Source organism: Hyperolius riggenbachi, chromosome 8 (genome assembly GCF_040937935.1).
Source record: "Hyperolius riggenbachi isolate aHypRig1 chromosome 8, aHypRig1.pri, whole genome shotgun sequence".
NCBI classification, from domain to species: Eukaryota; Metazoa; Chordata; class Amphibia; order Anura; family Hyperoliidae; genus Hyperolius; species Hyperolius riggenbachi.
Genome location: NC_090653.1, coordinates 167,831,780 through 167,903,868, shown reverse-complemented (window position 1 = coordinate 167,903,868; position 72,089 = coordinate 167,831,780).

The following is a 72,089-nucleotide window of genomic DNA, read 5'->3' as shown; positions in this document are numbered from 1 at the left end:
GTCTGTCTTGTCTGATAGGGGCGCTTGCTGTAGGCTCGGTGAGGTAACCGTTAAGCAAGCGTTCAAGTTCTTTGTTTCGTGTTTGTCTGTCGGTGGTTAGTTAGGCGTGCTTGTCTCTGTTGTGCTTAACACGCGAAGACCGCGCATAAACGCTTTCGCTGTTGCGAATGAGAGTGGTGTTCGCGTTTAGTTAGCGTTTGTTATTTTCTTTATCATTCTCATTGTATTATTTGCTGTGCCTTTGCTCCTCTTGTGTTCTGTTCTAGTCTGTCTTGTGTTACTTCTGGCGATCGCCTTTCTCGCGATCGCATTCCTACTTTTGTTTCTGCTGATGTGTGTTCACCGTCGCAGGGTCGCGACTAGATTGGTGAACACACATTCATCCTGTATGTTCACCAATCTAGCTCTTTCTCTTTATGGACTGTTCAGCCCTGCATTGTCTTGATCTGTACAATCCCCATCTGGCATCTGTGGCCGTGCAGCGATTGTACTCGTCTGCACTCCACAGCGCCATCTGCCGGTGGGAATTGCCCTCTGCTGGTGCATTGCACCTAGCCTAGGTTCACCCAATTATACGCTTGTGGAAGGTTTTCGCTGTGTCAGTGCGCATCTCGTGCGCTGACCACGAAAACGATTCCGCAAACGTTACAATGCATTAATGCCTGTGGGGCTGATTTTTACGGTTGATTGCAAAGCCCCTATACATATCGATTTTCAAATTTAAAGGTGAAAACGCATTTTTTTAAAAATTGTATTTTGGGTGATTGTAAACATGCTATTGTCACCAGATGTGTTATGTATGACAAGATCAACAATGTGAACATGATTAATTTTGTATTTTTTTTTAAACCTTGTACAACAACAAAAAATAATTTGTAAAGTGCTTTTCTCCCATAGGACGCAAAGCGCCTAAGCTAGTCTCAGATCAGTACATAGTGATGTGGACAGGGGAAAAAGTAGTGGTATGTCAGACTGTGTTTTTGGATGATTTTTCCAAGTGGTAGCATATATATGGTACAACAAAGGGGATATTATCGAGCCCTGGGGCACACCATATTTTAGTGGTACAGGGTTGGACTAGAAAGACCCCAAGGCTACCCTTTGTGTTCTGCCAGCCAGGAAGGAGAAGAACCAATGGAGGACTAATCATCAATGTCGCAGTACTCTTGCAGCCTGTTAAGCAAGATTTTATGATCAACTGAATCAAAAGTCGCTGAGAGATCAAGTAGTGTCAGGATTGAACATTCGCCTCTGTCTCTGGCCATGAGCAAGTCATTGTAAATCTAGTCAAGGGCTGTTTCACAGCTGTGGTGCTTCTTAAAGCCAGACTGTAGGGGCTCAAAGATGTTGATCGTTGAGAGCTTGGCTTCAAGTTGGAGATAGACCGCCTTCTCAACAACTTTTACCAGAGAGGGGAGGTTGGAGATAGGTCAGTAGCTGCTCAGAATATTTTAGAGCTTTGGGCTCTTGAGAAAGTTTTTGAGAAAAATGGTGTGGCTGTGTAATATTTAAAGCTATAGGCTTGCTATACACCAGCGGTTCTGGATGCTTGCCTTGCTCACAAGGGGGAAAAGGGATAATTTGCATATTCAGTAGTGAACCATTGTGGGTAACCACAAATGTTCACTTACAGCTGAATTATTACAAATTTCCTTCTGTTTTAAGAAGGCAAATTTCACCAAGCATTGCTTATTAGTAGGAGGGCTTTTCAGTCACTTTTATCCCCCTATACATTCCTAGTAGTTTGGGTCACCCTGAACTGGTTGGTTACTCCAAAATTTAAAGGGAAAACACATTTAAAAACCAGTGCAATGTTGGATTGCAGCTACTTCCATCTCATTAATTTCTCCATGCTTTAATTTGTAAGGGTCTGAATATACTAGCATGCTTCTGTCCACTTTTCAGCAACACATCAATTATCAGACTGATATGCATTGCTGAAGTGTGTGCTAGTGTGTTTAGGTCCTAAGGCCAGCGCAGGTGATTTGGGCACAGCTGGTCCTGGGGTGTAGCCGCATTCACGCCAATTGGTGTGAGGCGGTCGTTTAGAGGTTAAAGTAACTTTTGCACTCTACAATTGAAAAAGTAGGTGAAACGCTGTCAAAATTATTTCCTGGATTGCTAGTGGCATTTTATTTATAATGTGAAAAAAAAAATCTAGGAGAAAACTAAAGGTCCATATCGAAGACTCAATTTTAACAATTCAATTTTTCACGACAAAAGTTTTTTCCGCAATATTGCACAACATCGTTTGTTAAAAAATGTGTTAAACAATTTTTCACAACCACTATGTTGGATTAAATTGTGGGGGATTGTTCCAATTCTCTTTGACTTTCATGGGTTTTGCCGTGGTAATGTAAACAACTATTTTCACAATCGTTTGTTTACAACAGCACAAAATGTTTGCAGATTTGGCCAGATGCTAAGGGGAACAATCATTCATCGGCAGAGATCCCCGATCCATCTGGCCGTGATTTTCCCGTGAGCACTTAGATTTAGGAGAAAAAGTACATTTAATAATGGCCAATGGGCAATATCCTATTAGCAGTCTTTATGAGTTTACTCCAGGTATATATTTTCAAACCTTATCAATAAAAAACTTTTAAAACACCCACCAAACAAGAAGTTATTATTTTTTTCCCCCAGGAATTCTCTTATCTTTTATGTATTTTAAAAGGAAAAAGAAATAAAAATAAACATGCCGTTTCTAAGTTTTCACCTATTATTATTTTAAATTAAAAAGTGCTACTGTATATAATAAACATAATAAAATTTGGCTATTTATCCCGTTTATTATAAAACTTAAATTCTGTTGCTGCTTCAATGTAGTAATGTAGCGATACTAGCGTACATCAAATTTTCGGTTTGCAAATGCATATTTTCTGCAAAAGTTTGCGAACAGGCAAACCGCCATAGACTTCAATGGGCAGGCAAATTTTAAAACCTATAGGGACTGTTTCTGGCCACAAAAGTTGTTTCATGGGGTCTAACACCTGGACCGTGGACATGCCAGAGGGGTATCCATAGCAAAAGTCCCACCAAAAATTACGTAGTTGACGCAGTGTCAAAGGAGAACTTCTGCCTAAACAAATATATTGTCATTAAGTTACATTAATTATGTTAATTAAAATAGATAGTTGATATAATCTCTTACCCACCCTGTTTTAAAAGAACAGGCAAATGTTTGTGATTTCATGGGGGTAGCCATCATTTTCATAGGGGCAGCCATCTTTTTAGTTGAAAGGAGGTGACAGGGAGCATGAGACACAGTTCTAACTGTCCTGTGTCCTGATCACCTGTTCCAGCTGTGCACGCTAGGCTTCAAAACTCGATTTCAAAATAAAAAAAAATTGCACCAAAACAGCAGAACGAGAACAACAACTTCAGAAATTCCACCATGCTTTGCACAGCATCAGGGGAAAATGCCTGGGCAGTTTTCTTTTGTACAGCTAAAAATGAGGCTTGGGTAAGGAAAACAAAGTTCTGATGCTGTGAAACTGTTAAAGAAATACCAAGCCTTTTCAGTGCTGCTGAGTAGATTTTTAGTTTGGAGGTTCACTTCAAACTCTAAAGGGCAGAATTCACATTACATTCTGAAATTTGTGGAATAAACGCGCGTTTAACACAACACAAACAACCGCAAAGAGCTTTAGTGATAATGTCAGAAGAGCAAACCATTGTTTTTGCTACTTTACACCACCAGGACATAAATGTTAGTCCCCTCAGCAGCAATCTTTATGTTGTGGTGTGTAATGGCCGCCATGCTGGTGCCCATGTTCAAGGGAGTGCAGACGATTGCTGTTTTCCAGCCCCAATGGTCAGGCTGAGGTAGTTCAATGACAGTTAAGTGACCCAAAAAAAAAATGATTGTGCACTGAGGCTTTATACAGGGACAACAGTGGATACTAGATGCCAGTAGTGGTGGTGAAGGATTATTGGGTTATGGTCAGTGCACTACTAGGACCAGAAGGTCTGTCTCCAACAGCTAATGTGTGCACTGGGCACACAGAATTGCAATATAACAATAGCAAGAAAAAGAAAAACAGGACTTAAAAGAGCTATTGATTTATCAGGTTGGTGCACTACTAGGACCAACAGACCTGTCTCCAACAGCTAATGGGTGCACTGGACACCCAGAATTGCAATATAACAATAGCAAGAAAAAGAAAAACAGGCCTTAGAAGGGTGAACTTCTGTAGCACTAAGCACTGACTGTACCTGTCTGCAACAGCTAAAGTACACTGTGTGGACACACTGAAAGGCAATATCACAAAATCAAAGCACAGCCTTTACGAGGGCTCTGGGGGTTAAGTAGATGGTGAATAGGTACTGTAGCAGCAAAAAACTCCACTGACAACACAGAACACAGGCCTAACTAATGCTTTCCCTATCTGCTCTGTCCCTAGTCTCCTTCACAGCAGCCACAGTCAGAGTGTAAAATGGCTTCTGTGCTAGATTTCTGATTAGTGGGGTGGGGGGCAGTCCAGGTGGGAGGGATAGCTGATTGGCTGTCATGTGCCTGCTGACTCTGGGGTGAGTGGTCAATTTCTGACTCCATTATAATGTATAGGGGGCAAATCAAACACGCCATATGTTCACGGACTGATGCAAATGTGAACATGCATTGTTTGCCATGAACTATTGGCCGGGCGAACAGTTCAGGTCATCTTTACTTCAATGTATGGTGGTGAAATTAAATTTGGTATTAAAGGTATATTTTTCTTCATTATGTAGTTTTTGCTTCCAGAACTGAATTTATAATAAAACATGTCTAAAGTTGAATGGGGGGAATAAAACATTTATAGAAAGAGTTGTTTTATATGCAGGGGTAGTGGTTTTAAAGGTGGGTGGTGCTATTACATGTGGCAAATGATATTTTTTAAGTAATAGCCCCCCTCTTTTTGCTATAGCTTGTCCTACTGAACTAGTGGTTTCCCTCCTTATGTATTTCCATGGGGTCTAGCGCAGCTTTTCCTCTGGTCTAGTGGTCTCCCCCCCCCCTTTTTGTGTAGTCTAATGCCCCCCCCCCCCTTCCATGTTAAGGTTGGCCCTGGTAGTCTAGTGGTGCCTCTTCCCCTTAAAACATTTTTTGATCGTTTAATGGGAACCCTTTCTCCTACAGCTCTTGCTGGTAGTCTAGTGCCCCACCCCATCATCCCTATAACATTCCCTGGTAGTATATTGGTCCTCACCCCTTTCGCTTTTAGGGATTCCCTGGTAGTCTAATACTAGTTTTTAATTGTATAAAGCGATTACAACACGTTTTGAGAGCGTTTGTCCTCACTTCTTCAGGTAATATTACACTAATATTACACTTGCCCACTTTAGTATTCCCAGTTTGCATACCTTGTGGCCAGGGCCAAATTTAGGCCAAGACCACCTAGGCCATGGCCTAGGTCACCACCGGAGCAAGGGCACCAAAGCAGCAGGCTAAACTGGTGCAGCAGTTGCAAGTTTGTAAATGCTGCAATGCAGGAAAATTAGGGCGAGTGCCTGACTGCGGTACTCTGCTGCTAGCCGCTAGTTTGCTTTGTGGCTGGTGGCTATGGACTTTGGCAGTATTGGAGACGGAAAGAAAGGGGAAACTTCTACACTGGAGATGGGGTGATGGCTGATGCAGATGGAAGGCGAGCTGGCTACCTATACTAAAAGGGGGGGGGGGAAGGATTAAGGGAGCATCTGGCTACCTATACTGGAGGGAAAGGGGGGAGGGGTCATCTGGCTACCTATACTGGGGGAAGGGGGGTTATCAGGCTACCTATGTTAGAGGGAAGGGGACATCCTGCTACCTATACTGGAGGGAAGGGAGGAGGAGTCATCTCGCTACCTATACTGAATGGGGGCGGCTGGTGACAATGGCCTTTGGGTGGTAAAGAGTACAAATCCGGCCCTGTTTGTGGCCTGGTCTGTCCCTCAGTCCAGGAGGATAACTGAGAGGATCTGTTAAGTTGTAAAGTGTGATGCTCTGATATTCCTGTGCCAAGAGTTTATTGCACACAGTAGGGTCAGACAATTCCCAATTCCTTTTTGTGGTTATTATTGACCTAAGGCACCTGGAAATGCCTGGCAAAATGTTTGATCCTACTGTGTGCAATAAACTTTTGAGTGATAAGTTGTACAGAGCCAGAGCCATTGTTACTCATTTCAAGAATTGCATTACTCTAGCAATAAGTAGCAGTATTGAACAATCTGTGCACAGGCTGTTTTTGAAGTCAATGTTCTCCTTTGCTGTATCTGTTTTGAATGCAAGTGTGTAAGTTACCCACGTTTGGGCTCTGCACATCTATGCAGCTATTCAATTCGGGTGCAGCCTATATTTGAAAGCGCTGCCATTTCCTCCTGTTGTGCAAAAATGTAAGTCTACTTGTGGCTTGCTGCATTCATGTGTATCAGTTTGCATTCAATTTATTTAGATTAGGGATTCATGCGTAGTTTGCATCTGATTTGCAGTCAAGGTGTGTATAAGTCCCTGGGGGGCGCTACACACACCTCTGTCGGTTTCATTTCATTCGCAGCCTAGGAGTCCTGTCTATTTCTTGATGTTCTTAAGTAGGAAACCTAGGCATTTTTATCTACCAGTTTCTATTAGAAACACTCTGAAATAGCTGTGTTTTATGTGCACATAAATATAGGTATGCAAGGTTATGGTAAATAAGGCTTGCCATTACTCTTTAGTCTTTACAATACAAACAACAAACCAGAATGTCTTGGCACTTCAAATGAGAACTGTCAAATGCAAAATTAATTGTTTGACGTTGACTGTACTGCCCCACTAGGTAATAGATACAAATGAGCAGTGTAGGCATACACTTAATGATAACATACAAATATACTTTTTCTTGTCCTTAATAAATATTGTTAATTGTCCTCAAGGTCGGTTTGAATGCAGGCAGACAATGTGTAGCTTGTGAAACTACTTCTTATTAAATGAACAAATTGCATTTTTATATCCAGTGTTTCCATTAATTAATTAGCTGAGCTGCCATAATACACAGTAACTATATGCCAGGTCCTCTTAAACTGTAGCAGGGAGCATTCTTACCTATAGTTCAATGCAAAAAGTTGCCTCTGACTACCAATAATTTATTCTAGCTTTTATGAGTCTGTCTTGCAAAGGGTTGAAATGTCATATAAGTTTTCCAGGCTATTCCAGGTCTGATGTGAACACAGCCTTTTATTGTGCTACAGTACATAAGCCTTTGAATTATACACTCATCATAGAATCACTGAATATTATCTACAGATCGAGGCCTGGGAAAGAATACAGAGAGGCCATTTGAGGATTAGCCAAAACATATAACGAAGACAAGTTTTTCAATAATGCAAGGCTTTAGACAAAGACGGCTGACATGACTGTCTGCTGAAGATAGTGAAAGCTATATACTCTTCCTCTGACATTGTCTGATACAATAAAGTGTGCCGTCTGCAGGTTCATCACATTTAAGTGAGCCATTTGCATCATGCATTGAGAAATCAGAACAAAGACAAGACAGTCTATGGGAATTAAAATTAAACTTGAAATGTTATTTTGCGGTTATAGAAAAGGAATAGGAACAGAAATGTTTTTTGCAGAGTGAAGCAGAGGTGGGCCGTCAGCTGTCAATCATACTAGGACAATCACAGGACACAGACAGCAGAAACAAACTGGTGGAGGATATAACGTCTTACTTTCTCTTGCCAAATGTCAGATATTTTTTTTCCCCTGCCATAAGACTTTAGCCAAGAAGCATAGTTTAGACCACTGAATAGAAGGTAAAATGTACAGTCACCTGTGTGCACTGCTAAATGCCTTTATGTCACTGATGCCCACTGTGATCTTCATTATTATTATCATTATTATTATTAGTATTATTATTATTATTGATTTATAAAGCGCCAACCTATTCCGTGGCATCATCCAGCTCTTCTGTATACCAGTACATAGCTATGCACATGTAAAATTATACAGAAAAGCAAAGCAGCTAGAAAAAAGAATGACAAAAAAGGGCTGGGGCCACCCGCTATGTGGACTGCTGCTACCAATGGGTGCAAGGCATCTGCTATTAGTAACCACAGTTTGCATAGCGAGTATCCTGGTGCTCACAATTTAGCGGGTGCCCATTTTTGTCATGGTGGTTTAAGGTTAGGCGCTACCAAGGATGGGGAATTATTAGTTGTCCCGGGGGTTATTAGTTTACCTCCAGTTATCAGCAAATATTACCAATATTTCACTATATCAATTACATAGTCAAATATTGGTAAATTTACCAATATTCTACTACCGCTATTTTATGCGCCCTTAACAGATCCTTTTTTTAGGGGGGGGGGGTGGCTGGGGGAGCAAATTAGTGTGCACCATTTTCAAATGTAGCACAGAAGAGCCTTTTAAACGTCTTATTTTCCTGCTCTGTCCTATCCAAGTCCTGCCCGCCAGCGCATCGGATCAAATGGGGTGAGAAGCAGAGGTGTGTAGCTCTCCCTATTGGCTGTCTGGCTCTCCCTATTGTTTATCTGCTACATCTGTCAATGCTAAGTAAATTAAGACCTTTTTGTTTCTATCCCTCTCTGTACAACAAAAGCAAGTTCTATCCTGCAAAGAGTATGTCACTCCCAGCCTATTATTCCAATGCATTTTATTAATGGGAGTTATCCCTTCAAAAATAAAAATAAATTAACAATTAAAAAAGACTCACTGGTAGTGGTGGCATAAGGCAAGCAGTTCATCTCAGTATGGAAGTGGTGGCAGCAGCAGCGGTTTAGGCCTATATGGTTGGTGCACTTTCCACGAGGCACTTTGAGTGTTGGGGCACTTTCGGTGTCTATTCCCTAAAGCTCCCTTTTTGAGGTGTGACACTCAGCTGAGACAGCCAATAATTACTTTGCCAGTAATCTACATACGTACAGTGGCCCCCCGATGCTCCCCAACACCTTATCTATCGATCCAGCTGGTGGACCAGTTCGGCCAAGTGCATGATTCTCCCCACTCACCCCTCTCCTGTGTGACATTACTCCTGTGCAGCTCCATCTAACCTTTAGCCACCCGTCCCTGCATAGCAACAGAACACATTGCTAGCTTGTAGGCTAGTGAAGCATCTGTACAGCCTCGGCCCTGCAATTTCAAGGGGCAACATGCTTGGTATGTTGTATTAATCAAATTCCGTACCCCTCTCCCCTAAGACGGAGTCTCTCCACCCATGACTATCCCCACATTGTAAGGGTCTCCAGAGGGCACAAAAACTTTCTTCGTTACCGGGCATTGAAAACCTTACCTACACTTTGACCATTTCCCTCCATCACATTCAAATCTCATCATGCTAAATGACAGCACAACATACACAGAGCAGAACAGGGATGGCTTTGCATGCATCAAGGTAAAAGTGACCGTACACAATTAAATATTTGTGCAACCAGAGAAATCTTCCACTTAATCGAATCATTTGAAAAATCGAGCCAATATACCATATACTTATCACCCACAACAAATAAATAAAATATTCAGTTTTTGTATTTGTTAACTGATTTTTTTTAGCACATCAGTTCAGATATTTATTGAAAAATCATTTTTTTTTTTCTCTTGATCAAACATTTTAAAGTCTCTTTTTCTATACAATCATTTTTATGAATAAAAAAGCAGGAAAATCAATCTATTTGGTTGAATCGTGGTGTGGCCACCTTAACTGTGTGCTTAATAGAAAATGTATCAAAACATAAATTATTATGTGTTGTCATGTACACCAACAAAAAAGGGTCCTCTTGCTTTTTCACCTTGCCGAATACGCCACAGACATGAAGACATTAGGAAAAAAAAATATTTTCATATTAAAGGTTGTAGTCTTTCCAAAATGTATTTTGGAGTGTGCTGAGTGGCCATTTTAGAAGCTTAGAATGTTGCGTACAGTGCTTTCTTTGGTTTATGGGGATGTATATAAAACTCCTTATTTCTTTTAGTCATAGTAGTCAGCACTCTTGATCTTGCACCTTCTTTTTTTTCTTTAATTAAGTTAAATTGTTGGTTTACTATATTTGCCTGGGGCAGCTTCGTAACACTGGGTGGCAGCATTGAATCAAGAATATAGATTTGCTAGAAGTAAGGACGAGTTCAGAATCTGCAACCTATTCTCCTCAAACACACGAGTTCAGAATCTGCAACCTATTCTCCTCAAACACACAAGCCTCTGTATGGAAAGTGTGATTGCTGTATGCTGTAAATGCTTAGCACACGTGTGTGGGGGTGGTGGTTACTATACGAAGCTGTATTTAGGCTTCATATTCATCCCTGAATTACAGCTGTGAACAACTAGGAAGTCCGTATCATACAAACAAAGGAAAGATCCCAAAGTCAAAAATTACAATAACTTAGATTCAGTTACAAGGCAATTTCATACTGTAATCCATAGTTTTGTTTGTATTATTGGGATACGTAAGATACTGTATTCTACCTCACGGATGTTTAGTTGTACCAGCATTGCTGCTCTAATTACACACTGTTAATGCGAACCTGAAGAGAAAGAAATACAGAGGTTGACCACTTCATCCCCTAAAAAACAATGCTCGTTGCCTTACTTCTGTGCTCATGCTCTGGCTGTAGCAGAGCTGGATTAAGACCACACAGGGCCCCAGGCAGAGCAATACATTTAGAGCCCCATTCCTCGGCCACCCTCTTAAAGGATGTTCCCCCAGTATAGGTGACCAGATGATCCTGCAGTATAGATGGTCAGATTCTTGTAAAAAAAAGAAAAGAGGGAAGAGATCGAGAGCTAGTGTAGTATGTAGATGTCCTGATTAATGTAGAAATAATAAAAGGTGGTACTCACAAAGGTGGATTACCACTAAGGTAACCACTGTAGTCGCAGGTGGGGAGATTAGGCCCGACCCCAATCAGGTTAAAAGTCGCTCTCTATAGACAGGAAAAGGAAGATGGGGTAACACCCCTCCATCAAGAGTGAACTTCAAGTGTAATGCAGATAGTATAGCAGAGGTGCCAAAAATAGAGTAAAATATTTAAAAACTATTTTAAAGAGGAGGTATTGATGGACTTGCCGCCCGCAGTAGCCTCACACAAGTCAATTAATCAGCAAAAATCTATTCACAGTAATAAGTTGGAGCTGTAAATAAAGAGATTTTTGCTGATTGACTTGTGTGAGACTACTGTGGGAGGTAAGTCCACCACTACCTCCCCTTTTAAACGTTTTTTAAATATTGTACTCTAGTTTTGGCGCCTCTTTTATACTATCTTTATTACACAGGTAGTCAAATGTCCCCCTACAATAAGTAGCCAGATGAAGCCCTTCCAGTATAGGTATCCAGATGTTCCCTCAGTATAGGAAGCCAGGTGACCCCCACTATAGGTAGCCAGATCACCCCCCAGTATATTTAGCTGTGGGGACGTAACTAGAGGGGAGCAGCCCCTGCAATTGGGAGGAGGGGGGCAGAGCTGTAGAGAGCCCCAACTACTAACCTTCCCTTCGTCAGATACAGAAGACTTTACCACAGATCAGATGTTTTTGTGGCAACACTTGTTATGGGTGTAAAGATCATGATGGCCAAACTTGTTTTATGTCCCTTGTGAAATGGACTCCAAGGCAATAAGGGGCACAAAGGGGAGGTAAAGGAACATGGGGAGGCCCCTGTCAAAGTTTTGCTGGGGGCCCCATAAATTGTAGTTATGCCACTGGTTAGCTTTCACCCCCAGTATAGATAGCTAGTATGACCCACCCCCACCCACCCAGTATAGGTAGCCCGATACTTTCATAGTATAGGTAGCCAGATACCCTGTGGAAGAGGTAACCGGAGCCAAAGTTCTCCCAGCCACAGCCAGTGTCTCACCAGTGGGTCACATGATAATAGACCCTGGCTGTCGCCATAGAGAACAATGGGGTAGAGGCTTCAAGGGTGGATAAAACTTCTTTAAAAGCAAGGACAAAACTAAAAAATTAAAGGTGCCTTACCTCACACATGACACTACTGCAGTGATTTAAGCACAGTTTTATTTGCATAGAGAACAGCCACTAAAAGGCACTGAGGAGAAGCTGCACCGAAGATGCGGTGTGGGAACCTAAAGGAGTAGTGGACACTTTGCTCCTCTCTGCTCACACTCTGCCGGGTAATGATGGAAAATGTCAAACTAACAGGATTGCATTGCATCTGAGCATGGCTGCAGCCACACTTAGATATACCTCCATAGAGGGCTGCCTCTCCATTACAAGTGCTGAGTGCCTGGTCAGTGCACAGAAGCAGCTGACAAGTGGTAAATTCATCATCTTAAGAAGCCACCTAACAGAGAGCATTTCTGCCATTTTTAACTAGTATAAAGAGTTACTTAAAAACTACTTAATAACTACATACACAGGGCAATACATCTTTATGGGGATCTTGATGTTGTACTGGACCACAATCAACTTGTTGGGATGCTTGGTGGGTAATTCAGGCCTGGGCTAAAGGGTCACTAGCAACATTTTGTAATCCAAATCCAATTGCTTGTGATCATTAACTGCTAGATCCTGCCTAAACTATTGGAAACCCTGTGGGAATGTTTCCATTAGTGTGATGATTTTGCAACGTAATTTTACTTTTTTTTACAAACGTCAGTCATGCTCCATTTTTTGCATGTACAAGAGCGTATGGTAATCATACATCAATTGCGGTAATTTTCTGAAATTCGCCACAAATCTCTCTGTTATCATGGTCCTCCATAATCCTTTAGACTTGATGGATCTGATAGCCGTGCTTGGAGGCTCCTGTTTGTAGCCTGCTTGGATTTTAGTTGACTTTGAGATCACCTACATTTTAGGTATGTTTTAGCTGTGATGTCTTTAATGTCTTAAGGATCCCTTAAAGAGAACCTCCGAACTAAAAATCTACTCAGCAGAACTAAAAAGGCTTGGTGTTTCTTTAACAGTTTCACAGCATCAGAACTTTGTTTTTCTTACCAAAGCAGCATTTTTAGCTGCATTTTTAGCTAAGCTCCACCCGTCAAAGAAAACTGATGGGCTTTTTTTCCTTGATGCTGTGCAAAGCGTGATGGGATTTCCTATGTTGTTGTTCACGTTGCCTAGCAACTGGGAGGGGTGATCAGCACACAGGACAGTTGGAACTGTGTCTCATGCTCCCTGTCACCTCCTTTGAACCGAAAAAGATGGCTGCCCTCATGAAATCAAGCATTTTCCTGTTCTTTTAAAACAAGGTGGGTAAGAGATTATCTTACCTATCTATTTTAATTAACATAACTAATGTAACTTAATGACAGTATGTTTGTTTAGGCTGAAGTTCCTCTTTAAGGATGCTACTGCTACCTGTGGTGTAGATTTGACATCCCTAGCAACTGAGGTAAGGCCACCCTGCATCAGTACCACCATGCCTGCATGCTCTTCCTATGGTCCTGCTGGGTTTGGAGCCAGGGTAAGGGTTGCCACATGCTAGGTTTGGAGCCAGGGTTGCCATGTGCTGAGAGTCTGTGTTGGGTGCCATCTTGCTTCTCGTGCTCACGCTTGGGGTGGCCATCTGCGATTGGAAAATCTCCAGTATTCCGCATAGTGTGGGGCTTTGTGAGGGTTGTGATGTCTGCCTGCTGCTTTCCCTTGCTAGTCCTTGTCCTTTCCATGCTCTTTCAGAACTTTATAAGTGTTCAAGGTAAACCAACTTACTATGAGTGATGCTGTACTTTGTGTGTGTGGAGAATTTTTCTCTACATAATTGTATATAATTGTTTATATTTGCACAAACATCTTGTCAGCATACAGGATTCAAATCTGAACAAGGTTAGGAAGTCAAAATTTCATAATTTTTTAGTGAGTGCTACTTCAAGGAAAAGATAAGTCACAGATCATTGTGAAACTGATATGAGTAAGAAAAGCCTGAATTACCGAAACATAACATTTTAATTAGCAATGCATGTCAATGTATTGCAGCTGTGAAAGTTTTGCTATGTCCAGATGAGAGGTCTTTTCCTGTAGAATTCAGATAATGCTATGCTACTGTCATAGTATTATCAACAAGCTTTATTGACCGGATTCAAAGAACCTGAATGAGAGATATTCACATGATCCCTCCCATTTCACATCCTGAATTGCTGATTCTTTTATCAACCTGCGCTTCTCAGTTCCTGTGCTATGTCAAAAGATTAAGTATCTGTCTTCTGTCCCAGGTTGTTGGTTCCAAATCTAAATAAAGTTATAAACTTTGTTTGTTTCTTTTGAAAAAAAAAAAAAAAAGAAAAGAAAAAAGTAAACACACATATTGAAGTTCAGATGTCTGCCTGAGGCTGGGAAATGTACAAATGTTGTGAGAGGTTTCTCTATTGGGAAATATTCTGGGAATTAATCTGATTACCACAGCATAGCACAACATTCAGAGAGAATGTGAACTGTCAGCCTCTCTTTGATAGCAGAGGAAGGCTCACTATGGTATGATATCACAATTGGAATTTCCATCTACCTCAAATACATAGAGCAATTATAGCTATGAGATAAAACTAGGCCTTTTTAATCCATTCTAATCTAAAATGAATCATAGAAGTTGACAGCAGATAAGAACATCGCCTTTTCTGCTCATTACTTTACCTTCGTTAAAGCCTCAGACATTTCAGCTTTATTATGTGCTATTGATAGCATGTGCCTTTGTCAAGCATTTTGGGACTCTTTTAGTTTAAATTAAGACAGGCAACTTCACAAGAACTACAGCATAATTTCAGCAAATTGCCTGTAGCAGAGGATCTGGCTTAATATTGCTGCATCCACATGATTGGCTGCTTAGATGCCATTTTGCTTCTTGTTCTGAATTCTGCCTGCGGCAAGAACTGCAAAACTACAAAACTGTTTGTCATGAAAAAACTGCAGGAGGTTTAGTCTAGACTGAAGCCTGTAACTCTCAGAGCAGCAAATTACCAAAGATGATAAACCTAATTGTTACCATTTTGTTTATGACATCCTCTGTTAACGTATGAGCAAAGGTCAACAGTGACAACCAAAGTGAGGGTACTATCCGCCCATGTACTACCATAAAAAAATGAACCAGTTTTTCTAAAATACATTTTATGAATTTGTAACAACAAATGTTTAATGTTAATTTCAATATAGCTAAAGCAAATCTAAAAAAAAATAAAATACAGATGTTCACCTATGAAGGCTCTGGGTCCTATAGAGCTTTCCTGTTTCTCTCACGGTCCCCTTGTTAGCAGTATTTGACCAATGAGTTGAATACTGCTGTGTGCCACTATGGGATGCTTTGGAAGGCTTCAGGCAGCTCTTTACTGCGCATGTGCAAGTACGCATGAGCACCTGTGCAGTACAGAGTACACCTCGACAGATTTGACACCTTGTTAAGAATTATGTACTGCATGCTCCTGCCTGATGCTGGCAGTATTGACTTGGACTGCCCTGAACTCACATTGTGCCACCAGCAGAGGGCTTTGTGAACTTTAAGCAGCCTGGAATTTCTGCCATCCACCAGCAGGTGGCTGTATGCTGTCTGTGGTGGGTAGAGCTAACGCGGTTGCCTGTGATGCAACATCTTCCACACCTCATGTATCGGGATCCTGGGCTGGCATTTTCTGTGTAACGGTGGTCAGCCCTGTACACATACCAAGATAACATGAACGTTACAACCGCCGCAGTGCAGGAGGAATCGCCATTTACCAGGAGGAACATGTGTGACCCATCCATATAGTTACTTGTTCACAATATGCACAAGCAATACAGCAATCTATCTTGTTTCCATTATATCGGAACCTTAACACTTGTTGCTTAGTTTAGAACTAGTTTAAAGGGGGGCCCCCGTTCTGCAATGGACCTTGTGGCACAGATGTGTGGGTGATGATTGCATGGACATACTGTATGTTAAGTATTACAATATTATTCTCAGGCTAGAAATAAATTAAATATTCATTATCATTCAGCTTAATAGTTTTTGTATGCAAGCTGCGCTATAGCAATGTACTCCGCCATAGTCCTTTGTTTTTAACTTGATAGGGAGAATTCTGAACTATTATCTTTTGTATCTGGGGTGATAGGGGGAGATTTATCAACACATTAACAACAGTTTTTTATTCTAATTAAGGGAGAACAGTTCTGCATGATAATAAGAACCTTCTTAAATCCTAGGTAATAGTGGCAATTTAGCATGAATTTCTAGAGCTGCACTACAGTTAAGAAAAGTGTAAATCCCTAAACTGGTGCAGATTAAGAAGTGCTTGATAGCAGTTCTACATATGTAGAACTGCAGGGTAGACATGATTGCAGAGTGCAGGCTAGACATGATTTGTGTGGTGCACCTACCCCTGCTGAATTCCTCCTCAGAGCCTGCTGCTATCAATACAGCAGGTGTGTTGGTTACCTCAGCAACAGCAATTCCCCTCACACACTACTCTGTCTAAGAGAACTTCCTAACTCCTCCTATTTTACAACGGTTTTAGAAGGAATCTGCACTATTTAGTGATTTTTAGGCTGTCTGAGACAATTCTGCATGGATTTATAAAAACGTACTAATATTTTGTCCCAGGCACTCTTGATAAATGCCCCCACTGTGTTTTAGACACAATTCATATCTTTAATAAAGTGAGAGATTGGCATACTTACGGAGGCCGTGTGACCTAAACATTCTTTTTATATTAATCATGTCTGTGAGAAATACCTTCAGTTTCTGATCTGGTCTGTGGGTGGTTCAGGAGCATTCTTCAGGATCACACCACCAGCTGCTTCCTGTTACCTATGCCACTAATTGCATGGCCTATATAAAGACTGCTGTTTGCTCCAGCCGGTTGCCAGAACTTTGTACTCCCAGGTCTGAGTCTCTGGACATTCCTGGTATATGTTTCTTGTCCTGAACCTTGTTTTGCCTCTCTTTATGCCCCTGAAAGCCAGGCTAGCATTCAGAACCACTGGTGTCTAGCAAGCCTATAGCTTTACATTTTACAGAAACCAGCGATTCTGGATGCTAGCCTGGCTTTCAGGGGCATAAAGCGATAATATGCATATTCAGTAGCAGTGCATTGTGGGTAACCACAGATGTTCACTTAAAGTGGACCCAAATTAAAAATACAAGATTTCAGAGATAAAATCTATTTACTAAATTATAATAATAAATAGCAGTTTTTTTTCAGCTGCATGATGAAAAATATAAAATATTTAACATTTATTGGAGAAACCCCACCCTTTATTTCATATTGCCGGGACAGAATCCGGCAAACTGGTGGAGTAGATGGTGTCCGGCAATGGAGGAATTGCTAATGGCTGCCACCTGTATAACCCTAGCTATAAAAAGAGAATGGTGAAAAGCATGCACTGAAATGCTCATAGGCTTGAAGGAGTGTTTATTTATCTTTGTATGTGTCAGAGTGGTGCAACTAAATATTTTGAATTAAAAAAATGTTTGGTTTGGGTCCACTTTAAAGCTGAATTATTGTAAATTCTTCTGTTTTAAGAAGGCAATCCAACCTAAGCATTGCTTTTTAGTAGGAGGGCTTTTTGGTCTCTTTTAGTCCTCTATACTCTACTTGTGGTTTTGAGTCACCACAAGTTGCTTCGCTACTCTATTGTACTGGTCCAAGCCCTATCCCATAGAGCCATATCAATCCCTGCCATGCACTGATGATGACCAAAAGTATGAAACAGGCTGTCTTGCATGTCGGGTTGATGTGGCTCTGTAAAAAAAAAATTGTACCGCTATTTTTATTAACCAGGAAGAAGAAGCATAACAGGAAAAAAACAAATATTATAGTATGAGATAATGGGGGAACAATAAGAAGAAAAAGGATAACTACTTAAAGATTCTTATAGCAGTAGAAGGTACATAGTTACATAGTTGTTTGGGTTGAAAAAAGACATACGTCCATCGAGTTCAACCAGTATAAAGTACAACACCAGCCTGCTCCCTCACATATTACTGTTGATCCAGAGGATGGTGAAAAACCCTTACAAGGCATGGTCCAATTAGTCTCAAAAGGGAAAAAATTCCTTCCCGACTCCAGATGGCAATCAGATAAAATCCCTGGATCAACATCACTGGGTATTACCTAGTAACTGTAGCCATGGATGTCTTTCAACGCAAGGAAAGCATCTAAGCCCCCTTTAAATGCAGGTATAGAGTTTGCCATAACTACTTCCTGTGGCAATGCATTCCACATCTTAATCACTCTTACTGTAAAGAACCCTTTCCTAAATAAATGGCTAAAACGTTTTTCCTCCATGCGCAGATCATGTCCTCTAGTCCTTTGAGAAGGCCTAGGGACAAATCACCCAATTAATTAGATCCCCTCTAAGGCGTCTTTTCTCTAGACTAAATACACCCAGTTTATCTAACCTTTCTTGGTAAGTGAGACATTCCATCCCACGTATCAATTTTGTTGCTCGTCTCTGCACCTACTCTAAAACTGCAATGGGCCTGATGCTATTTCAGGTGATAAGTAACTTGCAGATGCGAGCTACTTATCACCTTGCCATCGCACGAGGATTACCGGCAAATCCTATTGCCAGTTTCACTCGTGCGATGGCCGATCGTTAGGGAGCATTACTCAGGCGAAAGCCTGAGCGTTGCTCCCTATTACCGGGCGATAGGGAGCGAGATTTACCCAGTGGTGCTGTCCATCAGCACCACGGCCTCGCTCCCCACACATGCGCACAACCCGCCGAACATCCGCCGCCATCTTCCGCCGCTGCATCTGGGGGTCTCCTTTAATAAGGAGACCCCCAGAGCTCCCTGCCGGCCGCCGTTCGTCTCTGCAACCCCCCACAAAGTTACAAAGCTACAAATTGCTTAAATTCCTTACCGCCGCTTTACACCAGTTGGCCGCCGCATCTCGCCGCAAGTCCCCGCTGTGTAATTACAGTGTACGAGTTACTGTAATTACACTCACTAATAACAGAGTCCCGGCAAAGCATCTTTGAATCAGCCGCCGGGGCTCCCCATTGGTTCACAGGCTGAGCCATTCTCATTGGTCCAGCCTGTAAACCAATGGGGAGCCCCGGCGGCTGATTCAAAGATGCTTTGCCGGGACTCTGTTATTAGTGAGTGTAATTACAGTAACTCGTACACTGTCTGTAATTACACAGCGGGGACTTGCGGCGAGATGCGGCGGCCGACGGGTGTAAAGCGGCGGTAAGGAATTTAAGCAATTTGTAGCTTTGTAACTTTGTAGGGGGTTGCGGAGACGAGCGGCGGCCGGCTGGGAGCTCTGGGGCTCTCCTTATTAAAGGAGACCCCCAGATGCAGCGGCGATGTCGTGCGTTAGCATGTTTAGACCTGCTTTTTGCAGGTCTAAGCTAACGCTCATGTCTTCGCTTCCCGGAGGCATGCAAAGTGTAATAGGACAGGGTGTAAGGAACTTGCTGGGCGATAATATCGCCCAAGCGAGTTCTTTTAGCACCCTGCCTAGGGCTAAATGCAATTGGATCAGTCGACTTTATAGTCGTCTGATTATCGGACTCACCAGCGTTTAACACTGGCGAGTCTGACAATTGCATCAGGCCCAATATCTTTCTTGTAATGTGGTGCCCAGAACTGAATTCCAGACGTGGCCATATTAGAGAGTTAAACAGGGGCAATATTATGCTAGCATCTCAAGTTTTTATTTCCCTTTTAATGCATTCCAAAATTTTATTAGCTGCAGCGGCTTGGCATTGAATACGATTATTTAACTTGTTGTCAATGAGTACTCCTAAGTCCTTTTCCAAGTTTGATGTCCCCAAATGTATCCCATTTATTTAGTTTGGTGCTAGACTATTAGTACGACCAAAATGCATGACTTTACATTTTTCAACATTGAATTTCATCTGCCATTTATGTGCCCATATAGCCATCCTATCCAGATCCTGTTGCAATATGTCCCTATCTTCCTGAGAGTTGATGATTCTGCACAATTTTGTATCATCTGCAAAAATAGCAACATTGCTTTCTACTGCATCTACTAGGTCATTAATAAATAAATTGAAGAGCACTGGACCCAGAACAGACCCCTGTGGGACCCCACTGCTAACAGTCACCCATTTTGAGTATGATCCATTGTCCACAACTCTTTGTTTTTTGTCCATTAGCCAGTTCCCTATCCATGCACAAAGACTCTTCCCCAGTCCTTGCATCCTCAACTTTTGCTTCGGACTTTTGTAGGGAACAGTGTCGATGTAATATATTTGAATAAAAAAAACACAAAATTCCTCTGCAAAAGGTATTGAGTCCATGAAATAACTGAGGAAGAAAGGGTTGTCCGGCTATTCGACTAGATGTCACCTAAAATTCAGACAGGAAATACTAGCATCCAGGTATAATTATAGTCGACTAAAGGGAGCCCATAAAATATATAATCCAGAGGTCGGACAAGGACATAACAAAGATATTTATATATTAAAGAAAGGTAGAGCCTAGGTTCCCTAGGTCAGTTTGTGGCTCTGGTTAGTGTTGGGCGAACACCTAGATGTTCGGGTTCGCGAACGTTCGCCGAACATCGCCGCGATGTTCGGGTGTTCGCGCCAAACTCCGAACATAATGGAAGTCAATGGGGACCCGAACTTCCGTGCTTTGTAAAGCTTCCTTACATGCTACATACCCCAAATTAGCAGGGTATGTGCACCTTGGGAGTGGGTACAAGAGGGAAAAAAATATTTGAAAAAGAGCTTATAGTTTTTGAGAAAATTGATTGTAAAGTTTCAAAGGAAAAACTGTCTTTTAAATGTGGAAAATGTCATGTTTCTTTGCACAGGTAACATGATTTTTTTCGCCATGCAGTCATAAATGTAATACAGAGAAGAGGTTCCAGGAAAAGGGACCGGTAACGCTAACCCAGCACCAGCAGCAGCAGACGTGATGGAACAGGAGGAGGCGCAGGAGGAGAAGGCCACGCTTTGTGAGACACAACAACCCAGGCCTTGCATGAGGACAAGAAGCGTGCGGATAGCATGCTTTGTACCGCCATGCAGTATAAATGTAATAAAGATAAGTGGTTCAATAAAAAGGGACCACGCGGCAACGCTAACCCAGCAGCAGCAGATGTGATGGAACAGGAGGAGGCGCAGGAGGAGAAGGCCACGCTTTGTGAGACACAACAACCCAGGCCTTGCATGAGGACAAGAAGCGTGCGGATAGCATGCTTTGTACCGCCATGCAGTCATAAATGTAATAAAGATAAGTGGTTCAATAAACAGGGACCACGCGGCAACGCTAACCCAGCAGCAGCAGACGTGATGGAACAGGAGGAGGCGCAGGAGGAGAAGGCCACGCTTTGTGAGACACAACAACCCAGGCCATGCATGAGGACAAGAAGCGTGCGGATAGCATGCTTTGTACCGCCATGCAGTCATAAATGTAATAAAGATAAGTGGTTCAATAAACAGGGACCACGCGGCTACGCTAACCCAGCAGCAGCAGACGTGATGGAACAGGAGGAGGCGCAGGAGGAGAAGGCCACGCTTTGTGAGACACAACAACCCAGGCCTTGCATGAGGAAAAGAAGCGTGCGGATAGCATGCTTTGTACCGCCATGCAGTCATAAATGTAATAAAGATAAGTGGTTCAATAAACAGGGACCACGCGGCAACGCTAACCCAGCAGCAGCAGACGTGATGTAACAGGAGGAGGCGCAGGAGGAGAAGGCCATGCTTTTTGAGACACAACAACCCAGGCCTTGCATGAGGACAAAAAGCGTGCGGATATAGCAGCAATGCTTTTTGCCGCCATGCAGTCATAATGTAATACAGATGAGAGGTTCAATAAACAGGGACCGGAAACGCTACACCATCCCAGATGTTCATTGGTCATGTTACTTGGTTGGGGTCCTGGAGTGTTGCGTAGTCATTTCCAATCCAGGATTGATTCATTTTAATTTGAGTCAGACGGTCTGCATTTTCTGTGGAGAGGCGGATACGCCGATCTGTGACGATGCCTCCGGCAGCACCTCTATTGCGTACATTGCCAGTTCGTGCCAGGTGTCTAGCTTCGATACCCAATAGTTGAAGGGTGCAGATGGATTGTTCGACACAGCTACGTCATCTGACATGTAGTCCTTGACCATCTTCTCCAGGCGATCGGTGTTGGAGGTGGATCTGCACGCTTGCTGTTCAGTGGGCTGCTGCTGCATGGGTGTGAGAAAATTTTCCCACTCCAAGGACACTGCCGATACCATTCCCTTTTGGGCACTAGCTGCGGCTTGCGTTGTTTGCTGCCCTCCTGGTCGTCCTGGGTTTGCGGAAGTCAGTCTGTCGGCGTACAACTGGCTAGAGGAGGGGGAGGATGTCAATCTCCTCTCTAAAGTCTCCACAAGGGCCTGCTGGTATTCTTCCATTTTGACCTGTCTGACTCTTTTTTCAAGCAGTTTTGGAACATTGTGTTTGTACCGTGGATCCAGAAGGGTATAAACCCAGTAATTGGTGTTGTCCAGAATGCGCACAATGCGTGGGTCACGTTCAATGCAGTCTAGCATGAATTGAGCCGTGTGTGCCAGAGTCCTACCAGAATCCTCATCATCCTCTTGTGAGCGTTGTGATAGTTGTTGTAATGCATCATAGTCGTCACCTTCCTCCTGGTCTGCTTCTGCTGACCATTCACGCTGAATTGTGGAAGATAGATACATAAGAACCCTGTATGTCCGCCTGGCAGACCAATTGTTTCCGGGATTGGTAGTTTAACAGCACCATCATGTGAATTTATCGATTTTTTTCTCCAGCACCATGTCACTAGTTTGGATTCCTATTTGAGGGACAGTACCGACTTATTGAAAGTATTGGATGGTCTGACGGTTCCAACAGATACACTCATGGTATGTCTTGATGTTGAATCACTTTATACCAATATTACGCATAAATGGGCAGTGAGAGCAGCTAAGTATTTTTTGGAAATGGAGAATAGTCAACAGGGGGACCTACAGCAGTTTATTTTACAACTTATGGATTTTGTATTAGGCCACAACTACTTCATTTTTAACAATAAATATTACAAACAGACTTGTGGAGTAGCTATGGGCGCCAAATGCGCGCCGTCAGTAGCAAATTTGTTCTTGGGCTACTGGGAGAGAGAGGTGGTGTTTGGTCAGTCTATGGAACCATACCACCCCTATATTTTGGGGTGGTATAGGTTCATAGATGATATTTTTATGCTCTGGGGGGGACCCAGGGACCTGTGTGATCAATTTATAGAGCTCCTAAATGTTAACGAAATGAATATCTTGTTGACCAAAACTGTATCGTCAACAGATGTGGACTTTTTGGACCTGAAAATCAGACTTTCCTTGGATGGACATTTGAGCACGGACCTTTTTCGCAAAGATACAGCTGTGAATGCATTATTGCATTATAATAGTGCTCATACCAGGTCTTTGAAAAATAATATACCCACTGGTCAATTTCTTAGATTACGACGGATTTGCTCTAATCAAACTGATTTTGTCACACAGGCTCATACAATGACAGAAAGGTTTCGAGAAAGAGGGTACCCCCGAAAAATCATATCCAAGGCCTATGAAAGAGCGAAATCATCGGAACGACCAATACTTCTGCACACCAAGAAACAGACGACCATGCCCATGGTAAGACTCAGTACAACCTATAATAATCAGTGGAGGGACATTTACAAAATATTGAACAGAAATTGGCCTATTTTGTGCTCAGATATGGATATTGCAAAACATATCAGCCCACACCCCTCTATAACAGCAAGAAGATGCCCTACCTTGAAGGATAAACTTTGTTCTAGTCACTACAGATCCGCAGGACAACGTTCATTGGGGAGACTTAGTGGAAGCTACCCCTGTGGTAATTGCAATATATGTGAGTATATGCGCCCCTGCATGGAAATACAGGATAGTAGGAGGCAAAATACCTACAAAATCTGGAAATACATTAATTGCAAAAGCAAAGGAGTGGTTTACGCTATTATTTGCCCCTGCAACAAAATCTATGTAGGCCAAACAAAGAATATGTTGAAAACAAGGATACAAAAACATTTTTCCAATATTAGGTTGGCTAGAAGAGATCTAGAGGAGGGGAGTAATCTCACCTCAGTGGCAGCACACTATTATTATTCTCACGGTGGCTCCTATGCAGGAACTAGAATTTGTGGGATTGAACAAATTAGTATGGGCATAAGGGGTGGGGATATATCCAGAAACCTTCTCAAACGAGAGGCTAGATGGATATATCAACTAAATTCCATGTCCCCACTTGGTATAAACGAGGAAATAGACTGGTCAGGTTTTTTGGGCTAATTAGGATAATATGCCAATTTTACTTGTGGCAGCCCCTGTCACTCTGTCTTATTATTAAATGTATTAGCTACTATCTGTACCTTACCTTGTTTGTTTTTTCTCCCTATGTGTAGGGGATATTGTGGTGATTCTGTGTGTGGGGGGACAAAAGCGCCTTGTTTGACCTTATGCATATCAAGAGACAAACATGGAGCAATGTGCGGTTTGCCTGATGGACCCTATTTATTGCTACTGCCTCTACTCTCAGCCCCTTGCAAGGAATGACTATGGACCTTAATCTATGATTGGATGGACTATTTGGCCATGGTTTGGACTCTATGAACTCTCCTAATGGGACATTTTGGACACTCGGGGCAGACAGTGGAGGTGGATCGCTATTGGACTACATGCTTGGAATATAGTTGCTATTTTGTAGCAGGACAATCAGGATTTGCTGCACATGCTCTAATACTAGATGTTGGACTTTTTGTAGATAACGGGCTGGAGTTCCCCTTTAATGGATACTGATACGCAAAATACATGTGTGTTTTTTGTAAGGTCCCCTTTTGTAATATGTTCAAAATATGTAAATACTATTGGTAACGGCATTGGACAAATAGTGGGCTGCTTATTTATGTATTTATTGTTTATTAATATAGCTATAGGTCACTACTATTTGTTATGCATGCATCCTCCTCTTTTATTCCCTCCCCCCCCCCCTTTTTTTCTCTCCCTTCCGGGTGGCACATTATACGATTACCTTCCGTGCGCTCCAGCGAGGTATCCAGTCTGAACAGACTGGTTCTTCCTTCTTCCTGTCCGTGACGTCGCTTCCGGTGACGTCACGGACCACGCACACACCTTCCAACTCTTATTTAAACGCCGCATCACGGCGTGCATATACGGTTCCTCCTCTCCTTGACAAAGCAGGGTTGCGCCCGCGTAACTAGTGGGGTAGCTTTGAGGGGATCCTCCGTCTCTCCATCTGCACGCTTGCCTTTATCTACACTTGGCTAAGTATTGCTCTATTGCACACTTATCTATGCACATTGTAGGCTGCTGCACTGTCAAATCCTATTAGGAGCTATTTGCACTAAGATTCAAGATTGTTTATCACATTAATGTTTATTATTTCAGGTACTGTTGCACTATATAGCACTTTGTCCACTTAGTGGACCATCTCAATATATGTTGGTTATTTATAATTGTTTCATGGTTATATATTAATTGTTATGATTCACTGCTAGTTTTTTCATGAGGTTGTGCACCAAAGAATTTTAAAGGTATAACACTACAATACTGAACCCGGGTTCTTACAGGCAGCAGCTTCTATTCAGAAACTGCTGTCCTGTCTTTTCAATAATCATGATATATTGATATGGCAAGCGTTATTTTTCAGCATGGAGATTTTATGGGATGTTTTATCATGGTTTTTAGAGTTATTGTCAGGTGAATCCCTTTGTGACTGATCATGTGTAATAAAGATCATTTGTTAATTGTCATCATGGAGCTATGAGTGGTGCTTGTTCCAGGGCCTCTGTTCTCATTATATAGAATTGTGGAAGTCCAACGTGCACCGCTCTGGCCCTCGTCAGTGGTGGCATGAAATTCCTGCTCCAACTCCAGCTGTTCCTCCTCCTCTTCTTCGTCATAGCTGCTGGGGCCAGCGTTCCCTGAGGCGGATGGCCTGATGTTGGTACCATCACGCTGATCGTTTTCTCCTTCAGATTCCCCCAGTTGCATCATGACAGCTGTTTCCTTGATTTTCAACATTGACCTCTTCAGTAAACACAGCAGTGGTATGGTAATGCTGACTGAAGAGTTGTCACTGCTCACAAGCAACGTGGATTGCTCAAAATTTTGGAGGACTTGGCAGAGGTCCAACATGTTGGCCCAATCGGATCCACAGAAGCTTGGCAGCTGTCCGGATGCGCCTCGGTACTGCGCCGTCATGTACTGGACCACTGCACTCTTCTGCTCACAAAAGTGGGCTAGCATGTGCAGCGTAGAATTCCAGCGCGTAGGGACATCACACAGCAAGCGATGGTGGGGGAGATTGAAGCGCTCCTGCATCTTGGCGAGTGCCCCCAAAGCAGTACTGGAATTTCTACAATGTTTGGCCACTCGACGCACCTTCAACAGAAGATCGGCCACGCCTGGGTATGTCCTCAGGAACCGCTGAACTACTAGGTTCATCACGTGCGCCAGGCAAGGGATGTGTGTCAGCTTAGCCAACCTTAAAGCGCGAATGAGATTACTCCCATTATCACACACAACCATGCCCGGTTTCAGGTCCAGCGGTGCCAGACACAAATCCGTCTGTTCCTTTATTCCCTTCCAAATTTCCTCCCCTGTGTGCTGCTTATCCCCAAGGCAGATCAGCTTCAGCAACGCTTGCTGACGCATGCCAACAGCTGTGCTGCACTGCTTCCACGATCCTACTGCTGCTGGGTTAGCGTTTCCGGATGAGGTACAGCTTTGAGATGCGTTGGAGGAGAAGGAGTCAGAGAGGTAGGTGCTGCTGTTGTTATCCAGTGGGAGGGACGGCGGTGCAGCTGTTTGCGGCGTGGGCAACACCCGCGCCGTAGCAGGTGAGGAATCGCTGCCAGGCTCCACAAGGTTCACCCAGTGCGCGGTAAGGGAGATGTATCGACCCTGGCCGAACGCACTCGTCCAGGTGTCAGTGGTGAGGTGAACCTTGCAGGCAACGGCATTCTTCAAGCTTCGGGTTATTTTGCTGACCACGTGCTCATGCAACTCAGGCACTGCAGAGCGCGCAAAGTGGTAGCGGCTGGGAACCACGTAACGTGGGATGGCCACTGACATCATGCCCTTGAAGCTGTTTGTCTCCACCACTCGATATGGCAGCATTTCGCAGGCCAGAAGCTTGGCTATGCTGGCTGTTACTGCCACGGCCCGGGGGTCATTTGCTGGCAATTTCCTCTTGCGCTCAAACATCTCCGACACAGACAACTGAACCGTAGCGCTGCACACGGAAGGGCTGTTGGTTGTTGTGTTTGATGAACACTGGGAGACCTCAAGAGCACTACTTCGGAAAGTAACAGTGTCAGCGTCGTCTGATGTTTGTGAATGTTGTGAACCACGCAATGGCTGGGCTACTGCTGCTGCTGAGGCGGGTCTGGTGGTGAGTCTGGTGAACCCAAGGGAGGCAGTGTTGCTGGTACCCTGTCCTGCCGCGTTTGCCCACAGAGTGGGATGTTTGGATAGCATGTGGCAGCTCATGCTGGTGGTGGAGAGGTTGTTAATACTTTTCCCCCTGCTCAGGCAGGTCTTGCACACCTTGCAAATCGCCATGGTAACATCCTCAGTGCAGTCTTCAAAGAAAGCCCAGACTTTGGAGCACCTGCCTTGCTGGCGATTTCTGTTTGCTCCTCTTTTGCCTCTCACTTGAACTTCCACGCTTGTGGTGCCTGAAATTGCGCGCCGCCTACCTTGTGGCACAAGGCGAACTCGTGCAGCAGTGGGTTCTTCAACAGACTCATCTGTGCTGCTGCTACGATGGTGATGTTCTCGTTCACAAACAAAATCTGGGTCTCTGTCCACATTGTCCATACCCTCCTCTTCCATCTCCTGAAACTCGTCATATGTCATTGTGGGGGGCCGCCGCCATGGAGTAGAGCTCCCCAGAACAACCTCTGCGCAGCTCACTCCAACGTCGTCTTCCAGATCTTGTCGGCCGACCTCCTGCAATTGCAACCCCTCCTGCCCAACTTGCTCTGGGATTTGGGTTTCCGAGTCCTCCTCGGACTCGCCTTGTATTTCAGTGCGCGGTGCATTTCCCACAGTTAATGGTTGTGAATCCAGGCACAACATTTCTGGCTGTTCCTCCATTGACCTTTGAAAGGTGGAAGTTTGTTGGGCTGGGAATAGCTCCTGCGAATACCCCATTGTGTCCTGAGGTAATTCATCGGACTGGTTATCTGGCAGTTGTGTGCGTTGTGTCGCTGCCGGTTGTGTCAGCTTTGTGCCCACTGGCTCCTTGTAACTGGCTGAGGACTCGGACCTCGTGCGTGATGTGCTGGTGCTGCTTAACCCACTGCTGGATGCTTGAGAGGTCATCCAAGTAATTATCTGGTCCTGTTCTTTTGGATTTGTGAGGGTTGTTGTCCTGGACAACATGGGCGGTATTGAGTGGGTTTTCTTGGGTGCTCCCCTGTGGCCTGTACGTGAACAGTCAGGGGAAACACCTCTTCCCTTGCCCCTCCCTCTTTCACCGGATTTCTTCCTAATTTCACTTATCCTTACAGTACACGCTGACTGGCAGCAGTACAGTGGCAGTACAGAAATGCTATACAGTACCACTATTCCCAGCAGCGACACAGAGCACAATGCTATACAGTGGCAGGTGAGCGGTGTACCACTACTCCCAGCAGCGACACAGAGCACAATGCTATACAGTGGCGGGTGAGCGGTGTACCACTATTCCCAGCAGCGACACAGAGCACAATGCTATACAGTGGCGGGTGAGCGGTGTACTACTATTCCCAGCAGACACAAAGTGGCAGTAAACAGAATGCTATATAGTGTGGTTGAGCGAGGTACACAGAGTGGCAGTAAACAGAATGCTATATAGTGTGGCTGAGCGAGCGGTGTACTACTATTCCCAGCAGACACAGAACAGTAAACAGAATGCTATATAGTGTGGCTGAGCGAGGTACACAGAGTGGCAGTAAACAGAATGCTATATAGTGTGGCTGAGCGAGCGGTGTACTACTATTCCCAGCAGACACAGAACAGTAAACAGAATGCTATATAGTGTGGCTGAGCGAGGTACACAGAGTGGCAGTAAACAGAATGCTATATAGTGTGGCTGAGCGAGCGGTGTACTACTATTCCCAGCAGACACAGAACAGTAAACAGAATGCTATATAGTGTGGCTGAGCGGTGTACCACTATTCCCAGCAGCGACACCGAGCACAATGCTATACAGTGGCGGGTGAGCGGTGGACCACTATTCCCAGCAGCGACACAGAGCACAATGCTATACAGTGGCGGGTGAGCGGTGTACTACTATTCCCAGAAGACACAGAGTGGCAGTAAACAGAATGCTATATAGTGTGGCTGAGCGAGGTACACAGAGTGGCAGTAAACAGAATGCTATATAGTGTGGCTGAGCGAGCGGTGTACTACTATTCCCAGCAGACACAGAACAGTAAACAGAATGCTATATAGTGTGGCTGAGCGGTGTACCACTATTCCCAGCAGCGACACCGAGCACAATGCTATACAGTGGCGGGTGAGCGGTGGACCACTATTCCCAGCAGCGACACAGAGCACAATGCTATACAGTGGCGGGTGAGCGGTGTACTACTATTCCCAGAAGACACAGAGTAGCAGTAAACAGAATGCTATATAGTGTGGCTGAGCGAGGTACACAGAGTGGCAGTAAACAGAATGCTATATAGTGTGGCTGAGCGAGCGGTGTACTACTATTCCCAGCAGACACAGAACAGTAAACAGAATGCTATATAGTGTGGCTGAGCGAGGTACACAGAGTGGCAATAAACAGAATGCTATATAGTGTGGCTGAGCGAGCTGTGTACTACTATTCCCAGCAGACACAGAACAGTAAACAGAATGCTATATAGTGTGGCTGAGCGAGGTACACAGAGTGGCAGTAAACAGAATGCTATATAGTGTGGCTGAGCGAGCGGTGTACTACTATTCCCAGCAGACACAGAACAGTAAACAGAATGCTATATAGTGTGGCTGAGCGGTGTACCACTATTCCCAGCAGCGACACACAGCACAATGCTATACAGTGGCGGGTGAGCGGTGTACCACTATTCCCAGCAGCGACACAGAGCACAATGCTATACAGTGGCGGGTGAGCGGTGTACTACTATTCCCAGAAGACACAGAGTGGCAGTAAACAGAATGCTATATAGTGTGGCTGAGCGAGGTACACAGAGTGGCAGTAAACAGAATGCTATATAGTGTGGCTGAGCGAGCGGTGTACTACTATTCCCAGCAGACACAGAACAGTAAACAGAATGCTATATAGTGTGGCTGAGCGGTGTACCACTATTCCCAGCAGCGACACAGAGCACAATGCTATACAGTGGCGGGTGAGCGGTGTACCACTATTCCCAGCAGCGACACAGAGCACAATGCTATACAGTGGCGGGTGAGCGGTGTACCACTATTCCCAGCAGCGACACAGAGCACAATGCTATACAGTGGCGGGTGAGCGGTGTACCACTATTCCCAGAAGACACAGAGTGGCAGTAAACAGAATGCTATATAGTGTGGCTGAGCGAGCGGTGTACTACTATTCCCAGCAGACACAGAACAGTAAACAGAATGCTATATAGTGTGGCTGAGCGAGGTACACAGAGTGGCAGTAAACAGAATGCTGAGCGAGCGGTGTACTACTATTCCCAGCAGCGACACAATGACTGGGGGGACCCTGGCTAGCGTGGCTGGAGCGCGAACTTCCCTGCCTGCCTACCCAAAGCTAAACCCACAGACAAATGGCGGAAATATGACGTGGTTCGGGTATTTATTTACCCGAACCACGTGACAGTTCGGCCAATCAGAGCGCGTTCGGGTCCGAACCATGTGACCCGTTCGGCCAATCACAGCGCTAGCCGAACGTTCGGGGAACGTTCGGCCATGCGCTCTTAGTTCGGCCATGCGGCCGAACGGTTTGGCCGAACACCATCAGGTGTTCGGCCGAACTCGAACATCACCCGAACAGGGTGATGTTCTGCAGAACCCGAACAGTGGCGAACACTGTTCGCCCAACACTAGCTCTGGTAACCACAGATGTTCACTTAAAGCTGAATTATTGTAAATTCCTTCTGTTTTAAGAAGGCGAGCCAACCTAATATAAATATGTTATTTCTGTATATACTCCTTGATCAGCTTATTAATTACTGAGATCTGGCTTCCCCACTTCATTGTAGATGTACGGTATGTCACTGAAAATTTCTGAAACAGTTGTTTCCATGTTTTCTGTTGTCTTTTGTGATGTTTGAAGTGCAATGTGTGCGGTCCCACAATGAGCTATAATGCATGTGGGACTTAAGTAAACACAGTTTAAATACATCGTAATGAGTTAGAATGATAATTATTCACTTGAAACCTACATTCTATCTTTCAGATTCCTGGCTGTTCTGAAGCACGCAGCCTGCATATTTCTTGCTCTAAATTTCACTGACTTTCAAATAAAGGCTTGTCACTTGGTGAAAAGTGCAGTACTGTCCTGTTTCTCTGAGCTTTAATATTTTGAGAAGATGTGCTTCATTTTAAAATAATCTGTTGTCAGATTTAAGATGCATTTAACTTCCCTCTTGTCACATTTGAAGTCATATAAAGCAATTTAATTTCATCATAGATTTGATATGGTGACACATTATTGGCAGACACTCTTGCAAAATCATGATGATCTGACACAAAAACATAATTCTTCACATTCAAGTGTATGGAAATGAAACTAACCTCTCATCTCACTGTTCTGCTTCACCCTCAACATTCTGGTGTATATATCTTAATATACTGATTAGGCTATGGGTATGGCTGTTATAATAAGTAACGATGGAAGAATTAAAGCCAATCCTAGGTTACCAGTGCTGCTTATCATGTCATATCACAAAACAATAGTCAAATATTCTATATATACATAAAATCAGACATACATGTATGTGCTATAAAACTTGGTATACGGACTCCTTAATACCTGGAAAGATATGTTCTTGGAGTCTCAACCTACCCCCCCCCCCCCCCCAACACCCAGGAAGAACCATAAACAGCCAATCAGATTCCACTAATTGATTTCAATTGGGACATTTAAAAAGGCTGCCATGCTCAAAGTATTAAGGTCAGAATTCCCAAACCTGGCACAGTTGGTGACTGGGATTAATATTAAGGAAAGTGGGTGAAGCCTACAATAGCCAATCAAAAGTCACCTATTGATTTTCAAGGGGAATATATAAATAAATTATTACACTGTTAATGGCAGATGCCTTAGACCTGCTACAGGCAGTCATTGGGTCACTGGGGTTCAAATTCAGAAAAGGGGGTAGAGCCACAAACAGCAATCATATTTGTTTGATTCTGTTCCCCAGCCCAGCGATGTTTCATGCATTCAAATGGCAATATTGCCACCAAAATGTCCTGAAGCCATTATTGGGTGATTGACAGCACAGAGCGCCACTCAAAAACACCCATCACCGTGGTCACCTTCCACCCCACTAGTCATAAGGGCGTGTCTGTACTGGCATGTGAGCCTTCGGGAAGGATTTTTTTTAAAAAAAATAGTTTAATATCTTTTTCTTGGCCCTTAGTGCATGTGTCTGCATTACCCCAAGGTCTTATTGTGCATCATTAAACCAAATTATCCAGCCTCGGACTGACCCACCGAAGTACCGAGGATTTGCTCGGTAGTCCCCGCCTCCACATCTCCAGTGGGCCCCTCCTCCACTCCTAGGGTGAACAAATCCCAGCCTGCAGCACAAAGTTTCTCCTCTCAGCGTATGAATCATTCACGCTGAGAGGCTGCTGCAGGCTCAGGCTGGGCTGTGTGTGTCATGTAGCTCCGCCCCCCCCTGTGATGCTGGGCTGGGGCGGCAAGGTTCAAAGGCTACAGCCCAGCATGAAGAAGAAATACACATCAGCCAGTAAAAGAAGTGAAGTGCGGGACTCAGGAAGAGGTAGGGGCCAGTGCCACTGAAAGCAGGGGTGGGAGAACGATGAGCTGCAGCAGCTTCTTCCCCAGACCATCAGAACTAAATTGCCATCGCTACTGCAGCCATTTAAACAGGGGCTGAGAATGATCCTGCCATCCACCCTGACTGTCACTCTCTGCTGCCCTGTTATAAGTTATTGAGGTTTCTAGTTTCCCCCTGCAGTAGTGAACTTGGCACTAACTGCTCTAACCCCGCCCCCTGCTCTGTCCTGTGCTACGTGAGCCTTGTGGAGCTGCTGGGGCTGATGGTCAGAAGGCCTCAGCAAACATCATGCAGTGTTCCCTGAGTGTGGCTGCTGCATGGGGAAGAGAGGCAGGTGAGAGACTGGGCTGTTGTGAATTGCCTGGCTGCTATATCCCTGATCACCCTCCCCACAAGATGCTCAGCAGGCTGTATGTGTTCTGTACTGTCTTCAGTCACCTCGGCTCTGGCAGCTGCACGTTTATCTACTCTGTGACCTTTGTTGATATATCACCCTGATTTGCATCCACACAGGCAGCTCATACAGCACCCAGCAGCGTGATATCTGCCTCTGCTTAGTCACATGTAGCCCTTTATATCTGTATTCCTAAACTCTGCAGAACTAACTGGAAGAAGCTGCAGAACAGACTTCTGCCTCCTCTGTAACCCAGGCAAGGCTCATACTGTAGCTTGCCACAAGGTAGTTTGAACACTGAGGGGTTGGGAGGATTAGAGAGTACAGCTGATATAGGGAAAGTGGGCTTCAGATGGTTAATTTTGCACTTTTAAGCCCCATCTACACGATACGATTCTTTGTCCGATTCAATTACGATTCTATTTACGATCCGATTTAAATCCAACATGTCCGATCAGGATTCGATTCAATTCGATTTGCCATTGTTTTGCAATATCAAATTGAATCAAATCGAATCCTGATCAGACATGTCGGATCGTAAATAGAATCGTAATCGAATCGCACAAATAATCATATCGTGTAGATGGTGCTTTAAGGGAACAACAAGCCAGATAATGGGGTCAGGTAGGGCACGGACCTGTGGAAGTCCTGTCAGTTGGTCCAAAGTTTTGTGACGAGTATTCCTGCAGACAATGAATAAAGTATTGTGAGTGTCACTAATGTGCACCGTATCAGGGCATGATACAGCAACAGCTTTGTTCCCTCCTTGCTGATGCCAGGTAGCCATTGCCCTGTCAAATTGTTGTGGAACAGGATGGGAATTAGGGGCTCTGTCTGTGGAGGTGGCCAAGGACCGGATAAGAGATGCCAACTTCTGCATTGTTATAGTGCAGGCTACAAACACCAATGCCGTACAGTTCCAAAACGCTTTACATTACACCTGCATCAGGGCCATGTGAGTCAGGATATGGACTTCAGTATCCCCATCTACTCCATTATGTTCAGGCATCACAGCTCAGAGCATTAACTGAGCGACTCACAAATATTACGTACGAGGAGTCCATGTCATGTCGTATTGATTTCATTTTACAAAAATGAGAACTGATTTAAGCCAATTAACTTATCTGAATGTTTTTGGGATGTGGGAGAAAACCGTAATGCTCGGATGAAACCCACACAGACACGAGAACATACAAGCTCCATGCAGGTAGTGCCCTAGCAGGGATTCAAACTGGGGACGCAGTGCTGCAAGGCGAGAGTACTAACCACTACGCCACCGTGCTGCTGACATGTGAGATCCATGGGATGAAAAGGGAGGGGGGGGAGAGATTGTAACAGGATTTATACTTCTTAAGCCCCCTTTAGTCTGTCAGCTCCCTCAGTGTTTTTACTTTACCCTCCATTCTGCCATTATCAGCCCAGTAGTAGTGGACTAGTGCGCACGCACAGCACTGGCCACACACCTCCTCAATCATGCTTCATTGCAAAGAACATTCTGTGTCTGTGCAGTTAAAGTAGAACTGAAAAAAAAAAGTTTGACTTGTCTGGTGCTTCTGCAATCCCCTTGTAGCCTTCCTGTCCAATGCCGGTCCTCCTTGATCCTCCTTTCTCCCACCCCAAGCTACTTTCAGCTCGGTCGACTTGGCAACTGCTCCTGCATGCCCCGGGCCACACGTATCTTTCTCTGCAATAGCGCAGGACACTTTTGCAGGCAGGAAAGAAACGGGTGGCTTGCCATCGATTTACAAGTCCACAGTACCAAAAGTAGCTAGTGGCGGGAGAACTGAGGAATGTGGAGGACCAACGCGGGACAGGAAGGCTGCAAGGGGCTGGCAGAAGCAACAGGTAAGTAAAACACTTTGTTTTTTTATTACAGTTCCGATTTAAGGCTTTTGGCTGCGCAGGCGCAGAATACTCTTGAATATGGGAGCACGATTGAGGAGACTCTGGGGCAACGCATGCGCAATAGTCCCGACTGAGCTGAGTTGTGGACTTTACTAGAGCTGACAGCGGCAGAACAGAATGGACCAGATGGACACTGAGGAGTTGATGGAGCACAGGGACTAGAATAAGCCCCAGGTAAGTATAACTCTTCTCCTCCCCCTGATGACAGCCTGGCTGTGGAATTAAAGACCACTAGACACCAGGGAACTGTATAGGGGAAAGAGGGGACAATTAGACACCAGTGAACTGTATAGAGGCAGAAGGGCCACTAGATTATAGGGAACTGTATAGGGGAGGGTGCACAAGATGCCAGGAAACTTTTATAGGGCAAGGAAGAGGTCCACTAGACACTATGAAACTGTATAGGAAAGGAAGGTTCACTAGACTTCAGGGAACTGTATGGGGAAGTTGGGCCACTAGAATTCAGGGAACTGCATAAGGGAGGGTGGACCCCTAGACTCCAGGGAATTGTATAAGGGAGGGAAGGGTCCACTTGATGCCAGGGAAATGTATATTGGAGGGAGGAGGTCCACTAGACTCCTCAGGATTGCTGCATTTCTTACTACTTGGAGACACTTGACATTAATTGTCATTGCTCACAATCAAATGATTACAACCATATCTTGACTAGTGTGCTATATTTGTATGATGCATTTATATCTTCTGCAGCACTTTACAGAGTACAACGTCATGTCACTGACTGTCTTCAGAGGAGCTCACAATCTAATCCTACCATAGTCATAGTCTAATGTCCTACCATATTATTATTGTGTATGTATATAGTGCACAGTCATGTCACTGACTGTCCTCAGAGGAGCTCACAATCTAATTCTAGCATAGTCATAGTGTAATGTCCTACCATATTATTATAATGTATTTATATAGCACTGACATCTTCTGCAGCACTTTACAGAGTACATAGTCATGTCACAGACTGTCCTCAGAGGAGCTCAGTCTAATCCCTACCATAGTCATAGTCTAATGTCCTACCATATTATTATTGTGTATTTATATAGCACTGACATCTTCTGCAGCACTGTACAGAGTACACACTCATGTCACTGACTGTCCTCAGAGGAGCTCACAATCTAATTCTAGCACAGTCATAGTGTAATGTCCTACCATATTATTATAATGTATTTATATAGCACTGACATCTTCTGCAGCACTTTACAGAGTACATAGTCATGTCACTGACTGTCCTCAGAGGAACTCACTCTAATCCTACCATAGTCATAGTCTAATGTCCTACCATATTATTATAATATATTTTTATATAGCACTGGCATCTTCTGCAGCACTGTACAGAGTACACACTCATGTCACTGACTGTCCTCAGAGGAGCTCGCAATCTAATTCTAGCATAGTCATAGTGTAATGTCCTACCATATTATTATAATGTATTTATATAGCACATACATCTTCTGCAGCACTTTACAGAGTACATAGTCATGTAACTTACTGTCCTCAGAGGAGCTCAGTCTAATCCCTACCATAGTCATAGTGTAATGTCCTACCATATGATTATTATGTATTTATACAGCACTGACATCTCCTGCAGCCCATTACAGAGTACATAGTCATGTCACTAACTGTCCTCAGAGGAGTTCACAATCTAATCCTACCATAGTCATAGTCTAATGCCCTACCATATTATTATTATGTATTTATATAGCACTGACATCTTCTGCAGCACTTTACAGAGCACATAGTCATGTCACTGACTGTCCTCAGAGGAGCTCACAATCTAATTCAACCATAGTAATAGTCTAATGTCCTACCATATTATTATGTATTTATACAGCACTGATATCTCTTGCAGCACATTACAGAGTATATAGTCATTTCACTGTCCTCAGAGGAGCTCACACTCTAATCCTACCATAGTCATAGTCTAATGTCCTACCATATTATTATTATGCATTTATATATCACTCAAATCTTCTGCAGCACTTTACAGAGTACATAGTCATGTCACTGACTGTCCTCAGAGGAGCTCACAATGTAATCAATTTCATATGTATGGTAACTAGGACATTACTTTATATTAATATTACTTTATATAAATACTATGCAAAGATTTGCTGGGCAGCGGTGTCTCAATTACAATGCTGCTATGTACATTTGGCCCTGTCAATGATACCTCACGGCCACACCCACCTTCTGGTACATGGTCACACCCCCTTTTCAACGCAATCATGGGATGTGTGGGCCCCAGGTTGAAATTTCTCTGGTGGGCCCCCAGGGTCCCAGTCCGACCCTGAAATTATCTACCTATGTGGTTTGTTCTTTTCTGGAGGTAAGTATGAGCTGCCAATATACAGCACACAAGCCTGCAATATTTAAATGTACAGTAGCACAGTGTGCACTGGGACACATGTGACAACATGTATTGGTATATATGCCTTTGATGTCTCAAAATATGCTATTTTTGCCAGTGTTTACATTTGCACTGGGAGGGAAAGAGTAATGATGATGTCATGTTTTGTGTCACTTTGGGGTGGAGTTTATGGGATTATTGATGTTTTATATAAAGTTTAATGGAATCTGCATTATACCACATGCCTTGAGAAAGGGGGACTGTATGAGGCCTCCAAAACAATTGTCGGATTTTCTTGTGGAATAATTGCACAATAGAAGTCTGGAGCATTTAATGCTACTACTGGTGTGCTGGTGAACTATGTGTACTATTGCTATAATAGTGAATTTGCCATAACCCACCTCACCAAGTACCCAGAAACTGATGGTGTGCCTGCTTCAATGGCAATACTAAAGCTTCATTCAGTGATGCTTAAAATGGGAAATAAACACTTTAATAATGAGATGCAAGTATACTACTCCCTATGTATAAAGCAGTTATGAGGACTAGAGCAGAGCAGAATCATCCACCAGGCAACCTAGCTTAACCCAACAATCTATACATGATTATTGTAAATTATTATAATATTTTCACTGGAGTTCCTCTTTAAATGTGGACAATTTTACCACAGGAAATCATTCATTTTTTGTTGTTTGAACTCAGGAGGCAGCTGTCTTTTTTTCAACTATGTAACTATTCTTTAGCTCATGTTGTGTAGGGCCCGTTCAGACTACAAAATGCGGACCGCAACGCATGCGGACCGCAACGCGTACGAACGCACGCATGTCCGCGTTCGTATGCGTTGCGTGGCTGATCCCATCACTGAAAAGTGAATGGGACAGCCGCGCATTTATGTAAAATCTGCGTGCAGCATGCGTTCCCGGACCGCACAGGTCCGGAACGCATGCTGTGTGAACATCAGACATTGCACTCTATGCAATGTCTGATGTCGTGCGTTTTGGCCACCTGCACGCGTTTCCAAAACGCGTCTGGAAACGCGTGCAGTGTAACGGGCCCTTAGGGTTTGGGGATCATGTTATGTTAAAAATCAGATCAGAAAATAAAAGGACTGTTCTAACTGAAGTAAAGGTGTACAGAGGCGCCAAAAGAGTAAAAATTACTAAAAACATGTAAAAATGTTCAGGAGGCGGTGGTGGACCAGCCACTCCAAACAGACACGATGCTGTCGATATAGTAAATACAATTTATTCACATACTCCTAGTGACAACTGGCAACGCGTTTCACGGGCACAATCCCGCTTCATCAGGCAACAAAACAACAGGAGTAAAACACAGTTAGGGGTCCAGTCTATGCTTGGCACCTCTGTGAACTTCCTGTCCTAACTGGAGGTTTGTGAGTTCACTTTTAAAAATAAATGCTGGAACATATCATCCTCAGCCTTCTACCTTTAACAGTCATAACACCTTCCCCAGTTCCCAATCTGACTGCCTAGCAGCCAGATGTCCAATGAAAATTCTGTTTCAGTCAATGCAACCCATTCTACTTTTATTTACTATCATTTTATTTTGAAAAATCGTCGGCTGTCTATATTCCCACATTAGCTATAAGTTACATAAGCGGCACAACGTTATCTCATGCTGTAATGCTAAGATAGTAGGCTGTCATTTTCAGACAAAATTGGCAAATACACACCGTTGTCTTACCAGTCGAGCTATTGGAATGATCAGGGTGCAATGAGCTAGATAAATAGTGTTTAAACGTTGTCGCTAAGAACCTGTAACCCATTGGCCCTTTTTGTGTTTCATCTTTGCTCTCTCATTTCTGTGGAGGTGACAGGCTGACAGCTCACCTCTGAGCACTGACACATGTGAGCCCAGAACAGAGTCAGATAAAATAGTGATACAAAGCCTTCAATCTCATGAGTCCTGTTCTAACTAGACATTAATGTTTTATACTACAGGTACATACTTTTGTTAGTCTCAGAGCTGCTCCCGTGTGCTTAATTAATTTAGCAGCGCAAAATGCAATGTTCACATATTTGCTTGTTTGGATTTGACTTCCACCAGAGATTAGGCAAAAAGTACAGCCAGGAGGATAACATATGGAGATAGACCATGAGAAAGATAACTCTGTGGGCCAAGCCTATTAGTGGATGCTGTTTACAAATACTGTACTGTTCATGAGCTTGTAAAGCTATTAAATGAAATGGCCTGCAATAACTTGTGTATAACAGCCCTTGTAAATCACCATGGCAGCTGCAGCAGGCAAGGATGGTGTGTGCGTAATACCAACTCTGTGAGCTCCCTTTGTCTGGCTCATGAAATCTATTATTATAACAGTTATTGCAGGCATGGCAGGGTATGATTGGCATGGGCACTAACTTCTATACTGTAGATACCCAGTTCCTGTTTTCTGTCCCTAATACTTATCAATGGTAATAAAGGCAACATAAATAGAAATTATGTTAGAAGCTGCAAAAGCATTGTTTGTCAAGCCAAATGACATATCACTGTATTTGCCAACTTTTATTATTAAAAAAAAAATAGAATGTTCAGTCAAGAATTACAAGTTATATCCTATGTTAATTTTCTCGCCAAATAAACTAGTAATGTCTAGTAAATATTGCACAGTTTCTTTGTAAAACTCTGTAAGAACATGACAGTGTTTTGATTGCATCTCTCCTACTTTCTTTTGCTTGTTAGTATGTTGAATGCTACCCATGTTGAATCACACTAAAGGCTGGTAGTCTGGTAGCCCAGAGCCAGAATCTTATTGCTACACTGTCTATCGCAAGCTGTGATTTTCCTGCAAAGGCTGAAATCTGAAAGGACCAGAGCAACCTGTGCCCAAGTGATTAAACTAGAAAAATAGCTCACAGCAAAACAATGCAATTGGCATTCGTATTCTACTGTCTTTCTGGGAAAAACGAGAAAATTCTTTCTGATGGGCGGAAGGATGTGGAAACAGAAACCTTTGCAGGAAACGTACCTAAACTGACACTCCGTGAGTTGAAGGGTAACGCCAGCTAAATACACAGATAAAATACACAGTTCACCAGTTTTACTTGATAAAAAACTGTAATTTTCAGATCTGTGAACCACATGGGTCTGCTACAGACAGGCTGAACAGACAGGCAATGACATATAGTAGAATGTAAGGTGGCTGTTTGCTTAGCAGTAGAAGCTGATCGCTATCTAGGGACTACCCACTCTCCTTTCAGGTTTACATTTGAAAAGTGCACCTGGAAAAAAGGGCGCCTGATATAGACGAAAGAAGCCAGATTTGACTACAAAGGGCACCTCGAGTAGGCAAAATGTTACAAAGGGCACCTGGTGTTGGCGAAATGCCAAATCTTGCTACAAAGGGCGCCTGGTGTAGCCGAACAGCTAATTTTAGTTTATAAATAAGATGATGTTATAGCCAAAATTTGTTGGGCTATAAAAAGGCTCTGGATTTAGCCTAGAAAAGTGATATAACCGAAAAAAGTGATTACTATGACCTAACTTTTCCCTACTCTCACACAGAACCCTCCCCTGTTGGTGCCTAACCCTAAGAGCCAACTTCACCACGTAGTAACCTACAGGGACAGCAACCCAGTAATGATGCTTAGGGTTATGCCGGTGTCTTACCTCAACCGGATTGCTCAAACGGTTCTGATACTGTCAAATATACAAAGGAGGCGTCACACCAATGGCTGCAAAATGTTGGTTGTACTGCGGAACAGTGACACTACATGTTACGGACACGCAGGTCCTTCATCAGGTGTTTAACTGGTTAAACACCTGATTTAGGACCGGAATGTCCGTAACATGTAGTGTCACTGTTCCGCAATACAAGCCATATTTTGCAGCCATTGGTGAACTGCTTCCTTTGTATATTTAACCCTAAGACCTCCCTGGTGATGCCTAACCCAAACCCCCCTGGTGGTGCCTAACCCTAAACCCTCCCTGGAAGAGGCGTAGCTAAGGTTTTCAGCGCCCGGGGACAAAAATTGTTTTTGCGCCCCCCCCCCTCCCCTCCCTGGTCAAAACGTCACACATCATAACGTTGTTGTGGTCATGGGTGACGTCAAATGAATAAATGCCATTTAGGTAGCCAGATGTGCCCTATTCCCCTATAGATAGTGATATGTGCCCCTTTTCCCCCATTTAGATAGTAAAATGTGAACCCTTCACCTGTTCTGATAGCCAGATGTGCCCCTTTTCAAATAGCCAAATGTGCCCCCCTTCCCCCATTTAGATAGCCAGTTGTGCCCCCTAGAAATAGCCAGATGTGGCCCACTTCTGCTAATGCTTGTGCACTCTACTGCAGAGGCAGGGAGAGAAGCAGGGGTACCTCGGGCAGCCAGTGAGCTGCCTGTCACGCATGTGGGGGTGCAGCGGTTATGCTGAGCCCTTCACAGTGCTTCGCCCGGGGACATATGGCCCCCATTGCCCACTCATAGCTACGCCTCTGCTCCCTGGTGGTGCCTAACCCTAAGACCCCCCCCCCTCCCCCCGTGATCACTATGACCTAACTTCTCCCTACTCTCACAAAGAATCCTCCCCTGGTGGCACCTAACCCTAAAACCCCACATAGTGATTACTATGACCTAACTTCTCCCTACTCTCACACAGAACTGTCCCCTGGTGGTGCCTAACCCTAAGACCCCCTCTAGTGGTGCCTAACCCTAAGGCCCCCCTGCTTGTGATGCCTAATCCTAACTCCCCCTGCACCCCCGAATCAAAAAGTTTGGCTATAAAAGGGCACAATTTTGTAGCCGTATCAAAAATCTTGGTTACAAAGGGGTGCCCTTTTGTAAAACTATGCCCAACCCCATTAGGGTTTGTGCCTCTTTCTGTCCCCTTGTGCCCCCTTAGTCCCCCTATGCCACCTCTGACCTCCTGTGTATCCCTTTTTGTTTCCCCCTGTGCCTCCTTCTGCCCCCCTTTGTGGCTCTTTCAGTCCCTGGTGCCTCCTTCTGTCTTCCTTTCTGCCTCCTTGTGTCCTCTTCTATCCCCCTGTGCCTACTTCTGTCCCTATTTGTGCTTTCTTCTGCCCTCCTTTGCAACACCTTCTGGCCCCTGTACCTCCTTTTGTCCCTCTATGCTGCCTCTTCCCCATCTGTGCATTCCTCTTTGCTCTTGTGCCTCCTTCTGTCCACTTGTTTCTCCTTCTGTCCCCCTGCACCCCCTTGTGTCCCCCTTTGTGCCTTTTTTCTATCCCCCTTTGTGTTTCCTTATATCCTTCCTTGTGCCTCCTTCAGCCCTCTGTGCAGCCCCATTTCTATGGGTGTGCGATGTGTGCAATCGCCTGAGGCGCTGGATTCTTGCAGCAGAAGGGGTTGCAGTGGCGGTGGGAGCGGGCATAATAGTAATAATTCACCTTGCTTCAGCCGGATAGCCAGCCGACCCACGCAGCTTCAATGTCCTTCCCTTCCCGGCATTGTCTCAGTAACAGCGCCCCCTGTGACGTACGTGTCATCACAGGGGGCGCTGTTACTGAGACAGATGTCGGGAAAGGAAGGACATTGAAGCTGTGTGGGTCGGCTGAAGCAAGGTAAGTAATTACTATTATGCCCTCTTCCACCGCCACTGCAGTCACTTACCTACCTAACCTATACTGCAGCACCTACCTACCTAACCTATACTGCAGTCACCTACCTACCTAACCTATACTGCTGCACCTACCTACTGAACCTATACTGCAGGCACCTACCTACCTAACCTATACTGCAGTCACCTACCTACCTAACCTATACTGCAGCACCTACCTACCTAACCTATATTGCAGTCACCTACCTACCTAACCTATACTGCAGCACCTACCTACCTGACCTATACTGCAGGCACCTACCTACCTAACCTATACTGCAATCACTTACCTACCTAACCTACACTGCAACACCTACCTACCTAACCTATACTGCAGCACCTACCTGCCTAACCTATACTGCAGCACCTACTTACCTAACCTATACTGCAGCACCTACCTACCTAACCTATACTGCAGTCACCTACCTACCTAACCTATACTGCAGTCACCTACCTACCTAAGGTAATGGTAACTTTGGTTCTGAAACTGTAACTACCCCTGTGGCTTAGGCTGGTTAAGTAGCTGGAGGTATGGCTATCTGATGAGTAGTAGAAGGAAAATGAGTGGCTTTAACTGACAGTTGTCTAACTGCTTCAGTAAGCTGATCAATTTGTCGCTGCTGGTCCTCCATGATAACTTTTTACGGGCCGGTAATAATGTAAGGACTGCCAGATCTTTTATTTTCATTCAATCCCTGTGCCGCAATCTGACACCACGCTCTTTAGCTATAGACAAGCCACTGCGTAAACAGGAGTTTCCAGAGAAGCCAACTGCATGCAGGGAACAAGGCAACCAACCGCGCCAGTTCCCAGAAACCATTAACATATCACTGTAGCTTTGCTGAGGTGAGGTCATGACAGTATATGTATACATTCTTCCCATTATTTGTGTTGTACTATGTACAATGCTGTGGAAGATTTTGGTGCTATATAAATAAATAATAATAATAGTTCTCTTTTTATTCACATTTACATCCCCTCCCACCTCCCCTCTCCTCTCCTCCCCTCCCCTCTCACCTCCCCTCTCCTCTCCTCCACTCCCCTCCCACTCTCCACCGCAGTGTCACCACACATGCTGACGGACCGCACGCCCGGCCGCCCGCTGACACGCCGCCCGCTCGGCTCCCTAGTCCCACGCTATCCCTGTGTAGAGTTGTCCGTGCTGCGCCGTGCGCACATGCGCACAACGGTTCAGCACGGACAACGCTACACAGTAACAGCGCACGGACACAGGGGTTTTATTATAGAGGATATACGGATAAGTTAATTGGCTCCCCCTAAAAAAAAAAAATTGTCCCTAGACTACAGTACTTACACTACATAATATAGACATATGGCAATGGTAGGGATTAGATTGTGAGCTCCTTTGAGGGACAGTTAGTGACAAGATATATATATATATATATATATATATATATATATATATATATATACACTGTACAGCGCTGCGTAATATGTCGGCGCTATATAAATACTAAATAATATATATATATATATATATATATATATATATATAACCTAAAGATCAGTGGCGTACAAATTTAACAGGGGGCCCCTGTGCAGAATAAATAAAGGGGCCCCATCTGAGTAGCCATAATCATATCAGATTATGGTTGGATCCAAATAATATTGAGAACATAAAAGTACATGAATCTAGGTTACATTCTGTAGGCACTGTGTTAATGTAGCACACATTTCATACTTGACTGGGCCACAAGCAAGTATCACTGTTCCTTCTGGCATGGGTTTCAGAGAGATATACATAAAGAAGAGTCTACAGAATAATCATGCCCTAACTGTTGTTGAGCTGCATGGGCAATAGAAGTCATGCGGCCTGCTTTAGATAGTAAGCTTGTAAAGGCGGGGCTCTCTCGTCCTTTTGTGTCTTGGAATTCATTATACATTATACTCATCATGTTACTTTTGTCACTGTAATTACCCATTCTGTGTTTTGTATCGATTCTGTATTTTCAATATTGGTATACACCATCGTCTGCATTATTTTTATGTACCCCATATTTGTTTCTTACATTGTACAGTGTCACAGAATATGTTGGCACTTTATAAAAAGAAATGGCCCGAACTGTTCGCCGGCGAACGGTTCCCGGCCAATTTCAGTGGTTTGCGTTCGCGGTGAACCGTAAACTTTTCCGGAAGTTCAGTTCGCCCCTAGAGTTCATCATTAGGGTCAACTTTGAGCCTCTACATCACAGTCAGCAGGCACACTGTAGTCAGGCATTGGACTCACTCGTGTGCCTGCAGTAATTAGAGAAGGGAGAGCTACTGTGCAGAGACCTATAGGGAAAGCTTAATTAGGCTCTTGTAGGCTTGTTACTTGCTCCTTGCTGATTCTTGTTGCTAAAAAAGCACCCCTCAACAGCTCTTTTGAGAGCTAATCTTGTTCTTGTGATCTTTTTTTGTGTGTGTGTGTGTGTCCCACAGACACTTGTGTTGCATAGACAGCCTTGGTAATTCCTACTGTGTGTGCCACTGCCAGCACATTCAGTGACTACCTGTGTGTGTGAAAGGTGCACATTATAATACCCTACCCATCACTGCATATACCTACCTGTTGTTCACAGTGCACCCACCTACGCACATGAACGCATGCAGTGTCACTGTGCCTGGCCGGTACCTGTCTGTGTGTGACAGGTGCACATTATAATACCCATCACTGCATATACCTACCTGTTGTGTTCAGTGCACCCACCTACCTAGGTGAGTGCATGCAGTGTGATATACCACCCCGTGCATACCTGTTAACTGCACCTGTGTGACTGCACATTGTATTAGTCAAGTCAGTGCATACCTTTCACTTCATCCCCCTCAATATGGACAAAACAAAAGGCAGGTCTGTTCGAGGTCGCGCTGTCGTGATTTTGTGTGGCCCTCGACCAAAGTACAGTGTTCAGAAGAAGGCACGTGCCATCAACCCCCAATATTGTCAGGACGTAGTTGACTATTTAACACAGAACACCTCATCTTTCTCAGCTTCCGCACGGAAGCGTGACATATCTTCCTTTTCCTAGCTTTTCTAGTTTTTGAAGTTCGCCTCCCCATTGAAGTCTTTTGCGGTTCGCGAAAGTTTGCGCAAACCGAACTTTTGCGGAAGTTTGCGAACCTAAAATCGGAGGTTTGGGCCATCTCTATTAATAAATCAATAATAATAATATCCCATCAATAAGCTCTGGACAAAGCACTGTCCACCAACAACTCAAGAAGGAACATAATGCAGGAAAATCCACTTCCTGGAGAGTGGCTGGTTTTCTGCAAGATGAAATGAGGATGAATGAGGAAGAGTGCAGGTGTAGGGAGACCCCATCATCTTCCCCATGAACTGGGGGGGGGGGGGGGGATTTTAAGCAATTTCAGTCGGTTCAGTCGTAAAAGATAAATAGCAATTATGTGTTTGCTACATTATTATAGGCACCCTACCTCTAGGTTGATTTGCCTTACTATATATAAAAAAAGATATGCATGACCAGGGCTGTTTTCCACTAGCCGCTTTTTGCAATGTGTTTCCCAAAACACTCAACTAGTGGAAACCATGCTGGGTTGTTTCCATTAGTGAGCTGTGTTTGTAACATGATTTTTCTTAATCGCAACTGTCATGCCTGCTGCATTTCAGTGCACTTGTAAAATGCAAATTTGCTATTTTATTTCTCCATGATTCAGCAATTCAAAATATTTTCCCACCTTTTTTCTCCCGTTGGAAATCTCAAATACATCGCAGTCATACAGTATTCTTGACAAATTGCTGCAGATTTGCTTCAAAACTGCTATAGTGGAAAAAGAAACTTGGCTGCACTACTGCAATCGAAAAGAGTCTCTCTCTCAAATTCTCAATACACACACAGGCGCTCTCTACACCAATGTAGGCTTAGCAGTTGTGTCAGGCGCTATGATAAAATAGAAAGCTCAAGGTTCAGATACATTTACTTACAAGAAAAACAAACTGTAGGATGCAATACAAAGGCAGAGGCAGAGGCAGTGATTTATCAGAGTGTGAGGCTGGCAGGACAGAGTGTGCATTGTGATCATAAATCAGACACAGAGGTTCCTGTAAGAAAGATAAATGACTTGGGATGGGGGCTAATCTGTCCTCACCACATCCAGCCATGATAAACATGGTTTATGTCTCTGTCTACAGGGAAGAACGTTAGCAAATGAACAGTATCTAAGAATTTCATATGTGTCTTTGGGGCACTGGAAGCATACCCCCTCTTGTACAAGTTGAATCAGTAGCTATCTCAGGGAAAAATTAAAAAGACTGATATTCCTGCATTGGCTTGGCTGTGAAATTGCTTCTGTGTTGGAAAGCTGGGCAAAGCTCTTTCTTTGCAATACAAGATAGTTCATAGCGTGAGAATATAGACGTTGATATCATCATGTCTCACCTGCAGCCTCATAGTCAATGAAATAAACAACAGGTCCTGGCAATAAATGAAAAGGATGTTTGAAGGGGAAACATTTGTTTATGTTTCATGCAAAACTCCTGCCTAGAGCTTAAAGGTAACCTAAACTGAGAGGGATATGGATATTTCCTTTTAAACAATATCAGTTGCCTGGCAGTCCTGCTGATCTCTTCGCTGCAGTAGTGGCTGAATCACAGACCTGAAACAAGCATGCAGCTAATCCAGTCTTACTTCAGTCAGAGCACCTGATCTGCATGCTTGTTGAGGGGTAGTGATGGCCCGAACGGTTCGCCGGCGAACGGTTCCAGGCAAACTTTGTGTGGTTTGCCTTCCCGGAAGTTTGATTCACCCCATAATGCTCTATTAGGGTCAACTTTGACCCTCTACATCACAGTCAGCAGGCACATTTCAGCCAATCCTTTTGTGTCCAGAGAACCCACCTCACTGCATCTGCCTACCTTTTGTGTTGAGTGAACCCACCTCACTGCATATAACTACCTTTTGTGTTCAGTGAACCCACCTCACTGCATCTACCTACCTTTTGTGTTGAGTGAACCCACCTCACTGAAATCTACCTACCTTTTGTGTTGAGTGAACCCACCTCACTGCATATAAGTACATTTTGTGTTCAGTGAACCCACCTCACTGCATATACCTAGCAACCCCTCAAGATGGACAAAATGGACAAACCAGGTAGAGGAAGAGGTAGAAGAAGACCCAGAGGAAAGCCACCTGGCACCGGCAGGTCTGTGTAAGGTCGTGTTGATGTGATTTTGTGCGGCCCTGGCCCAAAGTACAGTGCTCAGAAGAAGGCACGTGCCATCACTTCCCAAGACTGTCAGGACGTGCTTGACTATTTAACACAGAACACCTCATCTCCCGCAGCCACCAGCGCTACTACATGCACCACATCCGCTGCATTTGACACTTTGCAGGAGTTATTTGGTGTGGAAATCACTGATTCACAGCCAATACTGCTACAACAAGATGACGGCGCTAAGCAAGTTACACCACCTCATACGTCTGAGTTAGGTGGCGATAGTATGGACATAACGTGTGAGGAGGGGGATGATGAAGTACCTGGTGTTGGTGCAGTTTTGGAGGTGTCTGAGGAAAGTGAAGCTGGGCAGGAGGATTATGATGATGATGATACGGATGCCACGTATGTTCCCAATAGAGGAGATGAACAGGGGGACTGTTCAGAGGGGGAGTCAGAGAGGAGTAGGAGGAGACGAGTCCATGAAAGAAGCAGAGGGAGCTCGTCCTTAGAAACAGCTGGGGGCAGTGTCCAGCACCATGTATCGCCAGCTATGAACAGCCAGCCAAAATGCCATTCAAAGCTGGTGGAGTCTGAGGCTTTCCGTAAATTCGTGCCAATTGGGACACCACAGTGGAAGATACCAGGCCGCAATTATTTTACTAAAAAGGCCATACCCAAACTGTACCGTGCAGTTGAGAGGCAAGTGGTGTCATCTCTGGCAAAGAGCGTTGGGTCAAGGGTCCACCTGACCATGGATGTCTGGTCTGCCAAACACGGGCAGGGCCGCTACATTACGTACACAGCCCATTGGGTCAACCTGGTGACCGATGGCAAGCATGGAGTACGTGGCTGCGCAACGGACCAACTTGTGACACCTCCACGGCTTGCAGGCAGACCTCCTGCCACCTCCTCTCCTTCTCCTCCTGCTACATCCTCTTCACTGTCATCCTCCTCCTCCTCCTTGTCTGAGTGGCGGTTCAACTCTACTGGTGCTGCCATCTCCTCCTCTCCAGCTACACAGCCCCATCTCCCCAGAGACTATGCTGCATGCCAGGTGTCACACCATTTTAGATATGTCTTGCCTCAAAGCGGAGAGTCACACTGAGCCAGCTCTCCTGGCTGCTCTTACCAAAGAGGTGGAGCAATGGCTGACCCTGCACCAGCTGGAGATCGACAACGTGGTGTATGACAATGGCAGCAATCTCCTTTCTGCTTTGAATTTGGGAAAGCTGACACATGTACCCTGCATGGCACATGTGCTGAATCTGGTCGTTCAAAGATTTGTGTCAAAGTACCCAGGCTTAGAGGATGTCCTGAAGCAGGCCAGGAAGTTGTGTGGGCATTTCAGGTGGTCTTACACGGCCATGGCACGCTTTGCGGACATTCAGCGGAGAAACAACTTGCCGGTGAGACGCTTGATATGCGATAGCCCAACTCGCTGGAATTCGACCCTGCTCATGTTCTCTCGCCTGCTAGACCAGGAGAAAGCTGTCACCCAGTAGCTGTACAATTACAGTGGAAGGACACAATCTGGGTAGATGGGGATTTTGTGGCCCAACAACTGGACACTGATGCAAAATGCATGCAGGATCATGCGGCCGTATGAGGCGTTGACCAACCTGGTGAGTCGCGCTGAAGGCACCATCAGTGACTTGATCCCCTACGCTTATTTCCTGGAGTGTGCCATGTGTAGAGTGGTGGATAAAGCTGTGGAGGAGCGTGAAGAAGAACAGTTATGGCAGGAGGAGTCATGGGAGCAATTTTCATCTGAACCAGATGTTTCCTCAACACTTGCGGCAGCACAGAGGGGGGAGGAGGAGGAAGAAGAGGAGTCGTGTGGGGAAGAAGAGGAGTCAGACTCGGATGATGAGGAAGGTGTTTCTGTTAAGGAGGAAGAAGCGGCGGCAGAAGAATAACCGCAGCAGCCGTCACAGGGGGCTTGTGCTGCTCCACGTTCCAGTGGTATTGTTCATGGCTGGGGGGAGGAAGAGGACTTACGTGACGTCACTCAGGAAGAGCAAGAGAAGATGGATAGTACATCTGGATCCGACTTTGTGCAGATGGCCTCTTTAATGTTGTCCAGCCTGTTGAGGGACCCCCGTATAAAAAAACTCAAGGGGAATGACCTGTACTGGGTGGCCACGCTACTAGACCCTCGGTACAGGCACAAAGTGGCAGACCTGTTACCAACTCAACAGAAGGTGGAAAGGATGCTGCACTTGCAGAACAAGCTGGCAATGATGCTTTACAATGCGTTTAAGGGTGATGAGACAGCACAAAGCAATAAAGGTACCACTGCCAGTAATCCTCCTCCTCCCATGTCCACGCAGGCAAGGACAGGACGCTCCAGCGATCTCATGGGGATGTCAGACATGCAGACATTCTTTAGTCCACCGCCTCGCTGTAGCCCTTCCGTATCCACCCTCCACCAACGCCTGGACCGGCAGTTAGCCGACTACCTGGCCTTAACTGTGGATGTAGACACTGCGATCAGCGACGATGAACCCTTGGACTACTGGGTGCGCGGGCTTGACCTGTGGCCAGAGCTGTCCCAATTTGCCATCCAACTTCTCTCTTGCCCTGCCGCAAGCGTCCTGTCGGAAAGGACATTCAGTGCAGCTGGAGGCATTGTCACTGAGAAGAGAAGTCACAAAAGTGTTCAGTACCTCACCTTTATCAAAATGAATGAGGCATGGATCCCAGATGGCTACTGCCCGCCCCAAGGCTAAGTTAGTCCCCACACACAGCATCTCTGCCTGCAGGCCGCTTGCCTTCTCCGCCACCACCAACAGGGTCCAGGACTCTAGGCGGATTCCTGAATTTTTAAGGCTGCTGCTAGCAGCGGTTGCTATACTAATTCTTCTGGTGCGTGTACATGCCCGCCTAATTTTTCTGGCTGCACTGCGGGCGGCTGCAACAACAAAACAAAAGGCATGTACATGTGCCCATTCCCCTTCGTGAACATTACCTTGCCGCGGTGAAGGGGCTTGCGTATCACAATGAAGCAATGACCGCCGGCTATATGAGTGTCTCGGGTGGGGGTGGCACACCAAAGATAATAAGGTCGTTGCTTCATTGTGGTCAGACAAAATTTGATCAGCTGGACAGTCACTGTTGTTCTATCATTGAGCTAACACAGCCCGGCGACCATATGGGCTGGAAAACCGCCACGGCCTGCACTCTGGCCATGTTGCGCACCAGTCAATCACTGCCGTCACTACGCAAACAGCTGTTTGCGGTGCGCTACACAGTGAGTTTGGTGTGTCAGTGTGAAGCAGTACTCTAATTACACTCCCTGATTGATGTATACATATGCAAGATGTTTTAAAGCACTTTAGGCCTGCAATTTAGCATTCAATGTGATTTCTGCCCTTAAAACGCTACTTTGCGTTAAATCCCGATTTTTACCCGGGACTTTTGGCATGTATGCCACTCCGCCATGCCCCACTCCAGGTGTTAGACCCCTTGAAACATGTTTTCCATCACTTTTCTGGCTAGCTTGAGTGTTTCCACTTTTCAAAGTTCGCCTCCCCATTGAAGTCTATTGCGGTTCGCGAAAGTTTGCGCGAACTGAACCTTCCACGAAAGTTCGCGAACCGAAAATCGGAGGTTCGCGACATCTCTATTGAGGGGCTGTGGCTGAAAGTATTAGAGACATAGGATCAGCAGGAGAGTCAGGCAACTGGTATTATTTCAAAAGGAAAAATCCGTATGCTTCTCAGTTTAGGTTCCTATTAAAGTGAAAGCTTGTTTTAATGAGTATAGGAATGTCATGAGTGTTTAGGGAAATAAAGCTGTAATGCTTGGTATACACGGTGAGATACTTGTTATCAATCGAGCCACTGATGGCTCGATTAATCATTTCCGACCTGTCCGATACCCCGCCGGATCGATTCCGCGCTCGATACCGGCGGGGAGAACAATGGGAGCAAACACAAAGCTGATTAGAAGCGCCCGCGGGGACGAGCGGGAATCGATCCGCGCGCACGCGCAGGTGAGCAGTGACGCGTTGACATCGAGGCGCTGGCTCGATACCGGTGCACAAACGAGCCGTGTATGCCCAGCATAAGATTTGTTTAGGGATCAATTTACACAAAGCAATTTTTGTTGTCAATAGCTAGTTACACTATGCATAGACATCTGTTTTACTATAAAAAAAAAATAAAAAAAATCTTGCTACCTCGTATGTCAGTGTATGCAGCATTGAAACAGATTTGCCAACTTCAACATAAATAACACCTCTCCATAAATCCACAAAACTCCAGTGCAGTTACGCAGCTTCTATCCTAGACTACAGAAGAAGTGAACAGACCTCTTCCTAACTTACAAACCCTCCACCCCCAACATTTTAACAGAGAGGATGAGTGGTTAGAATATTTATCAGGCTTTAGTGCTATAGTTTAGCTGGATAGTGTACTTGTAGGGCTGCTGCCTTTCAAGTAGAAAGAATAGGGTTAAAATCCCAGCTTAAGCCAATACTGTAAGAGCCGGCTCAGGCAGATGATTTCCACTGTGGGTCATAGCACGAGCTGTGCACATGTGCATGCATGCACAGGTAGGGCTTCCTGTAGATGAGGGCGCATGGCTTGCCTCTCATCTTATTTTATCAGACTGTGTAATTCTGTCAGCCTAGTGGTGAAAAGTGGGTACTGCAGGCTTAGCTGAAGTATCATAGGAATAGCCAATGGAATTTTAGGAATTAGGTTCTATCATGCTCTGCTCTTATTTAAGCCTGCTCTGATCATTGAACCCTTGCCCATGATAGCGAAAGCTACCTTGTGCAACTCCACAGGGCATGATACATTTTGTGGATTTACATGAACGACTTTGTTTTGCCACTTGTCCCTTTAAACGGATTGCTGCCTGGACCGACCTTTGGAACTGCTTTCGACCTGATATTGCCATATCCCTTGGCACCGTTATATTCTGAACTACCGTGTATGACCCCTGGATTTTTATTGGATTGGCTACTTTTTTTATTATTTACCATGCTATCCCGATCACCTGCTGCTGACCTGGACTGTCTGATTATGCCGCCTGTACCTGTCTAGTGTGGTTCTTTTGGTACCTCTGTCTTGTTTTTTCCAGTACCTATACCTTGCACATATCAAGACCTGGGTATAACCGTGTGTTGGGGCGACACACTTGTCATCCCTCAGCTGCCCGGGGACACAAGGTAAAGACTGCAGAGGAGATTGCGGCATAAGAACTGAAATAATACAGTGGATCCAGCAGGACTCACAAGTACATAAAACAGTAAGAAGCCTTTGGGCACCACTCCCTAATGATCCTGGTCGCCTGTGATGCTTGCCTTAAGTGGCTGCAGCCCTGAAGTGCTTTGAGTGTCTAGGAGAAAGTCACAATATAAATGTTTTGTGTCTTGTCTATTTATGTCCCTGGTAGACACTTCATGTACTCCAAGTTGCTCAGTGTTCCATGCAAACAGACACTGTTTTATTGCCCTGAAGATATGTATCCAATAAATAACTTTCTTAAGTCACTCTGAGGTAAGCTCATTTATTTTGTTTATGATAGCTTAAAGAGCTGTATATAGTCTGCAATGCCCCTTTCCACTTATTCTTATCCTTGGTTTAAATTCCTGTTTAAGATTTACCACCATACCCCTTATCTTTCCTCCACCACCACAGCCAAGGTCTCCTAATGCCTTTTGACTATTTTCTCCTGGATGTTAGCTAGGTCCCTGAAACTTAACCCAGACAAAACTGAGCTCCTGATCTTTCCACCCCACTCTCCTGCACCCTTCCCAGATTTTCACCTCACAATTGACAACATGACAATTTACACTACCTTCCTCTCAGGCAGTTGCTTGGGCGTCACCCTGGACTCTTCCTTCATCCTCCACATCCAAAACGTCACCAGAGCCTGCAATTTCCACCTCCGCAATATCTCCAAGATCTACCCATTGCTGACGCCTGACGCTACCAAGCTGCTCTTCCATGCCCTCATCATAACCTGCCTTGATTACTGCAACTCCCTTCTGTCTGGCAGTGGAATGTGAGAAGAAAATGACAGTACCTGGCACCAAATGCAGCAGGGCAGACACACCGGAGCTGGGACACAGAGCGTGCACATCCAAAGTCTTTGTAATCCAGTAAAGTAGAAGGAAAAACGGGGCACCACTTCTTAAAATCCCTTTATTCCGGTGGGGGAAATAGCAGGTACACAGCAGTGGGGGTATCAAGTGCCTGACAGCTGTCTCGCTGGTTTAAACCAGCTTCTTCAGAGGCAGAATGTACAAAAGACACCATTAAAAAACGCTTCTTTAGTACTGTGGTGAAAGCCGGTGACCCCTCCTATCGTCCCCGACAAGATAAGTCATCCTATTGGATAGTAGGTGATACGGACTGTATCACCTACCGACGCAGCTTACCCAGCAGGCTGTGTGTCATCACCACCCACCTGGCTGACACCTTGGACGTCCTGAACAGGCTGGGGGACGTGAGTCTTGGGGAGCATGCCAGGCTGACTTCGATTGATGTAGTTAATCTCTACACACAAATCCCACAACGTTTGGGTAACGGGCGAATTGGCGAATTTCTGGAAGAAAAAGATAAAGACCCATTTTGGATCAAGTTTATTTGTGAGTGTTTGTTTTTCGTTATTTCTCACAATGCCTTTTTGTTCAATGATACCTGGTATCAACAAACTTTGGCGTTGCCATGGGGACCCCGGTAGCACCCACCTTCTCAAACCTGTTCCTGTGGGGATGGGAGAGCAAGGTAATTATGACTGAGGGAAATCCTTTTAGGGCACTGATAGGACGTTGGTACCGCTATGTGGACGACGTCCCGTTGGTATGGAATGGTAATGATACTGAATTTAACCAGTTTCTGTGCTTTCTAAATGACAATGAGTTCAACATGCAGTTCACGAGGGTGTTAGGTGGTGACAGTTTGCAATTTTTAGATCTGGAACTATTTATTAAGGGAGGCCAGCTACTATCTAAAGGCCATAGGAAATCCACTGCAACCAATGCATTATTGTCTAATGTCAGTTACCACCCGGCACACACAATCAAGACTATCTCCTATGGCCAATACATTAGACTTAAGAGGAACAACTCCAGGAGGGAGGACTTCCTCCAACAAAGTCGTGAATTGACTGTACGTATGGCCAATAGAGGTTATAGCATGATTGAGTTAAACAGGGTCTTTCGTCATGCTGACAATTTAGAAATAACTAACCAGTTACAATGTAAGACTCAAAAAAGTACCCAGAAAGAACAACATGCCAACCAACCCCTTACATGCGTTTTTGATTATAGCCCAATGGCAGACCAGATTAAGGCTGGTGTCTTGAGACATTGGCATAATTTATAAGGCAATTCTGTTTTAGGATCTTTTGCCCAAACCAAACCCCTGATTTCATTTCGCCGGGCTAAAACGATTGGAGACACTGTCACTAGAAGTGAATTTAGGAGAACCAAATCTTTAAATTGGTTACAGAGATTTATCCCTAGTGGAAATCACAGAGGTGGCAATTGCAATCATTGTCACCAGTTTAAAACGGGACGTAGTGTACAACTGGGTGGGACGATACTTACTATTAAAGATTTCCTACATTGTAGATCTAATCATGTAGTGTACTGCATTTTATGTAGATGTGGCTCTTTTTACATAGGGCAAACCACCCGAGCACTATGTACCCGATTTCAGGAACACATCAATTCAGTGAAAACAGGGATAGGTGCAGGCAGACTAATTAAGCATGTAAGGGAACAACATAATGGCAATGCAAATTGTTTGCAATTTTTGGGTATTCTGACAGTCCCACCACCTCGGAGAGGAAGTAATTGAGAGATGCTACTACTACAGCAAGAGGCTAGGATTATTTCACTAACAAAAGCTTGTGGACCTTTGGATCTTAACGATAGAAAGGAACTGCATTGTTTCTTAAGTCCATACTGATTGATCCTTGTGATTTTCTGATATGACCCATGCTGCTCTATTCCATTGGCAATGAGGAACACGTTTATTTAAATATGTACCGATACAACTACGGAAGTATGTCCTTTGAAAAGCATTTTCAATTTGTTACATATTTGAAGCTTTGTTCATTGTTTTTATTTGCTGTGTATGTAATGTATGAGGAGAGCAATCATTGTTTACATTTTGAGTGGCCGTGTTCTGGCATGGGTGAGCAAGGCCAATGACCAATAAGAGTTCTGAGACGTAGATGCGGGGAGACCCGCTGCTCGCCATTGGCTAGAGCTGCTCATGTGACTCAATGAGGTAGGCAGACGTCTCCCCTTGCGGAAGTATGTCCGCGTCAGATGCGTTCCACACTGGTTCTCAGTGTTTGCCCTCTTCCTGACTGTGGTAAGCCTTGACCCTGCCCCGCTCTAAGCCGATTGGGTGACTGGACATCCGATGACACACAGCCTGCTGGGTAAGCCGCGGCGGAGATCAGTGGTTGGCTGAGCGCTGGGTGGCTACTATTCTGATAGGCAAGGAGGCTGTCCGTATCACCTACTATCCAATAGGATGGCTTATCTTGTCTGGGGCCATAGGAGGGGTCACCGGCTTTCACCACAGTACTACAGAAGCATTTTTAATGGTGTCTTTTGTACATTCTGCCACTGAAGAAGCTGGTTTAAACCAGCGAGACAGCTGTCAGGCACTTGATACCCCCACTGCTGTGTACCTGCTATTTCTTCCACAAAATAAAGGGATTTTAAGAAGTGGTGCCCTGTTTCTCCTTTTACTTTACTGGATCCCTTCTGTCTGGCCTCCCCTTGAATCAAATTGCCCCCCCCCCCCCTTCAATCAGTTATGAACCAGACTCATCCATTCTTCTCACTTCTCTGCGTCCACATCCCCCCTCTGTGCATCCATGCAGTGGCTCCCTATTAGATTCAGGATACATTTTAATATTCATGGATTTGGGTTTGGAAGGTGCAGAAAATTGACCACTTATTTCAGGGCATATGGCTTTTCTTGGTCTTCATTGTGCAACATGGCTTTGTAGTCGATGAGTCAGGCCTGCTGTTCTGTAGGATAGCCCAGTAGGACAGCACTCTCTTCTGTATTTTAAGCAGTAATGGGAAGCTACCCAGCTCAGCTCTGCAGGCATTGTTTGAGGTACTCCAATGGACCTGGAGGAGGGGTTTGGAAAATTGCAGGTGGAATATTTGAGGTGATTAAACTGTCAAAGACTTTCAGCCGGACCTCCAATGTATTGATGTATATGTTGAAAGGAGTTGGCCTCAGCCTGCAATCCTGCCTTACCAGCCCCCCCCCCCCCCCACACACACACACACACTCTGGGGTAAAAATGTGATGTTTACCCATTAACTTTCACACTGCACTTGTACCCAGTGTATGCGCTTTTAATGACATTGTGTATTTTCCCTCTTATTACACTCTCTAGTAGTCTCAGGAACAAACACCGGTGCCACACTGAGTCAAAAAGCCTTTTCAAAGTCCACAAAGCAGGCAATTATATTTTCGTTCCTCCCCTTACCTTCTACAGGTCTGTTTTCCTTTCCTATGACCGCCTTGTACTTGCATTACTGGACCTACTTAGCCAGCCCAAAATCACATGGTCATGTATCTTGTACCTTGGCTTGTATAGCTTTGTCCTATGTTGTATAATCTTGTTACATCTGTCATCCTTTGTATCATTGTATGTATTTAATATCCAGCGATGCATAATAGCGATGAGCAAACATTTTGCATAGCTTTAATATCACAGTTAAATTTACAATTACGATGTGGAAAAAAATCATAATTCATTTTGTCTGTAATTGTAATCATTTGTAATTTTGCATAATCTCCATGTAATGTTTTGCCGGCTTTAGCAGTTAATAGCAAAAAATGCAAAGGGAAAAATATTTTTAAACAGTCATTTTTCTGAATTTAAAAACCATTCTTCCTTAACATTTCTAAAATCCATTTTAAAATTGATTTTCTCAAAAACTACAAGGTCTTTGTGAAAAAAAGTTGAGAAATTACAAAAGATTATATGAAATCAGTTGAATTTATAAATCATAATTACGTCCAGATGAAATTACACAAATTTTGCATAATGGTAATTGGCTGATTATGATCATCACTTCTGCTTAATATGCTGTCCGTTTATAAATACAATCAATAATAATAATAATAATAATAATAATAATAATAATAATAATACAGTCATATATACATGCCAATAAGTTGAAGGTAAATGGGATGTGTAAGTGTCTTTTCACTGATTCCCATTTTGCTTTTGGTGCATGCAGCGTGCTAAACTCCATGTTTGTTTTGAATTCTAGTAACTGAAGCAAATTTATTGGTTCTGGAATTGATTTCTACATGTGTATTATAAATCCAAGGTGTGTAACAGATGAAATCGCTAACTTCCTCTGTTGCAGGATAAGAGGCTCTGCTGGGCTAGATACCAGAAAATCAACTTTCATTTTACAATATACTGATTCTTGCCTGAAAAACTGAATGACAGGCTTCAGAACCTTGGAAGAAGTGTGCAGTGTGATTCCTAGTCCAAATGCCACAACTGTCCAACGCTAAATCTTCCCTGACTGGAGAGATATTGATTGTGTGATTAAGGCTCCTTTTATCAACAAGTAATCTTTATGAATTAGATATGTCAGGTCTGACAGATTTTCCAGCCTGAAACTCTTTCTTCTGATAAACTTGTTCAGAACTCTTATATTGAGTACTGACCTTAATCAGCTGTCTTGTTTTGAAAAAGGAAAAGCATGACTTACCAAACCTTTTCATTTTTAGAGATTTAGAGAGGTCTTTCTTTCCCTGAACTAGATTCTGAGAAAGAACAATTTACTTGTAGGGGCCCTTGGTGTATGCTTCTCTCTTTATCACTTTGTACCCAGTGACCTGCAAATTGTCACACAAATGAGGTGAAAACTAGCTGAATGAATAAATTAAAAATAAAAATGGATATTTATTATTTTTTCCAGAAGAGGTGTTCCTTTTGTATGAAGCTGATTAGTCTGTTCTAATTATGTAAATTATCTCTTTTTCGCCCCTGTAAGCCAAACAAGCATGCAGAACCGCTGGTGTATAGCAAGCCTATAGCTTTAAATATTACACAGCCACAGCAACCTCACATGTAGACAGCCTGTTTCGGGCTTTTGGCCCTCCTCAGTACATGGCAGGGATTGATATGGCTGTATGGGATAGGGCTTGGACCAGTACAACAGAGTAACCAAGCAGCTCGGGGTGACCCAAACAACTAGGAATGTATAGGGGGATAAAAGAGACCGAAAAGCCCTCCTACTAATAAGTAAAGATGGCTCGAACCTCCGATTTTCGGTTCACGAAGTGGGTTCGCAAACTTCCGCAAAAGTTAGAGTTCGCGCAAACTTTCGCGAACTGCAATAGACTTCAATGGGGAGGCAAACTTTGAAAACTAGAAACACTTATGCTGGCCACAAAAGTGATGGAAAAGATGTTTCAAGGATTTGTTGCATGGTGGAGTAGGATAGACACCAAAAGTCCCGGGGAAAAATCTGGATTTGACAAAAATCAGCGTTTTAAGGGCAGAAATCACATTGCCTGCGTGGACATGGGAGAAGGATTACTGGCAGTAGTACCTTTATTGTGTTGTGCTGTGACATCACCCTTAAACGCATTGTTAAGCATAGTTGCCAGCTTGTTCTGCAAGTGTTGCATCCTTTCTGCCTTCAGGTGAGTTGGTAACATGTTCGCCACTTTTTGCCTATACCGAGGGTCTAGTAGCGTGGCCACCCTGTAATTGTCATTCCCCTTGGGGTTTTTATACGGGGGTCCCTCAACAGGCTGGACAGCATGAAAGATACCATCTGCACAAAGTTGGATCCAGACGTACTATCCATCTCCTTTTGCTCTTCCTCAGTGACGTCAGGTAAGTCCTCCTCCTCCCCCCAGCCACAATACCACGGGAACGTTGAGCAGCACAAACCCCCTGTGATGCCTGCTGCAGTTGTTCTTCTGCCGCCGCCTCCTCCTCCTCTTCCACAGAAACACCTTCCTCATCATCTGAGTCTGACTCCTACTCCCCACACGACTCTTCCTCCTCCTCCCCCCTCTGTGCTGCCGCAGGTGTTGAGGAAACATCTGGTTCTGATAAGAACTGATCCCACAATGCTTCCTCCAATAACTGTTCCTGTTCACACTCCTCCACACCTTGATCCACCACTCTACGCACGGCACGCTCCAGGAAGTAAGCATACGGGATCAAGTCACTGATGGTTCCTTCACTGCGACTCACCAGGTTGGTCGCCTCCTCAAATGACCACATGAGCCTGCATGCATTTCGCATGAGTGTCCAGTTGTTGGGCCAGAACATCTCCCCAGACAGTGTCCTGCTACTGTAGTTGTAGAGGTACAGAGTGACGTTTTTCTCATGTTCTAGCAGGCGAGAGAACATAAGGAGTAGGGATGGTCGCTGGATTTCGCGATTCCGGACAGAATTTGGTGATTCCATTCCGTTGTGACGGAACGGAATTGCTATATCACTATGGCGGAATTTCCGAGGAAAAATGTGAAATTCCCCGGAATTTTACGGAATGCTAATTTTTTTCCCACCAAATTGATTTCTGCCTAATAATACGACTTTCTGCTTGACAGACTTTCTCCCTTCCTCCCTTTCTCTCTCTTCCATCTCTTATCTTCCAGGGAATTGTAGGATTTCAAAAGCCAGCTTACATACATTGGCCAGGAATCGAACCCAGGTCTAGTGCATAGTAGGCAGCTCTCCTCACTGCTATACCACCACCAACACTACATGCTGAAGCCAGCCTAGCATGTACCATTATGATATATCCAAGAGAAAAATGAGCTTGCTTAGGGATTTGTAGGATGTCAAAAGCCAAATCACATACATTGGCCAGGGATCAAACCCAGGCCTACCGCTTGGTAGGCTGCTATCCTAAACATTATACCACCAACACAACACACTATAATGCTACATGCTGAAGCCAGCCTAGCATGTACCACTGTGATATATCCAAGAGAAAAATGAGCTTGCTTAGGGATTTATAGGATGTCAAAAGCCAACTCACATACATTGGCCAGGGATCGAACCCAAGCCTACTGCTTGGTACGCTACTATCCTAACCATTATACCACCAACACAACACACTACAATGCTACATGGTGAAGCCAGCCTAGCATGTACCATTACACCAAGTTACACTTGCTTAGCCTTCATCTGGTTGTAACAATAATGGCTGTGCATCAGTGATTTTCCCACCAAATAACTCCTGAGAAATGTCAAATGCAGCGGATATGGTGCTTGTAGTAGCGCTGGTGGCTGCAGAAGATGAGGTGTTCTGTGCTAAATAGTCAACCACGTCCTGGGAGTTGATGGGACGTGCCTTCTTCTGAGCACTGTACTTTGGTCCAGGGCCGCACAAAATCACATCAGCAAGACCTTGCACAGACCTGCCAGGTGGCCTTCCTCTGGGTCTGCCTCTCCTCTACCTGTTTTGTCCGTTTTGTCCATATCGGGGGGATGAAGTGAAAGGTATGCCCTGACTTGACTAATATAATGTGCACTCACACAGGTGCAGTTAACAGGTATGCATGGAGTGGTATATCACACTGCGTGCACTCACGTAGGTAGGTGGGTGCACTGCAGGGAACAACAGGTAGTAGGTATATGCAGTGATGGGTATTACAATGTGCACCTGTCACACACAGAAAGGTACCGGACAGGCACAGTGACACTGCATGCGCTCACGTAGGTAGGTGGGTACACTGACGTGAACAGGTAGTAGGTATATGCAGTGATGGGTATTACAATGTGCACCTGTCACACACAGACAGGTACCGGACAGGCACAGTGACACTGCGCACGCTCAAGTAGGTAGGTGGGTGCACTGAAGTGAACAACAGGTAGTAGGTATATTCAGTGATGGGTATTACAATGTGCACCTGTCATACACAGACAGGTACTGGACAGGCACAGTGACACTGCGTGCGCTCACGTAGGTAGGTGGGTGCACTGAAGTGAACAACAGATAGTAGGTATATGCAGTGATGGGTATTATAATGTGCACCTGTCACACACAGACAGGTACCGGACAGGCACAGTGACACACTTGCGCTCACGTAGGTAGGTGGGTGCACTGTAACCAACAAGTAGGTATATGCAGTGATGGGTATTACAATGTGCACCTGTCACACACAGACATGTACCGGACAGGCACAGGGACACTGTGTGTGCTCACGTAGGTAGGTGGGTGCACTGAAGTGAACAACAGGTAGTAGGTATATGCAGTGATGGGTATTACAATGTGCACCTGTCACACATAGACAGGGACCGGACAGGCACGGTGACACTGCGTGCGCTCACGTAGGTAGGTGGGGGCACTGAAGTGAACAACAGGTAGTAGGTATGTGCAGTGATGGGTATTACAATGTGCACCTGTCACACACAGACATGTACCGGACAGGCACAGTGACACTGTGTGTGCTCACGTAGGTAGGTGGGTGCACTGAAGTGAACAACAGGTAGTAGGTATATGCAGTGATGGGTATTATAATGTGCACCTGGCACTGGCACAGTAGTAATTATACCACCAAGGGGCAAAAGGCCAGCTGCGACTGACTGACAGGGCTGTATATAATGCAAAATGGGCCACAAAAAAAGAAAAAAATAGATCACATGAACAAGATAAGAATCAGCAGGGAGCAAGCTAAGAAGCCTACAAGAGCCTAACTAAGCTTTCCCTATAAGTCTCTGCACAGCAGCTCTCCCTTCTCTAATTACTGCAGGCACACGAGTGAGTGAAAAGCCTGACGCTGCCTGCTTTTTATAAGGAAGGGGTGGGGCTCCAGGAAGGAGTGTAGCCTGATTGGCTACAATGTGCCTTCTGACTGTGATGTAAAGAGTCAAAGTTGACCCTCATGATGCACTATGGGGGCGAACAGAACTTCCGGAAAAGTTTGCAGTTCTCCACGATCGTGAACCCCGGCGAACCGTTCGGGCCATCTCTACTAAGCAATGCTTGGTGAAATTTTCCTTCTTAAAAACAGAAGGAAATTTGCAATAATTCAGCTATAAGTGAACATTTGTGGTTACCCACAATGCACCACTATTGAATATGCAAATTATCTATTTTCCCCCTGTAAGCCAGACAAGCATCCAGAACTGCTGGTGTATAGCAAGCCTATACCTTTAAATATTACACAGCCACACCAACCCCACATGTAAACAGCCTGTTTCGGCTTTTGCCCCTCATCAGTACATGGCAAGGATTCATATGGTTGTATGGTATAGGGCTTGAACCAGTACAACAGAGTAACCAAGCAGCTTGGGGTGACCCAAACCACTAGGAATGTATAGGGGGGTAAAAGAGACTGAAAATTTCACCAAGCATTGCTTATTAGTAGGAGGGCTTTTTGGTCTCTTTTATCTCACTATACATTCCAAGCTGCTTGGTTACTCTTTTTTCCTATGAAACTTTAAAATCGATTTTCTCAAAAACTATAAAGTCTTTTTGAAAAAAATGTTCTAGCTGTAAGGGGGTTTTGCTATTAACCGCTTAAGTCGGTACCATTAAAGTTTATGGGAAAAATGCAAAAACACATTTTTTTGGGGGAAAAAATTGGGTTGAACTCGAATTTCAAATAATGCTGGTTTGCTGTGAAGTATTCGCCTGGCGAATACTTCGACCCATCTCTAGTGAACACACATACACTACAATTCCTGTGTGCATTCACAGTATATAGGAATAAAGTGGGGGAATATCTGTGGCCGAATAGTAAAATTACACCTACATGTATAATATTAAATAAAAATAATAAATAAAAATACATACAATCCCCCATTAATCCCCTTACCTTCCCTCCCTAGTTAACAAAATAAAACATTTGTATATATGAAAAAAAAAAAAAAACATAAATAGTAACCTTAGGGACTCAACTGTTTCATATGTAAGTAATGAAGGTATATCACTGTTATTTTTGCAAATAAGGGCTTGTAATTAGTGACGTACGCAAAAAAATGAAAAATACACCTTTCGTTCCAAATAAAATATTGTTGCCATACATTGTACTAGGGACATATTTTAAACGTTGTAATAACAGGGACACATTGGCAAATAAAATGTGTGGGTTTTATCCACAGTAGCACATTTTATTTTAAAATTATAATGGCTGAAAAGTATGAGAAATGATGAAAAATAATGACTTTTTTCCCCATTTTTTATTATTATTTCTATTAAAATACAGTTGTAATAAAAATAATTCTTATACCACCCAAATAAAGCCTAATTGGTGGAGAAAAAAAAAACAAGATATAGATCATTTTGTTGTGATCAGTAGTGATAAAGTTATTGTCGATTGAAAGGAAGTAGCGTTGAAATGTGAAAATTGTTCTGGTCCATAAGGAGAAAAGCCCCTTAGTGGTGAACTCGTTAATATCCCCTCTTTGCCTTCTTACCCATCTAGCCCTTAGTTTTGTGTAATTTTACTGCTAAACATGTTCATAGCCTAGCATGCCTAAAAGGCAAAGTGAAAAACTAGCAGCTTGCTGAGCATGTTAATAAACTCTTTCAAAACCAATTAACATAGAGAGGCAAGTAGGATCATTACCAAGTGCAAACTAATGAGAGCCATTGGCTCACTTTCTGCATTTAGAGTATGTCTCCATTTATGCATACAATCACGGAGAACTGTTACACACATGACAAGCCATTGTGGCGTGTTGTCATCCTTCCATGTTATCCAAGAAACCTACTACTGTGGCTGGCTTCAGACTGTGCATTGGCGGCAGTAATGTGGTGTGGCCCCTCGGCCGCACCGTCAAAAACAAGCTTTCAGGGGTTACCGCGTTAGTACGCAGTAATCCTCGTCTGGCTCAGGTCCAAACAGGAAGTGATGCTAACTTGTGGTCACTTCCTGTTTGGGAAATACGGAAGTGCACAGAAGCGTATTGTAAAAGATATGCTTCTGTGCATGTGCACTGCTCCGCCACCCCCCTACTTTTTAAAATCTTTGCATTGCCGTAGACTTACATGACTTCCAGTCTGGCTCATGTCAACTTAGGTCATCTCAGAGGTCGCTCAGTCGGTATGTATGCGCAGTAGATCGGCGACTTACGGCACATCACACTGCATGCTATATAAAAGCACCCATAGACTTTCATTAGCATAGCAGTGTGGTTCAGTAAAATGACCCACTGCACTGCACCAATGTGAAAGGTCCCTGAGCCTTAGAAATTAGGACATATACTACATTGCAGAGGTATGCAAAACAGACAGGGTTCCAGGAACCCTCACTCCCTGGGACCACGTTCTGAATGCTACACCCCAAAGGTGGGCAGGAGCAGCACAGGCGACAGGAGCAGTGCAGACAGCCGGAATTAGGACATATACTGCAGCAGATAAACATGACAAAAGATATAACTGGAGGCTGCTCCATACTTCCCTCTGGTAAAGTGACCTCATTAATATCAATCTTGTTTGCCAATTCAGCTGAACATGCTTGTTCACCTGTATGTAGAAGGGGGGGAAGGAGGCAGCTGCCCTTCTGCTGGGTTTATAATAGCAATGTAGCCATAACATTTTACAGTGCTTTTGTCTTGTCACAGAAAAGAGACTAAAGTGGTGACCGTTTGAGATGACCCATAAGTGTGCGGCTGTCCTGCATAGTCCGGTTGGCTGTTAGGCCTGTGTGGGCTGGAGTACACAGAAGGAAAGTCAGGTCATGCTCGTGGTAGCACACTCCATCTGAATCATCTAGCAAGAGTTACAAATCTTTAAGCCGGTAAGACATGATTTCATACACTCTGTGTTTCCTCTGATTATGTAGATGTTTGTCTGGGCTCCAGGCTTAATATTTCAAATTGTGTAGATATCTTTTATCTTAAAAACACCATGCACCAGTCAAGAAGTTGAGATAACAAAACAACTGTGGTTGTGAAGCTGGGCACCAGCCATATCTGTGGTTATTTTTTAGCTTTATAACTCTTACTTTACTAAATATGTAACTCTTTATTTGCCATCCCTGACATTCACTTGTTCTGCATTCTACTTACTTAGGGGGCAACCTCCATTCTTGCAGTGATTGCTTCATACATTTAGCCATGTGCAGAAGTTCTTATTTTCTTTTATTGCTTCTGCATCCCTAAGAGTTTTATTCCTTCATCATTAAGCATTACATTGTGTCCAGTGGGGCAGACACATGAGTACTTAGACAAGTGATAGTGCTTCTTTAGAGAGTGAGAATGGCCAACTAGGCCCAATTCACAGTGAACTAGTGCAGAGAAAATAGTTCTATAAATCTAAGAAAAGCACCTACAGCATAAGAAGACACAAGAGCCATCAGAATTAAGGAGAAAGTATAGCTAGTCTGTCTACTAGAAAAACTTTAAGAGCTATCTAGAGATCTAGGAAGTAGGTAATAGGCAACAGAACTGTACTAAAGTACAGTGCCATGACATATATTTGGCAAATAAATCAATTCCTCTTTCAGTGGCCAGTGTACCATAAAGAACAACTCTAGCATCGTATATTAGAATATTTCTTGCAAAGAGCGTGTAAAGGTTTTAGAAGTGTGTCTTTATTTCTGGCTACACTGTGTAGTCTTTTAAGCACATAATTCAGGAAATACATACCTGGGCGTGTGCATACACACACACACACACACACACACACACACACACACACACACACACACACACACACACACACACACACACACACATTACAAATACACTGCACATACACACACTACGCATACACACCAACACACACACACACACACATATACATACACACACACACACACACACACACACACATTACAAATACACTGCACATACACACACTACGCATACACACACACACACACACACACACACACACACACACACTAGTTACACCCCTGTCTGTGAAGCTCCAGTGCACAAACCTATCAGTGTCATACACAAGGAACTCCTATGTTTAAAGAAATACTAGAGGAACTTGCAGACACTAGAATCATCGATACAGATGTTTCTGAACACCGTGATTTGATTCCACCGTATTTTGTCCAACGATTAGAAGACGTGGGTCTTCGTAATAGATCAAAAAAGTTTCCACCACTTTCTCTTAGTCCGAATCTCAAGACATTTATTAATGTGGTTGAAAAAGATATTGTTAAATTAAAGGGACTGAAGGCAACTTCAGATAATCTAGACAGTGAGGAAAGAAGTGTACTTGATGATATGATAATTAATAAGAAATGGATTATCAAACCATCGGATAAAGGGGATATCGTGTTCATGAAGGCTGAGGTGTATAGGAGATGTGTTTAGAAATACTGAATAAACGAGAGTGCTATGAGAGGGTCTCTGCATCCAGGGCCATACGATGTCAACATGCTCTATTTTGTTTGATCAATGATGCAGTGTCACGTATGGTGATTGATGCCAACACAGCTATATATTTGAAAATTATTAACCCCATATTACCGACATTTTATGCACTGCCTAAAATTCATAAGAATCTGGAAAAACCTCCAGGTCGCCCGATTGTATCAGGATGTGGATCTTTGACTGAAAGGGCAAGTGTCTATGTTGATAGACAGCACAGCATAGGCAAATTACAAAAATCATGGAAAAGCATTGGCATATACTCACTAATGATGCCATGTTGAGCATGATAGTCCCTGAATGACCCCTGTTTTCCTTCTGTTGGGCACCCACCTTACAAGAACATCTTGTAAGTAGTCATTTTGTGGATCCCAGAACATCTTCTAGACACTGCAGAGTAACAGGAACATATACCTGTGGTTGTCCTTACCCCATTTTGTGAATTGTGGGACTACCCATGGTGTTTGTTTACTTTTATGCCCTTGTGGAACATTTTATGTAGGTAAAACCAAACAAGATTTTAGAACAAGAATCTCACAACATATTACCAGTATTAAAAGTCGGAATGTGACCAACCTCAAACCGGTGGCCAGACATTTCAAGACCCACCATGATGGCAGGACTAGCTTATTACATTTTATTGGTCTGGACAGGATACATTGTTCGATATGCGGAGGGAATATGGATCGTTTATTGTTACAAAGAGAAGCCATGTGGATTTTCAATTTAAATGCTACAAGATCCCCTGGACTAATTGAGAATACGAGTTATGTCCCATTTTTACTAGCTTAGGCTGCGCACCCTCTGCCTCCCATTGCAGGGTCGTCCATTTGTGCCCTCGACTAGCTCCAGGGGGGGCCCTTATTGCGTCCCTCCTTTAGCATCTCTCATGTAGTCTCTAACAGGCCCTTATATAATATACTATTAAGTATCAATATCTCCCTATGGGGTTTTATGGAACGGTCACTCCCACCGGGACTGCCCGTCCTAAATATAAAATGAGTATGTTTCATTGAATTTGGGCCACCATTGTTTTTCTATTGTTCACCTGATGTTTCATTTTGTATATATACATGCTGTATTTGCTGAGCAGCAGTTTGATTAATTTAGCCGTTTTGCTAATGCATGTTTATCTGATCGCATGGCATTGCATTGGTTCCCTGAGTCTCCACCGCATGCTCTGTGCTGTTGTTTGGCCTCTCCCACTCCCTCTTGTTATAATTTAAGTAGGCCTCAGTTCTTTTGCCTCAGGTTTAGGTAAAAGGCTTGTTCGCAGAGTAGAGTATACCTTTAAAGAGTTTTCAAAGATGCAGTCAGAAGCATCTCAGTGTCTGCTTGAGGCAGATGATGCAAGCAGATTCTGAGAACATGTTCCTGAAGGAAGGCCACAGGCCTACACTGCCCCAGACAAATGGACTACGAGAACAATCAACATAGGCCATAGTTACAAAATACCACATTCCTGTATGTAAGCAAAAGGCATCATTAAATATTAGGTGTATTAGGTGTATTAGGTGTGTATTATGACACCACAAGGGGTCTAAGCCAATAGTCGGGTCTGGGGGATGGCAAAGATGAGGTCCTAGTCGGTATTAAAGGGCCGGATGGGCTGACGGAGCTCACTCTGATTCCTACTTTCATGCTCTTTATCTGCTGACTGGAACACCTAATATTTTCCTCTCTTTATGTAATCTGATATAACGTATGCTGTACATAGTTAGTCTAGATGTAACAGAGTAGATATAAGAAGACCTGATTACACTCAGCAGGAAGGTAATCACGTCGCTGTAACGCAACATGGAACTTTGCTTTGCTAGGATATGACGAATTGTATCGGTATAGCTGTGTAATTAAGAAACTCCATCAAACTTTGAAGACGACTGAGAAAGTCTATCTCCTGCTTGCTGTGATGAGTCGTGTTTGCAACTCTTGCTGATGAGTTTGCTGGTGCCGGAGCAAAAGGTGAATTATAACAGTGGTGCCGTTAACCCAGCGCTGTTTAGCAGAAAAGGCAGGCAAGGACCGGGCCAGATGTCAGTCCATTATCTAGTTTTTCCAGGACTTCCACAGTAACAAGCGGAGGAGACGCTGAGACGATCGCTGGAAACTTATCGAGAAGTGAGAAGCGAGGCTGCGGGGAAGCCGGGCACACGGAATGACGTTCGAGTAATTACAGTGGCGAAGGCTCATGGACTAAATTACATAGGTGTGATTGTACTCACACTTGACTCCAAAATACAGATCGTGGGCTGTCCCGGGCGGCGGCTTGGGTGCAAGTGCCGTAGTGGTCGATCTGCTGAACAGAGGAATCAGTAGCCCGAGGGGGTCCAGAACTTCGCGAGCAAAACTTGACCAATGCTGTAACGAACGGTCATTCGTGAAGAACGTCTCAAGGAACTGGCAAGTATAGCGTTTCATTTGTTTAATTTTAATGCAAGTGTTTGGTATTACATGTTGACAGTTTGTTCCAGCAGTGTTTATTCTAACTTTTCTAGTGTGTTCTTACTGGTCTTCGTGTGTTGTTTTTTTTTCTCTCATGTTATGCTAGTGGCAGCTGCATGCAGTTTCAGGTTTTTTTTCTTTCTCCCGTGTGTCACAGCGAGAGTCTGGGAGGTTTGCCAGATGTGGGTGAACTGGCCCCCGCAGGAGAGATAAGGGGGGGGGGGCTGCAGTTTACGAGTGGTGGATGGAGGAGAGGAGCTAGAGAGGCAAGTTGTATTAATTGTGTGTGGTTTTTTTTTTTGTTATGTTGCTGGGCGGCGAGGCTAGTTAGTTGTCAGTGGATAGCGGAGTTTAGAGAGCTGTACAGGACTTCTAGTAGAGCTGGTTTCAGTTCAGTATCATGGGTGTTTGTTTTTTTTTAGATTCACGGATCGCAGAGCGTAGGTTTGAGTGCACGGGGTTGGGTGCATGTTTTTTTTTTCCTCCGTCTACATGTCCGAGATGATTTGCGTTTTTTTCTGAGGAGGAGATAGGAAACTTCACAAACTGCGGTGTTAATTGTCTGGTATGTGTTTCATTTGCAGACATCCGAGAGATATATATGCTGGAATGTTTAGTGTGCATGTACATTGTATGTTCTCAGTTTTTTTTCCTAAAGGTGCATAGGATTAAGAGGTTGCTATGGGGGATTACATAGCAGCTATCTTGGCTGGCATGCCATGACTTAACATGGTGTCGTAATTCTGAGAAAGCCACTTCCACCTTCATGATGTATTAGGAGGGGAGGGGGCGGGAAGCGCCCACTGCTAGGCACGCCCCAATGGCAGGGGGGAGGAGGTGCTGGGGGGGATCCCATGTCCCACGTCACAGCTGTGCACACGGCGCCATGCATGGAAGTAGCTGGTGGAAGGAGGGGGGGTCCAGAGTGGGGACAGAGAGATTCCACTGAGTATCTCGGCTTCCAGATGATTTCCTCAGAAGAAGTCTGGGCACAGGGAGTGTCCGCATACGTGAGCCAAGCAGGTTGCATGGTCACGGGTAGGAAGTGTTTCCCAGCCAGGGGCATGGGCACACGTAGAGGTCAGATATTTCCCAGGGAGTGATTTGCAAAAGCGGATTAGGGGGGGTATCTGTACTGGGTTGCTTAGGGGATTATTCCTTTAAGTGAGGCACCTTAAAGTGTGGTGCAGCATGTGTTCCCAATAGAGATAGGGGGACAGTGCATAGTTGGTGAGGGAGAGAGGAAAAGAGAGAAAGAAAGGAGTTGGCCAATCCAGGTGTACTCGCTGCGACTGCAGAATGTTTTTTTCTGGGGTTTTTTGTGTCAGGGACAGGACCAGAGATTGACAAAGAAGTAATTGCTGGGCTGTTAGCGTGTTTTTCCTCACCCACCTATTGGTCAAATATATATATATTTTTTTTTTTCTCTTCTTTTCTCCAGCTCTGATTCAGTTTAGCACAGAACAGAACTGGAAGCAGTTCAAGGGGCAATTATAAAGATGAAGGGATTGCCATTTACAGAATGACAGTGTATCAGTACAGTGTTTGCCATTTGACTACCTACCAAGTGGGCATTCAGGGATCTGCATACAGGCAGATGAAGTTGGAATGCTAAGCCCTGCACCCTGCGTAGTTTAAGTGCAAAGTGCTCCTTCCTACAGGGAGGCAGCCATTTTTTTTGTAGTCTGGGGGTAGTAGCACGGCAAACATTGGTCAGAGGGTACACTAAACGGGACGTTGAGCAGTGAGGGCTGCGATCGATGAAGTTCTAGGTAAGTCAATGTGAAAATGAGTAAGAGCATTGCAGGCACACCTGCAAAGCAGCAGCAGGTGTGTGGCATCCGTAATCTGTGCATACGACGGCCGCGTATGTACAGAAGGGAGAGATGTGGAGAGAGCTTGCGCTTGCAATGAGGTGAGAGCTTCCAAAGGTGAAGTCCGCGGGAGCATATTTTAAACAGGTAAGTACTTAGGATGGTACTTAGGTAGGGGAGAGAAGTTTAACTCCAATCTACCAAAAAGTGTAAACAGAGTTCATGAGAACCATAAAGCAACGAGATCAATTACGATATATATATTGATCAA